At 32.3% G+C, this 72,089-nt stretch overlaps 4 protein-coding genes across 6 annotated transcripts; 2 read left to right on the forward strand and 2 right to left on the reverse strand.

The window, feature by feature from the left end:
* The first annotated feature begins 23,792 nt into the window (after positions 1-23,792).
* On the forward strand, positions 23,793-28,340 carry LOC143919670 (osteopetrosis-associated transmembrane protein 1). Its single transcript, XM_077442103.1, has 5 exons — positions 23,793-24,006; positions 24,153-24,454; positions 24,647-24,885; positions 24,958-25,129; positions 25,232-28,340. The coding sequence occupies exons 1-5, from the start codon at positions 23,924-23,926 to the stop codon at positions 25,291-25,293; spliced, it is 858 nt and encodes a 285-aa protein (XP_077298229.1). The 5' UTR covers positions 23,793-23,923; the 3' UTR covers positions 25,294-28,340.
* Eaf6 (chromatin modification-related protein EAF6/MEAF6) lies at positions 27,632-31,653 on the reverse strand. The gene is made up of 4 exons (XM_077427588.1): positions 31,312-31,653; positions 31,025-31,228; positions 30,413-30,449; positions 27,632-30,333 (listed from the first exon to the last, which is right to left on the reverse strand). Exons 1-4 carry the CDS (start codon positions 31,651-31,653, stop codon positions 29,858-29,860), a joined length of 1,059 nt encoding a protein of 352 aa, XP_077283714.1. The 3' UTR covers positions 27,632-29,857.
* A 3,753-nt stretch (positions 31,654-35,406) lies between these two features.
* On the forward strand, positions 35,407-37,008 carry Pex2 (peroxisomal biogenesis factor 2). Of its 3 annotated transcripts, XM_077432457.1 has the most exons (6): positions 35,637-35,774; positions 35,854-35,931; positions 36,001-36,062; positions 36,141-36,426; positions 36,499-36,723; positions 36,824-36,991. In XM_077432457.1, exons 1-6 carry the CDS (start codon positions 35,742-35,744, stop codon positions 36,905-36,907), a joined length of 768 nt encoding a protein of 255 aa, XP_077288583.1. In that variant the 5' UTR covers positions 35,637-35,741; the 3' UTR covers positions 36,908-36,991. The 3 variants fall into 3 exon arrangements, with proteins under 3 accessions (XP_077288506.1, XP_077288660.1, XP_077288583.1); XM_077432380.1 differs by having other exon boundaries at positions 35,407-35,774; positions 36,001-36,426; positions 36,824-37,008; XM_077432534.1 differs by having other exon boundaries at positions 35,616-35,774; positions 36,001-36,426; positions 36,499-36,691; positions 36,824-37,007.
* A 1,189-nt stretch (positions 37,009-38,197) lies between these two features.
* LOC143909553 (uncharacterized) lies at positions 38,198-44,245 on the reverse strand. The gene is made up of 4 exons (XM_077427599.1): positions 44,240-44,245; positions 41,181-42,371; positions 39,990-40,089; positions 38,198-38,336 (listed from the first exon to the last, which is right to left on the reverse strand). The coding sequence occupies exons 1-4, from the start codon at positions 44,243-44,245 to the stop codon at positions 38,215-38,217; spliced, it is 1,419 nt and encodes a 472-aa protein (XP_077283725.1). The 3' UTR covers positions 38,198-38,214.
* Between the last annotated feature and the right edge of the window lie 27,844 nt (positions 44,246-72,089).

Below are 72,089 nucleotides of genomic sequence, written 5' to 3' on the forward strand. Positions count from 1 at the left end.
CAACGATTCTTTTCGCGCCCTGAATATATTTAGCTGAAATTTTATATTTGTATTCTTTTTGTACTAACATAGAGTTGATAAGGTTTTGATCGGAATTCGTAAGCCGGAAGTAGAACTTTAGTCTTGTGTAAATTTTTCTACATTTGAGTTCAATTTGTATTGAAAATGCTCATAGCCGGTATGTGTGAACGTGTATGTACGTACACGTGTATGTTCGATTATCAAATTTTGTTTTTTATCCTTCTTATATTCCTCAAATACATAGATAAAGTCGTAGGTTGGTCACATCTAATTTTTTTACATAAAGTAAATGTAATTGGAGTTTTTTTAATATTAGGTGGATTGTTTCGATGAATAATTACTTAACGGTACAAACGAACAATTTGTAAAAAACGAATCAATGAATCAAAGCGATGCTTTTTATTTTATTTCATTACATTTTCGGATAAAAGTCGAAATTCTCGTCAGGGCGGAGACCGCTAGGCCAGAAGGGAGGCTCGGTCGATCCGCTAATTCCTGTGATTGGCTACTCTTTGCGCTGCCAATAATATTGCCGTGCCATGAATATAATTTCGGACGGTTGGGCAGCCTACGGAAATATTTCCGTACGCTGCCTAACCGTCCGAAATTATACGTGAACCAGGCAGTATGTGTCTGAGTATTTCATCAGGTAAAAGTCGAGTTAATTCAGGGCACGGCAATACTATTAGCATCGCAAAGAGTAGCCAATCACAGGAAGGAACTGGTCAACCGAGCCTCCCTTCTAACCTAGCGTTCTCCACCCTGTCGAGAATTTTGACTTTTATCCATTTTCGGATGCGTTTTATTTAATCTTAGAAATTTATGGATGTGAACCGAAAATTTAAAGAATGTAGTTGCCAATCTCTCAAAATTAGTACGCCAATATGGGAGTTTTTTTTGCGTGAAACATCGGGAGAGTTTGTAAATGCAATTGAATGTTTTTTTGAAATATGAAAACATGCAATTGAACTTCTTTTTCTTATACATTTGAAATACCGGTGCTGAAGTGATCTTCCGGGATTGGAAGCACTAGTATGTACATATAGGTATATATGTATGTATGTACATACATACACCCCGCGCAAGATGAAGTGCATAGGTCATAAATTTTACCAAAACGACCCATCTTAGTTTCTTGCAAGGTTATTTTTAAACCTTTACAATTGTTTTCAGCATACCTCAACATATTACTGTCAAAAAGTTTTAAAGTCAGTTTCTCCCAGACTTTCAAGTAGTGCGTGTCTTTTTTTAGTGTTGTGAATGTTGAGCGTAAAATGAAATTTTTGTCGATCGCCGATAAATCAAAAATTTTTGTGGGAGGAAAATTATTCTTTTGCGGTAATTTCTCGACGAACGGGGACGCACTCAACCAATAATAACTATATTTATTAAGAAGTATAAAAAATAATGGACCTAACACCTGCCGAAAGAGGAAAAAATGGCAAAAAACGGACTTCTCGAGACGAATGGATTTTAATAATAATATCACTTCATAACTGCGTCAGAAATTAGGTCCGAGTTCATTGAAGTTGGCAAAAACGGTTAGCCTTAGAACAGTTCAATATAAACTACGTCTCTCGACGTTCCGTGCGAACGGACGTACCGAAGACGTAGTCTCTGTGCGAGCGCTCATAATACAGCGATACGCCATACCGTCAAAAAAACCCACACCTTTTAACATACACAACAAACACCTCCTACAAAACGAACACCAAAAGAAGAACACATGTTGGCACCATGCAAGGATCCAACCTGAAAAAACTACTGAAGAAGACACTGATAACTACAACTGAAGCTCCTCAACCAGGCTGCTCTCAGACCGCTCAGATGGAGACCGAGTGGCAGTTTCCAAAACATACGGCAAAGAACGTGAAAGATGTTGCTCCTAAATTAAAAATCAGGAGAAAAACAAATTTGAAGGGCTCTCGAAAGTTTCCGATGTCGCCAGAAGCGGTGGAAGAATCCCGCCCATCATCATGACAGCTGCTGACACTGACGGCAGCATGATCGAGTCGATCAAGAAGTTTGTAAAAGACTTCACAATGACTTACGTTGGTCAAAATAATGTCAAGATACAATGTAAAAGTCTTGAAGACTAAAAAAAACTTCGGGATGGATTGACACCGGACCGACAATTCTATACCTTTTCCAGGAAGGAGGAAAAGGAAATAAAAAGTGTCGTGCGTGGCTTGCCGAAATTGCCGGAAGCTGATATTAAAGATGTATCTTTAGAACTAACCGCCATCGAACTAACAATTAACAATACCCGTCACATAGTAGCATCCGCTTACAATCCTCCCCAAAAACGATTATTAGTATCCGATCTTAACAAAATATTTAACATTGGTAGTTAGGTTGTGGTAGCTGGTGACTTTAATGCCAAACATCCGTTATGGAGTTGCGTAAACACTGACCAACAAGGCACAACTCTTTTTAAATACATTCAACTAACAGATACAATCTTACTTCATCCGGATACATACACACACTATCCCACAAAAAACTCACAACCATCCACACTAGATCTTGTCCTCGTCATGAACTGCCCAAAAATATCGACACCAAATGCCCTTCAAGCCCTGTCGTCTGATCATCTCCCGATAATCTTCTCAATCGACGGGAAACCCGAGGAGATCATCAAGCATAGTTGGGATTACGGGAGAGATAACTGGCGAGAGTTCAAGTCGTACATAAATGACCAAACTATTCTAACTTCTACCACACTCACAAACAAAACAGAAATCGACAACTCCATAATACACCTGACGGAATCAATAACTCAATCCAAACACCTTCACATACCTAAGACACAATACATTGAACACAAACTAGAAATAAATGACTTTGTTGCAAATCTAATTAAAAGTAAAAATAAACTCCGTAAAATTTGGCAAACATCAAAAAATCCAGCATTAAAAACATTAATAAATAAGCTCACATATCAAATTAAAATTAGAATCAAAGAAATCAAAAATGAAGCTTAGTCTAAAAAATTAGAAAAATTAAGCTCAGTTGATGGCTCACTATGGAAATTAGCTAAAGCGATTCGCAGGACAAAAAACTCGATTCCTCCATTAGATGATGCAGGAATCTTAGTGACACGTGATTGCGACAAAGCAGAACTATTATCAAAATCTTTCCAAAAACATCACACACTCACACAACATTACAATCACATACCAACGCATAATAAAGTCAACCGGTCCATTAAAATCATCACAAAAACTCCCACTAACAGTACTAAAAATATAAAATTGGTGCATCCGTGTGAAATCCAAAATATAATACGTAATTTAAAAAATAAAAACACACACACACACACACACACACACACACACGTACGTCTTTATACATATGATGTATTATGTACATGTATTATGAACATTTATAAGGATTGTAAATAGGTTTTTGAGCTCTTTTTCCTATTATGCTGTAGATTAACATTAGAATAATATAATACTCTGATTACTAACCAAATTAAATTAAATTGTAAAATAGAAAATGATCAGTAGATCAGTAGGTATTAAAATAGATATAAGATGTATTGTGAACATAATTTCGTTATAATAAAAAGCATTTAAAAATCAAAAATCAATATAAACTAAATAAATTTGGGCTATTTTCACGGCGCCATGCAAAAAATACCCCTCCTCACTAAGAAAATCAAGAATACTCGTCTTCGGTGGGCCAAAGAGAAGAAACATTGGACAGTTCAAGACTGAGAGACGGTTACTTTTTCAGATGAATCCAAATTCAACCTGATAGGACCATATTTTTGATTTTTAAATGCCTTTTATTATTACTAAATTATGTTCACAATACATCTTATATATATTTTAATAGCTTCTAATCTACTGATCATTATCTATTTTAAAATTTTAATTTAATTTTGTTAATAATCATAGTATTATATTATTCTAATGTTAATATGTACAGCGTAATAGGAAAAAGAGCTCAAAAACCTATAGAGGACCATATGGGATGACGCTAGCACGACGAAAATCAGGCGAACGCTATAAAGAAACGTGCTTAGCGCTGACTGTTTAACATTCGCCATGGTATGGTATGGGGGGGCCATCACTAGAGGTCGGACCGGAAGCGTGCCGTTCTTTGTTTATTGTTCGTTGTGCATTGTTCATTTTTATGATGAACCTTTGTTAAAGGTTCGCCGAACCTTTTTTTATTGCACTCTGGCTTTGTGAATAGACCCAAAATGCCGTGATTCCTGGAAAAAGCACGCTCTCTATCCGCTCTTTAATTATGAGGGGTATCATTGTAAATTTGGAGAACAAATGAACCTTTTTTTATATCTGGGGTAGATTTCATAAATGAAAAAATCAACAAAAACGGTTTTTTTTCTTCTTCAAGCTTTTCAACATATCAAGGGGACTTCAAATAATAGTTAGGAAATACAAATAAAAAAGTTTTTTTATTTTAGTATTTAATGAGACCCCTTTATTTTTAATAAGCATTTTTATTCCTTTAGGTAGTGACTCATATTATTTTTTTAATAATTCATCTAAATCATCACTAATTTAATTATAGCATACATCATAAATAATGTCTTTGAATTATAAACAAAGAACGGCACGCTTCCGGTCCGACCTCTACTCATAATGTTATCTCTTATCTATTGACGAAATCGCTTTTTTTGCTGCATATTGCTGAAGAGGAATTGTGGGAAGTAATACGAAAACTATTATTTCAAATTCCTTTCCTTGTTATTTAAAATATATCGTTATTTACGTGTGATGCTACCCATGCGCTTCACCTTGTGTAGGGTGTATGTATACAAAAAAATAAATAAATAAAGAGAATAAAAAAGAAAATGTATGAAAGGTAAGTATTAATAAATTTATACATAAAATGCATTTAGTATTTTCCAAAGTGCATTGATAATCCTGATAATATGTATAACAGATTTGATAGAACTATCTCTGAACAGCCACACTTTTTGAAATACCGACGATTATATTATATTAGACAATTCAATCCGATATATGAAATAATCACAACTAGTGCTTCCAATCCCAGAAGATTACTTCAGTACCGGGATCGCGGTGCTAGGAATTTCCGATCCTGGGATCCCGGTGCTAGCACCGGGAAATGAAATGTATAACAAAAAAAATGTTCAATTGCATATTTTTATATTTCAAAACCGTTCAATTGCATTTTGTAAACTCTCTCGATGTTTCATGCAATAAATACTCCTCATATTGGCGTTCTTGTTTTGAGAGTTTGGCTGCATTCTTTAAATTTTCGGTTCACATCCATTTCTAGATTTCTAAGATTAAATAAAAAACATCCTTTAATGTAATCAAATAAAGTAGAAAGCATCTCTTTGATTCATTGATTTTTTTTTTACAAATAGTTTGTACCGTCTAGTAATTATTCATCGAAACAGTCTACCTAATACAAAAACTGCAATTACATTGATTTTATGTAAAAGATGTGACCAACCCACGACTTTATCTATGTAATCACTAGAGACACGTATTTTGGGCATCTATTTTTGTCAATTTTAGCATTTTGGCGTTTTAGGGCATTAAAAATCTATTCATCTATTTTTATGAAGATTTTAATTTTAAATAATAAAAAATTTCGATGAATTTCAATCAAATTTATATACATATACATATATACAATTTAAAGATAACACAACAATTAAAAAATAATAGAAAAATTCAAAAATGTTTTGGAATTAGAATTAAAATGAAAAAAACATGAATATAAAAAAAAACAATTAAAATTTATTAAAATTCTACATGGAGCATATTTCTACAGATTATTTTTTGAGTGTCGTGCGATGATCGATAACAATTATATTGTATTTACTAAAATACCTTTCAGCATCCACACTATTGATGGGTCACCAAATAGATTTTAGAGCTGCACAATCAAACTCTTCAAACTTTTGTTGCCTTTTATATTCTCTATTAATTGTCTAAAAAAGTGCTGATATCCTTCCAAACATTGGGCCTCTGTTATTAATACATTAAATAATGGCATGTTTCTAAAAAACAAAACTGTTCCTTTAACATTAATATTAGATTTTGTACCTGCCACAGATGGATTGAATAGTTTACTCAATGTTTGGAGGAATAGATTTTTCTCATTTAGTCTTGAGTGCAAGTCTAGTTTTAAGACGCTTTTATGAGCAGCCTTTTGAATACACAGCACCAAATGTTTACAGTAGTAGACAAAAGCAGTTGCTTGGTTTGGTTAAAAACACCGTCTATGGTAAACTGCAAGCTCTGTTTTATCCCCTCAATTTCTTCACATAATAAATGGGCCAAGGAATAGGAAGACCCTTCTAAATTGTCTATTAATTTTATAAATTTTATGTAAATTTCACTTTTGTTTGTTATTTTAGCATCTATTCGCATATTTTACGAATTTAGCATCTATTCCTAATTTTAGCACCAATTAAGCATTAATAGCAAAATGCCCAAAATACGTGTATCTAGTAATCACACATATCGGCTATGAGCATTTTCGATACAAATTGAACACAAATGTTGGGAAACTTACACAAGATAAAAGTTCTACTTCCGGTTTACGAATTATGACCAAAACCTTATCAACTCTACATAAAGAATACACATATAAATTTTCAGCTTAATGTGTTCAGAGGGGTGGAAAGAATCGTGGTTTTTTGAAAAAAATTTTTACAACATTTTTGACTTTTAGAGAAAAAATCCCACCACTAGTTTATTGTATTTAATATTTTTCGCAAGCCGGCGTCAAAACGGGTCAGAGAAAACAAATGGACTATGATTATCATTGCTCATCCCACTATTGTTCATTATATAATGTTGTTTTATGATTTTTCCTAATTATTTTTAAAGAAATTTTGCCAGCACCGTAATCCCGGTATTCAGACTAGTTTAAGCACTGGGATTCACAGTACCAGAAAACACCGGGATCCTGGAATTCGAACCCTTAATCACAACATACTGAGTACAAAGCATAAAGAAAAATCGAAAAAATTCACTCACTGTTTTCGTTTTGATGTCGCAATAGTTTTACTGCTGTATAGCATATTTTATTAACATTGTTTATACACTTAGAATCCACGTTCATTTTGCATAATTTACACCGGAGTCCTTGACGTGTATGACCTAATTATAAATCATATTTAAAAAAATAGTACAAATTTCAAATTTCATAGAGATCAGTCAAAAGTGAACTTTTTTGACACAACATGAATTTTATCGGCTTTTTCAATTTTTGGGTCAAATATAAAGCACCCAACAGTATTTTACGATCAATTCGATAGATTTACATATAATACCCATGGTCAAACTTTAAAATACATTTTAATTTTTCTTTACTAAGTTTTGATGAATAAACAAATAAATTACCTCTCAGAATTTGAAAGCAAACATCGCACGGTGTTATTTTCGTGTACGTGTATTCGTGGAAATCATGACTGTGCATGTCTCTAGAAGATCGCAAGTCTTTTCCAGGTTCGTTTTTCCTGCAACCCAAAGTTTAATTTAGCACATGGTAAATAAATTGGATGTAGCATGTAGATTACAGTGCTGCTCAGTGATAAACTCTCGACTAAAAAATCACTCGTTGTGCAACTACAACAATTGACCTGTTTTCCTTTTACATATGTATGTACATACATTCTAAGCCCGCTTTAAAGGTCGAGGACTTTGACCTCTAAAACCCTCAACATGAGGCCACCCCCCCTCCAACGAATTCGGAGAACGAGACGGTTGTTCATGAATATCGCACAAGAACAACCGCATATCACAGTTCTAATAAAAAAAAACCACACTGTACCTAACCAAGTACAAAATAAACAACAACGCATGAACACATTAATGAGTCTGAAGACGCATTGCGATAGGCCTAGGTAAAGGGCTCTACAGACGTTCTGGAATGTCGGGCGGTATTTCTTGCGGTAGGCCGTGAGATATTTCTTTCGGTATATCTGAAATGGTAGGGGGCTACACACGCTCCGGTACGTCTCTCCGTTATGACGCAATGGAACGACTTTACGTAAATTCTCAGTAGTGATCGTGCGGTGCGAGCAGCGGCATTATAACAATAAAACTTATTATATTGCACAAATTCGATACTTATTATTATTTTTTACTCACCACATTTTCTAATTCGTTGTCACTGCTCATGTTCATGGTGGAGTGTGATGCTCGTTGGATGTTTTGATCCAACAAAAAATCGAAGACATGGAAATACCACAATTTAGGTTCATAAACGTCTTCTGCTCCCTTTCCAGTACTTTTAGATTCGTTCACTTTTTTCGCTTCCTTTCTGGCGTTGCTTCGTAAATCATTCAGTTTTTTAATTACGACATATTTATTAGCAGAAGGCTCTATTTCTTTTAATTTATTTATTAATTTGTTATACGCCGCATCTCTTTTATCACGATTGTGGTAGTCCTTGGCCTTAATTCGCCAAAGGCAAGGAGAATCTCGATAAATATTGATAAATTCTTCCAATACTTCCTTCGACATGATAATTGTCGAAGAAATCCAATAACGACACACACAGATCAGCGAAAGCCGGATGACTAATAAACCTTCTCGAAGTTAGCGACAAAAATGGTAATAAGAAATATAAAAAAGTCGTCTTAATTGTAATAGTAAGAGAAACGTAAAGGAGGTTTGTAAAAAAAAGAGGTATGTAATAAAAAACAAAACACGCACCGAGCAAAATACGGGCAGGGCTGGGTGAGGGGGTATCCACCGTGCGGCGAACGAACAGAATTTGGTTCGACGTGCGGCGTACTGAATGCGCTTCGACGCGGCGGTGAATTTTCCTACACTCGCTACGGTCTGCGTCAACATCGGTCACCGCAAGACATACCGCTCCGATATTCCAGAGCGTCTGTAGTGCCCTTAAGAGTGATCAAAGGAAAACGCTGATCACTATTTAATGTACGACGGACCGTCTTTAATTCGACACGATGAGCCCAAATGCTAGATGCATACGTCAAAGAGTTAACAAACACAGCATCGTACACCAACCGTTTTTCATGGAAATCTAAACCCCATGAGCGACCACAAAGGCGACGGATACGACCAAAGTACACCTTAGCTTTATCTAATGCTCTGACTAATATGACCATTGAATGAAAGCCTGACATCGAGAACAACACCCAAATAAGTAGACTCGTTGACAAATTTAATCCTATGTACAGTCTCCAAGTTTGATATTAGGGGCTCTAACAAGAGAACCCTTCATTAGTAAGCAGTTAGACTTAGAGGGCGAGAAAGAAAATTTGTTAATTATGGCCCAACCGTCTAGAAGATGAAGTGCCACAGTAGCTTTAAATTTCAGCTCAACACGGGACTTTGCGTGCGATAATAACACGATGTCATCAGTAAAGCCCGGACCCTGGGGAGGGGCGTTTATTGTTTAAATGTTGTAAACGCATTGTTAAAGGTTTGCCGAACCTTTTTTACAAAGCATTTACAACAATTGAACAATAAACGGCACACTTCCGGTCCTACCTCTAGTCATCAGCGTACGGAACCAATCTGCAACCCTCCGGAAAATTTATAGTAAAAAGGTCATTGACGAGAATGTTCCAAAGGATATGTCCCAAAACGGAGCCCTGTGGACATCCAATAGAGAGGTCCCTCCGAGTTCGTAAACCAATTTTCTATCGACAATTAACTCTGCAGTAAGCATAGTAAATTTGGATGCAGTCCTAGCAGACGCAAATTGATCAATAGCATGGGCCACCAAGCATTATCAAACGCTCCAGCAACGACCAACAAAACAACAACTAGATACTTGGATGGAGAATCCGAAGACTCCCTCAAGACACAGTGAATTGCATCAACAGTAGACTTGGCCGAACTAAATTCAAATTGACTACCGGATAAAACAGAGTTATCGTCAAGGAAACTATTGAGCCGACTCGAAATTAGACTCTCTAGGACCTTCCCAAGAATAGGTAACAAACTGATTGGGCGATAAGCCTTAGGATTTTAAGTGATGAAAAAAATTTGAACAAAATCCGACAACCGTAAGTAGAACTTTTGTCTTGTGCAAGTTTCCATACATTTGCGCTCAATTTGTAACGAAAATGCTGTCATAGCTATTAGTATATCATTATCCTGCCGGTATGTGTGAATATGTCTCTACGGTTCAATATCGAATTTTGTTTTGTGACTTTCTTATATTCCTCAAATATATAGATAAAGTCGTGGGTTGGTCACACCCGATTTTTACTTTATCTACATACATATGTACGTAGTAACAATAGATGAAGTTTTGTGATCATGCGAAAATTCGAACTCGAGATTTTGACTGATTCGCACTCAGAATCGATTACTGATCACGTTTTCATGATCTAGAAAAAATGTGTGTCTGTGTATTTTGGGGATTTTTTGAACACCCTTAGTCCTACCAAACTGAAACTTAGTATCGGTTACTGAAATTCTTATCGACACGACGTACATTTTTTTCAAATTTTTAAGTTGACTGGAAATGGTACCTCCCCTTATAGGTGTCAGTAAAGATCACACATGTTTAAGGGGTCGAAAAAAATAGTGGAAGAAAAATCGAACAAGAGAAAACTGCCACTCTCGGTTGAGGGGTGCTTACCAAATTTTATAAACAACTTGTTATTATGCTTAAACTTCTAGATATGAAATTTCAGTTTAATAAACCAAAAGGTTTCTGAGAAAAACATAAAATACCTTGATGCTCTAGAGTAAAAGTACTACTTCTGGTTCAGATAAAAATATTTAAAAAATATAAAGATATAAAAATTATTATTTTTAGTACATGTAAAAAAAATTCAGTCCGATTCAGTTAGCGGTTTGAGAGATAATTGAATTCAAAAAATTAAAAAAAAGAGGACACCTATAAGGGGAGGTACCATTTCCAGTCAACTTAAAAATTTGAAAAAAATGTACGTCGTGTCGATAAAAATTTCAGTAACCAATACTAAGTTTCGGTTCAATAGTACTAACGGTGTTAAAAAAATCCCCAAAATACACAGACACACACACACACACACATATTTTTTTCTAGATCATGAAAACGTGATCAGTAATCGATTCTGAGTTCGAATCAGTCAAAATCTCGAGTTCAAATTTTCGCATGATCACAAAACTTCATCTATTGTTACTACGTACATAGATAAAGTAAAAATCAACTCACTTGTCCATACTTGTCCATTGTCCATACCGCGACGTTGCTTTGGTAAGTTTTAAGTTCTTGTAAGCCTTCAACCATTTATTTTTCTTGCTACCGAATGGGGATGAGTCATCATCATCTATGTTGCTGGGATCGACCTTGGTCGGGAATTATAATAATAGTGATAAAATAACATTAGATTGATTGATTTGTAATACATACACACGTATTTCAAATCAACACACATGAACATATGATATATATGTACATATATTGGTTACAGTATAAAAGAAAGAGGAATAAATGTGTGAATGTTTTGCGTAATGCGAAGATGGATTGGCATGAAAGAAATATAGATGGTGCAAAAAAAGATCCCACAAAAATGTGGCGAATAATTAAAACTTTGATTTCCGGGGGAAAAAAATCTTTCTTTGAATGAATTAGAAGTCGAGGGGGTAGTATATAATGATAAAGAGGATATGGTTGAAAGATTGAATAAGTTTTACATCAATAGTGTGAATAATATAGTTAATTCAATACAAACAAGGCATAATAGTGTGAATGATGATATTAATTTGGGTTTAAATAAGTTTGATAGGTTTAAATTAGTGGAAATGGGGGGATTAAATGGTGTATTGAAGGGCATGAAATCAGTTTCTAGTATGGATGGATTGACTCTAGATATTTTAATCAACACTTGGGACATGGTTGGACCTCAGTTACTGAAATTAATAAATGAATCGTTAGAAGTGGGATCCGTCCCGGATGCATGGAAGGTGTCTACTATTGTACCGGTACCAAAGGTTACTGGCACACATAAAGCCAGTGAAATGAGGCCCATCAATATGTTACCAATTGTTGAGAAGATGCTGGAGGAAATCGTTATGATTCAATTGAAAGAGTTCATTAGTATAAATGATTGTTTGGTTGTGGAACAGTCTGGATTTAGAGTGAAACATTCAACAGAAACCGCTATCCAATTGGTGGTTTCTGATTGGATGGAGGCGATGGATGAATCTAGCATGGTTGTTGGAACAGTTTTTCTAGATTTTAAGCGAGCGTTCGAGACAGTAGATAGGAATATTTTATTACAAAAATTATATAAGTTAGGAATAAATGGTATAGTATTAAAGTGGCTTCAATCATACTTAAATAATAGAAGGCAAATAGTAAAAATTGATAAGGTGTTATCCTCTGAATTTGTAACACCTCATGGAGTGCCGCAAGGGTCCAAATTGGGACCCTTATTATTTATATTATATATTATATAAATGATATTGTTAAGGTAATTAAGATGTGTAAAATACATTTGTTTGCAGATGATACATTGATATATATAATTGGAAAGAATGTTGATGTAATGTCTGAGATTTTAAATAAAGAATTAAATTATGTGAATGACTGGTTGTGAGAAAATAAATTAAAGTTGAATGTGAATAAAACAAAAATGATGTGGTTGAATGGTAAAAATAAAAATATATTGAATGAAATTAGAATTGATGATAAGTTAATTGAAAAAGTTGAAAATATAAAATACTTAGGTGTATACATAGATTCAGGACTAAATTTTAAAATGCACGCTGACTATATAATAAAAAAAATGGCTAGAAAAGTTGGTGTATTATGTAGATTAAGAAATATTTTAAGTAAAAAAAGTAAAATTTTAGTGTTTAATTCAATTATCTTGCCACATGTGGTTTATTGTGCCACTGTGCTTAATTTGTTTAGTGGCCAAGATTTAGAAAAAATGGAAAAAATACAGAATAAAGCTATGAGAGCTATTTTGAATGTGAGTAGATTTAAGAGTATTGGAAGTATGTTAGATGAATTAGGATGGATGAGTATTAGAATTAGTCTAAATATTAGTACATTGTCTTTTGTTTATAAGTTAGATCATAAGTTATTACCTAAGTATTTTGATGATTATATAATAAGGAATAGAGATAAACATAGTTTTTATACTAGAAATAAGGACAAACTAGTTGTAAGTAGAGTAAGAAAGAATAAGATGGCTGGGGGTGTTTTTCACAGGGGTGTGCTCATGTATAATGCCCTCCCTGAGTGCGTCAGGTCTGCTAAAAACATGGATGCATTCCTGCGAGGTGCGAAGAGACACCTCTGTGAGGGACAGTACATATAAGTTAATTGTAAATTTTAGAGTTAAGTATAATAATTAAGATGTATTTTTAAATTAGCTTGATAGCTAAAATATATATAAATAAATAAATAAATAAATATATGGCGTATATTCAGGGTGTGCTAGGTGTGCGCTGCACACCCGCAAAATCTAGAACATGAAGCGATATTTTTGACATGCATTTGTAGGCGCTAGTATATCGTATATGCAGTGGCGGATTAAGCGCTTCGGAGGCCACAGGCGCAACGTAATTTGGAGGCCCCCCCCCCCTCCACTAATCATAAAGTGACTTTTTTTTTTTAAATGTGAAATTTAGGTATGTATGTACATAAAAAAGTGTGCTATTTTGTATTTTGTTTATTAAATAATATGAATCTATTTACAAACAAAAAGTTATATATTATACAATTATATAAACAAACATCTATTTACAAACTTATGCAAACAATCAAGAAAAAAAGGAAAACATTTTAAATTGGTACTCTTCGAGCTTTTGATGCCGCAAATTTAAAATGTTATCATAATCTAATAAATGCACCACATCACTTTCAATAAACATCATCGATAAATTATTTAAATTGTTTTGATGTAACGAATTTCTTAAACTATTTTAACTCGTTTCAAAACTGAAAACGAACGTTCGCCATTTGCATTGCTTATAGGAAGCGTTACAAATATTCTTAAAATTGTTTCAACATTTGGAAACGTTGAAACAATTATTTTTAATTTGTTTTTAAACCTCCAATTAATAATTTATAATTATGGACAGTATTCCTAATATTTTTGCTTTTGATATGTGTCAATATCAATTTTATATTTTGAAAATATTTTTTCAACACATTTGACTTATTTCAAAATTAAAAAATAATTGAAAATCTTTAAATAAACTATCATAAATTGGGCTCCTTCTTGATACTTCTGAAATTAATGCATCGTAGATAATTTTATGGATATTTATTATAAAGTTTTCTTTTTGACTAAAATTAACTTCATCGCATATCTCTCCAAATCGTAATTTTTATTTTTTACGTCTAGTGTCCTTGTATTTATGATTTTCAGTAAGAATGTTAGCATCTTTTTCAATTTCACTGAATTCATTTCTCGTATTTTGAATAAATTCTGAAAGGGATTTTATCAATCTTGTTCTCAACAACAAATTGTGCTGCATATTTTGTAATGATTTATTTGTAGCATTGATGCGCTGTAACAATTTATCTCACAATGTAGTTAATAATGCAGTCTCATATTAATCGAAATAAACTGCCAATTTTTTTTGTCTCCAGTTTTCTCATAGGTTTTTAAAATACGGATGTACTAATTTTGGTAAGAACAACAACTTTAACATACAAATTTGGAAGAAAATCAAACTAATATAACGCACCTGAATAGGATTATTTGCTTTTACACAATTAAAATTTGATTCAGAGATATTTCTATAATATGTTCGGTTTCTCTCTGTATTCCCTACTTGTATTACTTTATCTATGTATGTATAATACGTAGTAACAATAGATGAAGTTTTGTGATCATGCGAAAATTCGAACTCGAGATTTTGACTGATTCATTCGAACTCAGAATCGATTACTGATAACGTTTTAATGATGTAGAAAAAATGTGTGTGCCTGTGTGTTTGTGTGTCTGTGTGTCTGTGTATTTTGGAGATTTTTTGAACACCGTTCGTCATATCGAACTGAAACTTAGTATCCGTTACTGAAATTTTTATCGACACGACTTAAATTTTTTTCCAATTTTTAGGTTGACCGGAAATGGTACCTCCTCTTATAGGTGTCCTCTTTTTACTTTTTTTACTTACCTCCTTTACGTTTCACATGGCTTTCGTGTTAGTGGTCATTTTTATCTCTTATCCAATCGTTTTCATATCTTGCCATATTGTTCATTTTGGTCATCAATATACGTTTATGTATCGTCTGCCATTACGTTGGAGATAAAATATCGTATACAACGCGTTTTAAAAACGGGGCACATAGACCTTCTTGACGTTTAACAAGCGTTCGTCCCGTGTCTTCCAACTTTTTCGCCTTGATATGGCCATATCACGTTTTAATTGTTTAAACGCCTATAATTCACTCTATATTTTATAAAATTTGCTCTATAGGTTCTCGTTATCTCTAATATTTAAATATTTATGGTTTTAACTCTCATATGTATATGTAAATTTCAAATTTGGCGTCTAGCTTCATGTAATGTAATACACGATATATATTGATTTATGGCCAAATATGTCAAATCTGACATTTCACGGCTAAAAGTATATCTCTTCACGGAGTTTTATCTGCGAGATAAGTATTCAATAAGAAGTTATGTTGTATCTAATTGTTAATATGATTTACAATAAGCTTACATACATTTAGTTTTTTACAATAAGCTTACATACATACATCACATACAATTATTTTTAGTTATCAGCTGATTTAATTTATCTGATGATTGAAAAGTTCATTTCTCTAAATACATAAACTCATTTATGGACAATCATACATTGATAAACTATTTTTAAAGCAAATCATTAAAGCAATCATAGTATTAATAAACTATTCTAAACTGTAAGGTTCCCGGCATAAATGAGTATACATAATTCCATAAATTCCCGGCATAAATGAGTATACATAATTCCATCCGGCATAAATGAGTATACAAAATACATAAATGAGTAAACATAACTCTCGTTCCGTAGATGCATATATACAATTTTAAGATTCAAACATCTTTGCAACTGGACTTGATGACTATAATTTATAGAAATACTACAAATTGAGATTTTAAAGTCATTTAAATGCGATATTACTCAACAATGCAAATAATTATAAATAATAATTAAATTAATTTGTGAATAATTATAATTCAGTATTATAGTAATTTCTGTAACACTAAAAAGTAGAAAATAAAAAAACCCTTAGTAAAAAAAGGTTTTTTAATTACTTACCTCTTATTAAGTTTTTGAATTCAATTATCTCCCACACCGCTGACTGAATCGGACTAAAATTTTTTTACATGTAATATAAATAATAATACTAATAATCTTATATATTTTAAATATTTTTATCTAAACCGGAAGAAGTACTTTTACTCTATAGAATCGAGGTTTTTTATGTTTTTCTCAGAAACTGTTTAGTTTATTCAACTAAAATTTCATATCTAGAAGTTTAAGCTTAATAACAAGTGATTTTTAAGATTTGGTAAGTATCCATCAACCATAAGTGGCAGTTTACTCTTGTTCAATTTTTCTTCCATTATTTTTTACGACTCCTTAAACATGTGTGATCGTCACGAAAAAATTCAAGTATATTTTTTGTATCGATGTGATGACAATAAAAAAATCACTACATTTTATTAACCGGAAGTGGGATTTTTTCCTCTTTGAAAGGTCAAAAATGTTGTGCCCACTACTCTGTCCACACCCCTCAACGTATCAAGCTGAAAATTTATAGTTCTATTCTTTATGTTCTAACTTGGAGCTGATAAGGTTTTAGTCAGAATTCGTTAACCGGAAGTACTATTTTTTTTAAAACAATATTTCTTTTTTTTTTTGACCTTTTAAATTATTTTTATTTTTTTGATATTTCATGAGTATAATAATGATAGTGATTTTAAGTAATAAAAAAAATTTGAATAAAATCTGACAACTGGAAGTAGAACTTTTGTCTTGTGAAAGACAAAAGTTCTACTTCCGGTTCTAATCTAGAAAGTTTCCATACATTTGCGCTCAATTTGTATCGAAAATGCTGTCATTCATAGTTATTAGTGTTTCATAATCTGTCTATACGGTTCAATTGTTTTTTATTTAGTTTTATACGATTATATAATAATTTTATACCCATGCGATGATGTTTCATCGGGCTATTCACTAGTACTGGTATAACGGTGCATAACAATAATGCTCGACGAAACAACTGATATTACAAGTCTGTTTCTAAAAAAAATTCTAAATTCAAAGCTTAATTTCCTGACGAACTGTTTTCATCGCTGAAATCAAAGTATCAATTTTTTTTTTGATTTGTCGAAATTGCGAAATGAATTTGATGGCCGTGTCAGATTTTTCAGGCAAAGCACAGAAAATGTTAAATTCTTAAAAGAAACAACTGGACGATGAAGCATATTCTGAAATATATAAACTTTCTACCTTGATTTCGACTATTCCAGTAAGTATGTACGTCAACAGTTGAACGCACTTTTTCATCTTTAAAGCGCATAAAAACGTTAATTCGCAATGCTCAGGGTGAAAGCAGACTTTCGATGCTTTCAATGATCGAAGAAATTTTTATGATATGGTAGTTCAAAAATTTGTACAAAAAGGCGATAGAAGGATTGCTCTCGTATAAAAATGAAATAAACAAATTTGAAAAATACATGAAAAATCATTGTGAAATTTCATATTATATACTATATAATTTTGTACTTTCTTGTAATTAAAAATATTTTTCTATACATATAAATTTTTTTATTTTTTTATTTTTCCTGTTCCCTTGATTCAAAAGTCACGGCACGCCACTGGTATGTACATATATTGTACGTATTACAGAAAAGGAAAACTATTTTTTCATACCTTGTGGGTTTTTCGTCTGCTGCCAGAAGAAGTGAAATGTGAACTCGACTGCTTTCCAAATTTGGCCTCATTCCTAGACGGGTAGCTATTGAATCGTTGATTTGGTTCCACTGGATTTCTCAGGGCAGCTGTTTGGGTCAGGAATGTATACTGTACCTTGTAGCACATATCAATCGCGGTATCATGAATTGCGTATAGCATTTTTATTTTTATTACTAAGCTATGTTGCACCATTAAATTGGAAATACATGTGATTTTTATAACAAAAGTTTGAATGTATAATAATCATAAAGGATTACCTGTATGGTTATGTAATAAACTTTTTAATTTATTTATCAATAATTGTTGTACATAGTTATATAATTTTAATCAGTCATTTTTTTATTGTACCTATAGAATAACCAATTGTAATGATTAGGTATATAAAAACTCATCACAAAAAACCGTATCAACACAAAATTGATTTATAAAGATGTCGAATGTCAGCAACAATTTTTAAAAATCGACATTAATTAGATTCTATAAAGTATCTATGTACATATGTATGTACAATATAATTGAATCCGACTTTTTGAGATTCAGTCTGCGAGTCTCCGACTTTTCGAGGACGCGTCAACGCACCGTGGCTATCAAATAACAACTGTGTGTGCGAATGACTGATGATACAGAAACCAATGATACTCACCTGCATCGCGAGTTCTTGCATATGAACCGCGAAAGAAATGGTATAAACAGAAAATTCCGCGAAATAGTGAAAACCGAAAAAGTCGTTTACGAAATTATAAAAACCGACGAAAGATCTAATGGGAATTTAAATGTAGCCGAATAGTTCACACGTGTAACGTGAAGGCAAAAGCTTTTATTGTTTTACTAGTGTTGTGCCCGTTGATTTCAACGGGTGGTTTCGAAAAGGAATTGAAACACGGATAAAAATAAATTTAAAGAAATTGAAACGATTGGTTCCGGAAAGAAATTGATGCACAAATTAGAAATTATGAATGACAAATTGCGAAGTGATTACGAATTACGAATTACGTTTTGTGCATCGCCGACGCCTTTGCTCCCAACGCCCCTGATGCCTCGGCACCCCGGCGAGGCATCAGGGGCGTTTCTTTTTAAAGGAAATAAAACTGATCACAAAGGCATACACGGATGCTAAAAATACCAAGAAATAATTTTTCTGCCCTTTTTCCTGTTAATCGGTTCCTTTTTGCTGAATTTTTTTTTTTTGATTTTTAAATGCTTTTTATTATTACGAAATTATGTTTACAATACATCTTATATCTATTTTAATAGCTACTGATCTACTGATCATTTTTATTTTACAATTTAATTTAATTATGTTAGTAATCATAGTATTATATTATTCTAATGTTAATCTACAGCATAATAGGAAAAAGAGCTCAAAAACCTATTTACAATCCTTATAAATGCTCATAATACATCTAATACATAATATTAATTAAGACTCACTAAAGTCGATGACCTAAAGCAGATTGTGTTTAGGTAATCTGTGTTTATACCTGAAGGGTATAGACATTTTGTTGTAATCACCGAGACTCTTCACAAGTGTGTTAGTATGGTTATTAGTGATTCTGTCATAGAATCTACTGGTTAGTTTGTTAGTAATGTCTGTAACAAACGGAATATTATATATGACATGCAGTTTTTTCAAGTTAGTATATATATATATATATATATATATATATATATATATATATATATATATATATATATATATATATATATATATATATATATATATATATATATATATATATATAGGGTGTATTATAAATTATTTTTAGGTATTTATTTTGTATTACTTGCAGCTTGGAAAGATTAGTATTCTAGGCGTTATTCCATACAGGTGAGGCATAGGTTAATAATGGTAATATGAGCGCACGATATAATTTTATTTCATATTAAATTGATAAAGAACTATGGCCATTAAATATTTGGATATATTGAGGATATACCCCGCATCGCCTTGCATTTCGCTCCCTCAATGTGAGTTGCCCGTCTCATTCTTTAATCGAACGTTACTGCTAAATATTTTATTACTGACTGCTTTTTGCTGAATGAACAGTACTGTAAGTACTGAAACTTCTTTCAAAGTCGGCTGTTGTTGGTGGCATACTTAAAATGTTGATCGCTACTTTGCCTAGTTTTGTTCCGAAGCATGAACCTTTCCACCATGTCAGTGCATCTACTGTTCGGGCCGATTTAATCGCATAGGGTGTTTTTAGTATCAGTGACAAAAACTAAATTTAATGGGGCGTCAATACGGAAAAACTTTGACAAATTATAGTTTTTTCAATGAATTAATTAGCGTTCGAATCGATGGTGTAGTGGGGGAGAGACATGGCTATAGCCGGGGGCACTAAGGGCGAAGGCCTTGGGGCGTCGGACGCGCTGGAGGCGTCGAGAGCGCTGGGGGTGAAGGCCCCGGGGCGTCGGAGGTGCCGGGGGCGCTGGAGGCACTGGGGGCGAAGGCCCAAGTCGTCGGTGGCACTGGGGGCGAAGGCCCCGGGGCGTCGGCGATGCACAAAACGTAATTCGTAATTTCTAATTCATGTATCAATTTCTTTCCGAAACCAGTCGTTTCAATTTCTTTAACTTTATTTTTATGCATGTTTCAATTCCTTTTCGAAACCACCCGTTGAAATCAACGGGTACAACACTAGTTTTATATATAAAGACGTTAATCTGTGTGTGTGTGTGTGTGTCCTAACGCTAGCCGAACATAATGAATCGAAAAAAAGCCTAAATTTTGTATAAATTTATTCGCGGTCTCAAACCGGTGACTTCTTACACAAATATCCTCTTTTAGGTATATTCGAGTTGGTAGTTAACCGATTACGCCATGGTCCGATTTGAAAATGTCCTTTTTTTTTAAACATTAATTGAAAATTTTCATTCTCGCCATATAAAAATACGTATTTATAATAACTTTATTTAGCGAGGTTTTGAACAATTTTTTTTGTTTTTATATAAAACAATTAAATACATATTTTTAATTGAAATTATTAAAATTAATTTGTATTTTAAGGATATTTGAAAAATAAAATTAGAACCTACCCCCTCGCACCCAGAGCAGTGTACGCTGACCATTACTAAAGAGCGGACCCAGAGCGCGCCGTTCATTGTTCAATTGTTGTAAATGCATTGTTAAAGGTTCGCCGAACCTTTTTTTTAGACTCTAGCTTTGTAAATAGAGCCAAGCCACTCCGATTCCTAGAAAAAGCACGGTCTCTATCCGCGCTCTAACCATTACACTACGGTCCAGATAGAAAAAATGCGATAAATAACTTTAATATTCAATCGTATATAATCGGTGTGTAGTCAATAGTGCTTCTAATCCCGGAAGGTTACTTCAGCACCGGGATTGCGGTGCTAGGAATTTCCGATCCCGGGATCCCGGTGCTAGCACCAGGATTTCAAATGTATGTATATGTATAAGAAAAAAAAGTTCAATTGCATGTTTTCATATTTCAAAAACGTTCCATTGCATTTTGCAAGCTCTCCCGATGTTTCACGCAAAAAATACTCCCATATTGGCGTACTAATTTCGAGAGTTTGGCTACATTCTTTAAATTTTCGGTTCGCATCCATAATTTCTAAGATTAAATAAAACACATCCGAAAATGTAATCAAATAAAGTAAAAAACATCGCTTTGATTCATTGATGCGTTTTTTACAAATAGTTTGTACCGTCTAGTAATTATTCATCGAAACAATCCACCTAATATAAAAAAAACTCCAATTACATTTACTTTATGTAAAAAATTCGGCTGTGACCAACCTACATATGACTTTATCTATAATCGAACATATGTATGTTAGCCAGCAGCCATAGCCAGCCATAGCCAGCCATAGCCAGAAATAGCCAGCAGCATAGCTTGGTCGATAAGCTTCTGCTTAGTGTCCAGAGGCACCGGGTTCGATCCCTGGGCATGGGCCTCGAATGAAAATGATTTTTTTCATTCGAGGTCATGAGTATGCTGTTGGTCAGACCTGGATTTGTGACTCCAGGATGTTCGTTTCCTATCAGAGTTTGCCAATTTTCTCTGATTTCATTGTTGAAGCGGTTCCCGGAAAAAAAATTGGCTAAAAATCCTTCCTATCTACTATGTCACCACTATTTGAAGTATGATTGATGTACAATAAAATTTATGTACAATTCATCGATGTCTCGTTCATTTGCGAGTTTTTCAGTGTCTCGTAATTCAACGACTTGTTATAAAAATGCTGCATTTGTAATTGTAATTGTAATTTGTAATTGGCGAGATAGCGAGAATAATAAAATAAAAAATGTACATACACGTTCACACATGCCGGCTATGAATATTTTCAACACAAATTGAATACAAATGTAGGAAAACTTACACAAGACAAAAGTTCTACTTCCGGCTTACGAATTCCGACCAAAACCTTATCAACTCTATGTTAGTACAAAAATAATACAAATATACATTTTCTGTTAAATATGTTCAGGGCGTGGAAAGAATCGTTGTCACAACATTTTTGACAAGCAAGCTTCCGGCTTATTATATTTAGTGATTTTTTTTTATTTTCATCACATTGATACAACAATTATACTTAAATTTTTACGTGAAGAGCACACACATTAAAATAGTGGAAGAAAAAATTGAACAAGAGTACATAAACTGCCACTTCTGTTTGACGGATGCTTACCAACTTTTATGAATAGCTTGGTAAAATTTCAGTTCAATAAATTAAAGGATTTCTTAGAAAAACATAAAAAACCTTGATTCTCTAAATTAAAAGTATTCCTTTCGGTTTAGGAAAAAATATTGGGGTATATGTAATATTAAGAGGGCTGGACACCAGCGCCTTGTCCATACAAACGTATTACACTTCTCCCTTCCTCGATTATGGCACTAGAGAAATTATTTTTTAATATGCTATGCCATGGATATCCACTATTGGGATGCATCTATCGTTTTACTTTTTTAGTTATTTTTATAGGAGCTAGGAGCCGCCAAACATCTATAAATCGCCTCTTTTTTACACCCACGAAAAGAGTCCAGCGTGCTTATTTAACGGTCGTTTTTAAAAAAAATACGCGCATAGTTGCACAGAAATCATCTTTCTCATACCGATGATGACATTTTATATATATATATATATATATATATATATATATATATATATATATATATATATATATATATATATATATATATATATATATATATATATATATATATAATATATATATATATATATATATATATATATATATATATATATATATATATATATATATATATATATATATATATATATATATATATATAAATTCTAACTAAAGTATCAAACAAAATAAATACGTGATATAAAAGACGGTAAACGGATTATTGTGCGATGCCACAAAAATTGCGAATACGGAATATCTGGTACTCGAGTTCTTGTTATGCCGGTGCCAGACATGAGTTCAAACTAGTGATCACTTCTTTGAAGACTTTGCTCACACATTTGGTCACTAATTGTTGTATCTGCCAGATATGTGTTCAAAGATTTGATCACTACTTTAAGCTCACAGTTTTCAAATAGACTTCACAAAACATGGACGAAGATTTGGTCGACACAGTTTGCTTATATTATTTATGTGCGTGTAATTATTGATTACGCGTGCAAATAAATAAACAAAAACAGCCAAAACGGAGACGTGAATGGATGTGCGAAATGTGGTAATTGGACTATTCGTCACATTGGGGTGGTCACAAAGACAATTTTTGCCATGAAAATCGCGAATACACAATATTTGGCACTCAAGTTCTCGTTAGTATGAGGGACTTTTCGGCTGCCAGATGTTCCGTTATAGAGATTTTAGTGACTTTGTGACGAGTAATTTGTGACCAGTAATCACCGAACCGTACATAAGTAGTAGGTACAGACGTACAGTAGGTACCAACTGCGTTACAAATGACTTGCTTTGTGAATGGCCGTTCTTGTGATCTCTTTAGGTTAATAAACAGCAGGTTTTGTGTCACTCTAGATTTTAACTTTTGTGTTGTGACGTTTCTTTGTGTTATTCATAGTATAAAATGACGTTTAGAATTTTTTTTTACATTTTCATTTTTATGTGTGTCTGTATCCATTCGAACTGCATACAATTACCTGAAATTTTGTTAGTATTATATATTAAGATAAATCTTTTAGTATAATTAATAATTCTTTCTTTAATACGATTGAGCCCAATATTTTTTTGGATCACGCAAAGTATAAAAGGTGTACGTGAAAACTATCAGTAGCTTAATTATACAATTTTTTCAGCTCTTACTATAACGAGAATGATTATGAAATCCGTGATAGTGAATGTGACACTGCGCTTAAAGAGTTCGCCGACAGTTCTTCTGATTTCACATATTGTACTGTAAATTATTCTCATCCAATTCACTTATGTGAACTTTGCGTCAACTCGTATATGAAGGTTGAAAAAGCTCATACAAATATTCTTACCGTTGAGGTGAATGGAACCAAATGCAAAGACAAACTTATTAATATGGATCGTTTAGAAGTGATTGAATCCATTTTCTCCAACGTTCAAGACTTGTGGAAAAGGGCATTCTGCCAAAGTGAGATTTTTTATTTAGTACATATGTATTTATTGGGTTATTACGAAACTCTACACTAACTAATACAAAACACGTATTCAACGAATTTATGCACATCATATTAAAATGTTAAATATTTGACATGACCCTTAGTTTATTGTTCAATGTTTGGAATTTTATCTATTGTATTAATTGTTTATATTTTAATTTTAGAATGTTTTGATTGGACCGATGGAAAGCCTACATTGTCCAATCAGACCAAAACTTTTATCACATATTTTGATAGTGCCAAAAAATGTATAAATGATCATATAAAAGATCCTACCATAAGAAACAACACAGATAAAATTTGCGAAGATTGTATGACGGAATATGTGACACTGAATTCATTCTACGAGTCATTAAAGGGGTCAAGCGAAACTGTAGGAATTTGCATGGATATTGTGGACTCGGTAAGCAAAATACAATCAATGAAAACCAAATATGATAACTTATATGTCCACTAAAAATGAATTGGGTTGTAGATGAATGCTACTCGTGCGATTTGGAGTGATGTTCTCAACTGTTGTAGGCTTCGACGAACTCCTGAATTGATATTTTTGTGCTGTACTGGAGTAATAACAGCTTTACCAGCGATATTTTACTTGCTGGCCAAAATCTACTGTGAAAATTCTTCAAAACCAAGATTGGTTGAACGTATGTACTGAATTTGTCTTATATTTAGAAAATTATGAATCCTCTACTTATACTATATGTATGCATGTATGTATGTATATTCAAAATTTTTGTTTATTTTAGAAAACCGTTTTGCAGAAACATTACGTTGTCAACCTAGTACATCACTATCAAATGGATATTGATATTTATCGTTTTATTCATTCTGTGTATGTGAAATTAAATTATATTAAAATTGTGATATCAAACTATTTTCCTATATTTTGACGTAAATATTTTAAACTGCGTTGAGATGCCATATTGTCTTATTAATAAGTAAATAAATAACATGCTGGAAATCTTATGATGTTAAATTTGTAATTTAAAGTTCGCTTTAATGAATTCAGAATTCATTGTTTTTGAATTTGTATGCATTTAATTTTAGGTATTAAATTAAGTTGACTATATTTTGAAAATGTCAAAGTAGGACACTTTGATAAAATTGAATATAAAAAAAATCGTCTTGTACTATTCTTTATTGATCATATTGTCGATTTATTACAATTTTAATGATGTTACTTTATCAAAAAAAAAAAACAGTTCAAAGTTCAAAAACCTTTAGAAAACTACTGAAATTTTACTTAGTTACTTGATGTAACTAACTCAACTCAACAATATTAATCGTTTCTTTGTATTTTTTTGAATAGATCTTCATTTTTCTTCAACAAATTCAAGAACGATATGCAATCCATATTTATATTACATTTAACTATAATCATTCATGCCAATGTTTCAACCGCTAGTTTGGATTTTTCATTTTTCCAGATATCATTGATTACCTAATTTGATTAAAGGAGGGCAAGGTTTCCAAAAGGAGGAAAATCCTCTTCAAAGGAGGACGTCTGGTCACCTTAGTTAAATGTATATATGTACATGTTAATTCATACATACTATCTTTGTGGTTTCTGTAGTTCATTATGATTCTTGTAATATTGGTAGGTTTATGAACAGTGAATAGTTTAATACAATGTTCATACAAGATTTTTGAAACCGAATTTCAGGGAAGATGTCACAATATTTTTCGAAATCGACCAAACTGGTCAAAAAAATTGTGTCATCTAGCACATATGTAGAGGTAATGTCCAGTGCCTCGTAGTTGCCACAACACCACAAAACTAGGTATATCTCTCACAGCCGTAGCCCCGTGGGGGGTCTGTGGGTGCGCCTGACCCCCTTAATTGAAAAAATATATTATAAAAATTATGTCGAAATATATCACACGATATCGATTAGTGATGAGAATTAAAAAAAAATCAGTATCTGTTAAATTAAATTTTTTACCTCCAGTGAATATCGAAATCTTTAGGTGGGCTGTACTTTGGGCAGCTCTGATTAGGCTAGGGATCGGGGTAGAGGGTTTTGTTATTGTTAATTTTGTAGCAAAACCATTTGCTCTCTTACTTTGAACACTGATGTAACGGTCTATTTGCAATTGCCCCAATGACTATCTGATGTATAGTTATGAATGTTTCCAAATATATGTAGTATATTGCTCTGGTATTTTTCGAACTAAAATAAACCACGAATGTTAAATTCTGGCTAAATTTTAATGATTTTGTTTCTTTAACAAAAAAAAAACTCAGTCCTATATCTTCTTTCAACAGTAATGCATCGATTTTATCGTGGCTGACTTTTTGGTGCTTTCAATTTTTGAAAATTACATTTTTGTAAATATATTGTGTACGCGAATTTTCACCTTTTTTATGTTAAATTTAAAGTTAATTTATCAAATAAACAAGCAAACCGTATTAAAGCGGTAAGAAAAAACAGCAAAATACCATACAAATAACGAAAAATCGATTATTCTATTCAACTTGATATTGTAGCCGTATGAATTCCCTGGATAAATATTTCTTTTAAATGTGCTAAAGAATACGTACTCAATATTTACATACAAGTGCTCTAATTTTCAGTGAATTCTAGGAGCGATAAAAAGCTTGTAAAACGTTTTTTTTAAATGTTGGGGATAGGGTAGGTACGCATCTGATTCAGCGCCCCTCTAAAAAATAACCTTGCTACGGGCCGTAATATCTACATAATTATATCTTAACAGTGGACTCTTCTAAAAGAAATTATTGGAAATAGAGCAAAGGAGCTTATCACCTACTGACTGATCTACTATATTTTTTTTACATAATATCAATATAAAAACCATAGGCATAAAACATCAAGAAGATATGAGAAGTCAAAATAAAATAATTAAATATTGTTTAAAAATAAATACTACTTTTGGTTCACAGGTTCTAACTCAGATAGTACAAAGAATACAAAAATAATTTTTCAGCTAGATATGTTCAGTAGGGTAGAAAAATCGTGTGGTAATAACATTTTTGACTTTTCCGAGGAAAAATCCCACTTCCTGTTTGTCAAATTTATTAATATTTTTTATTTATATGATGTAAGGATTGTAGTAAATTTGTCTCATGAAGAGCAAACATATTTGAAGGGTCGAAAAAAATTGTAGAAGAAAAAGCCAACAAGAGTAAACTAGAACTTCTGGTTAACAGATATTCACTAAATTTATTATATACCTATACATATGTTACTTGATATTAAGCTAAAACGTACATATACATATGAGCCGTTATATTTGAAATTGGCATAAGTTCACTTACTTCATTTCGAGAAATATTTCGCAAAACATTAAATATGATGTTTTACTCTAGACTCTAGAGCAGAGGTTCCCAAAGTGGTCCGTACGGACCCCCGGGGGTCCTTGAGGACTGCCAGGGGGTTCCTGACAGGAAGAAAAAAAATGGGGGTTCACGAGATGTAATTGGGGGTCCACGGACCGGAATCAATGGAATTAAATTTAATCAAAATAATGTGGGTTTAAATAGGTCAAAGTAAACTATCTCTTAAATTTATGTGAGTTTAGAATTTTACCAGAAGTACTGGCTGCAGAAAGATATCCCTGTTGCTTATCCTGTATTGTGGGCTATCGCAAGAAAGTTTTTGATAGCAATTCCTTCTTCGTATCTCGTGGAAAGAGGTTTTAGTGCAGTTACCAATTTTCTTACGAAAAAAAGAAATCGGTTGCAAATCACTGAGCGTGGAGATTTACGACTGTACCTTACGAATTTGATCTCAAATATTGACCAATTGATATCGGAGCATCAGGTTCATCCCTCTCATTAACAGAATTTATTATTTTATGTAAGAATTTTATTGTTTTGATTTGTTCATTTTCATTAAAAAAAAAATCAATAAAGATAAGAATAAAAAATATATGTATTTTTTTTTACAATTCTCCACTATACAAAAAAACTTATCAGTGTGTTCATATTTGTATTTAAAAAAATTATAAAATTTCACTATTAGGCATCCTGGGGGAGGGGGTCCACGAAGGATAAAATACTGAGCTAGGGGTCCACGGGGAAAATAAGTTTGGGGACCAATGCTCTAGAGTAAACGTATTATGTACTTCTTGTCGAGGTAAAAATATTTAAAAAATACTAGTATGTGAAATTTATCATACCTACACAGAGAAATGTAATATTAATAGAAGTGGCTTTAGGTGTTATATTGTTGTCAAGTGACATTTTGTCCACGGACAGATCTATTATAAATAATTTTAGCATCAGTCGTATTTGACGCTTGGTGCTCGACGTATGTCCGATAAAAACTTCTCCGTTTGTTTATATTACTCGCAATATGGGCAAGCATCGGTAAAAATTGCACAATACATTCAAAAACAAACAATAAACAACATGGGATACATTTTTATAAGTAAATTGATCCGATTGTATTCCGTGCGATGTAGCGTATTTATAGACGTACCGTGTAAAATTAAAAAAAAACAATTATTTATTCGTAAGGGTCCCTCTTTTCTTATTACATCTCTCTGTGCCTACATATGTACTACATGTAGAAAGTTTTTAGCCGTTCAGGAGATGATTGAATCAAAAAACTTATAAATAACGGGTGACCTAGAAGGAACACTGGTCAACCTAAAATTTTGAAAAAAAAATTACATTTCAGTAACTGATACCAAACTCAGGTCTAATTTTCAGGCCAGTTTCGAATTTTATCAAAAATAAACACATAAACATCTAACCCAAACACTTTTCTATACTGTGAAAACGTGATCATTGAACGATTCCGAGTTTAAATCACTCAAAATTTCAAGGTCGAATTTTCCCGCAATCACAAAATTTTATCTATTACTACGTACATGATATAGTATAATAATAAAATACAAGCTATGTTACTTCCACAGTTTTATAAGACATGCGATCTTGCCACAAAAAAAAATTTTTCACTTTGAATATGTACATAAGTTTGAATATTGTAAAATCTAGTAATTATCATTTCCTAGAAAATTATGAAAAAAATATGGATATTAAATTTTATTTTATTTAGCAATAGGCAATGGAATTGATTCCTACAAAATGTTTTTTCAAACAAGAACAATTAAACACTCAACACCAAAATACTAGATTCGTGGTTCGAAACGGTTACAAAACCTTGGCATAGGGAATAATAAATCGAAATATTTAACATTGCATTATGTAAGCATTTTATAAACTAAATTACATACATGTATGTATATCCATAAAGTTAAATAGCAATACTGTTTTTTTTTGTAACAAGCTGCTATTTTAAAAATATCTCGCTTCTGGGAAACAAGGATAAAGTTTCTTATTAATACCAGAGTAATTTTCAAAATGATAGATCACTGTATTTGTCTTATAAAATCTAGTGTTTAAATTATCTATGTCTAGCTTTTTTGTTGTTGTTTTTCTTGGCACTTCCACTGGACATTGGAGTTTTGTGTTTGTTTGCTGATAGTGTGCCACTCTCGCCGGTCTTTTGATTCAAACCCAAACTTAAAACTGGCTCTTTTTCTTTGGGCGTTCCCGGTCTGCTATCGAGACCACCCAATAATTTGTCAGTTGCCAATTGCTTTTGTGTGCTGATGGGCGTACTGGGCGTTTTTTGACCAGAATTGAATTTGGTCGACACTGTATTGTGTGATATTGAAGTTTTTTCCGTATTGGCGGTTCCGTTGTGAGTGTGATGTTTGCCAAGATTCTTCTGAGGGGTCGAATTGAGATTTTCAGACGAATTATGACTATGGTTATTTTGCGACAGTGAGCTATGACTCAAATGATTTACGTTCGGTCCCATTTGTGTATCTGAAGAATCGTCATTAGTCTGCGAATCTGTTTCACTGTTCCTTTCGGCTGCAAGTATATAAAAGTAATAACCATTATACATAAGATAATTAGACAACCTACAACCGGTAATGAAAATGAGGCTCACTTTTAGCTTCAGCCGGATCGACTAAACCACTCACAGCCTAAAAAGAAAATTTATAAATTTAATAAAACAATTTAATGTATGAAAGTATAGCAAAATAAAAAAAATCATATTAATCAAATAAAATTTAATACAACAGAAATAAGCGAGTGATCATAATTATAATATAACTATGTAGAGTTGTGCCTGATGAAATATCATTGCATGGGTTATGGCCTTAACTATTTAATAAAAATGGCAAAATTATTTAATTAATATGGCAGTTATTAAATAAAAAAAATTTATCAGTCCTTTTTTCGACCTGCAGACGGTCATGTTTTTGTCGGTACCCCGACAGCTCAGCGCACGTCAACTTAGCGCCGACCTTTCGGCGCACCGACAACTCAGTGTACAGACTATTCGGTGCACTGGCAATTCAGCGCAAAATCAATTTTTTCAATAAGTTTTAAATGCGTTTTCGAAAATAATTACTCTATTGAAATTTTCGGCCAAATAATTTCATAAAATGCGAATAAATTTAATTGATACTCTTTGCGCCTTAATAATTTTCGCGTTGGGGTTTCTTAACTAAGGCCGCAAAAATGTATACATATACATATGATTGCAAATGCTTACTGCCATAGAAGTGATTGAAGATTTAGAAAATAGTCGCTCCGCTTCTTTGAATTTTCTGTTCCTTTTATCCGCTTTGGGATTGGTGCTCTTATTAGTGGTCAGGTAACGGTCCCATCCACGAATGATATTTCCATACAATTGCGTGTCTTCTAAGTACGATCCTTCAAATGCGTATATCTGTCTCTCTAAGCTGGCTAGAGTCTCCTGTGGGACATATTGGGATATTGTAGAAAATGAATTGTGCGAATGTGCGAAAGATTGTATGATAGATAAACGATACCGAATACCGAAATTTCAGCCTTTCGCTTGACGAGGTCGAGCAGTTCCTGTCGGGTGTCGGCGATGCTGTTGCTGTTGCTGTTGCTGTTGCTGTTGGTGTTGGTGTTGGTGTTGGTGTTGCTGTTGTTGGCGCTTCGGTTGTTCGGTTGGCCCAAAGTGGCGGCTGCGGCGGCGGCGGCCGGCGCGGGGGCGAGCGCCCCCGCCGCGCCTGCGCCCCCTGAGCCCGCGCCCCCCGACCCCGACCCAGACCCCGCGCCCGCCCCTGTGCCCGCGCCCGTCGTCTTGCTCGGCCGCGAGCTGCGCGCGCCTTTGCCGTCACCGGGCACCACTACAGCTGGAGAGTGCACCATGCTTACACGCACCGCGATCACCCCTGATGCAACTGACAACTGACAACCGATAACTGTCATTTGCGCGACCGTAACACCGTCTATTATGGCCATACGTCAACGCCACTGCATCTTCGGTTCGGTCACATTAGATTCGATGATTGCTCATAGAGACAACAGTGAATACTTAATGATGACACTCAAAGATTACGGATACTTAGGGTGGGACCCTTCATCTAGATCGGATACCCTAGTTTACAATTCTGAGAATATTCTCGAAAATATTGTTACGTACGCCGTGGATTGAGCGAATTGTACTTAGACCAACGGATATCTGTTATCGGTTAACTAAATGCATGCACTTACTTCCAAAGATTATATCTGGACTCTAAGTGCATTTAGGCTAAACAATGACCGTTATTAGTTATTTCTCAGAATCGGTACGGGAAGACCCAATGTCTTGGAAATACATATCCGAATACGTGACTATACAACAGGTAAACAGATTAGGCGTCCTGAGAGATCTACCCTTTATAAGGCGGTACGTAGGCGATATAATTCATTCTGGACTTAGCAGTGACACTGCGTGTATCTCCTGAATCATCAATAAATGCTGTGAAACGACTGTTGGCCTTTTACTTGGATCCTCCACCCACCCGTACGCAACAATATCTTATGCCTCTTCTTCACGTTGACCGAGTCGCGGCGAAAGATCGCCATTATAGACGTGTAGGGGCACACCCCTTTTCTATACGTACAGATCTGTTACCGAGGGCTCGGTGATTACTTGTCAAATGTGAATCGCTAACAAGACAACCGCTCGCATGAAAATTGCTCGCGCGGATCTCCCGTCGCATGAAAATTGCGGAGATATGAGTTATTTCCAAATAGACATATAATCGAAAATTGGTTCGGTGATTACTAGTCAAATGTGAACCGGTCACAGGACAATCGGGTCGCTCTAGATCGGTCACTCGTGATCACCCGTCACGCTAAAACTAGTCACGCTAAAACTGGTCACGAGAAAATTGGTCACACCCTAAAACTGGTCACGAGAAAACTAGTCAGACTCGAAAATTGGTAACAAAAAAACACCCAAAAATTATCTAGAGCGACCGGTTGTCCTGTGACTGGTTCACATATGACTAGTAGTCCGTTTACCTCGAAAATTATATGTCTAGTCGATAATAATAAAAATCTCGTAAAAAAAAAATATTTGCAACCAATTTTGCGAGCAGTTTTATTGCGACCAATTTTCATGCGACGGGAGATCCGCGCGAGCGATTTTAATGCAAGCGGTTATCCTGTTAACGATTCACATTTGACAACCAACCCGTTTACCATTACTAGAGGTAGGATAGTCACAGTGCTATCCATTGTTCCATTGTTGTAAATCCTTTGTAAAAAAGGTTCGGCAAACCTTTAACAATGCATTTACAACCTTTGAACAATACACGGCACCTTCTGGGTCCGCTGACTAACCATTACCGAGAGTTGACGCGAACAAATACGCTTGTGTCAGTGGCGTAACTAAGAAAATTGGGCCTGCATGCAAATGTTAGAAAAAGGCCCCCATTATTATTTTTGTTATTAAAAATAAATTCACTCACATAATTACAATATTCTTTTTCCTCGCCTTCAAAGTCGCAAATTATGCAATTACATATTTTAAAAACATTTTATTTTAACATCGTTTTTATAGATAATTTTATTGATTGATTATTATTATTATTTTATCATCCGGAAAACTATTGGATGTCGTGAAAAGGAGAACAGGTGGGTGAAAATTCGACACGCAATGTGTTACGTATCAAATTTGGAGCATAAAATTTTAAATGTATGTGAGAGCATAACATTTTAAAATTTAAATGTATAAATCCGTATGCACGTGCGGCATAGTAGTTACGCGACTGGCTTGTGTTGGGTGAATAGGTGTATAGCATGTTTAAAAATTAAACAAAATTCATCATATTTTTAAATTATATTTAAAAGTTTAACAAATACAAATGTATAACTAAGTCTGAATGTGAAATAAAATTATAAAAACATCACATATATACATATACTATGTATGTACATATTTGAATTGTACATACATAGTATATAGTGATTTCCAAAGTTTTGTCTCCTGGAAAATCGTCTTGATTCCTTTTTTTTAATGTTGTGTAACTTATTGTGGTTGATTTATCAATCAATGAAATCGTATTTTTCGAATGGAGAATATTTCCTATTTGGATTCCATTTAGTTCTGGAGATTTATTCTACTTTCAAACGAATTGATTGATTTTAATTTGATAATTTACATTTAAACAATTCGAAAATTCTTTGCTTATTTTATTATTTTGACGAACTATGTATGTATATAAGCATTGTTTCATCTAACTGATTTTGAAATTATGGAGGATGAACGAATGAGACGACTGGCATGTTGATGCACGTGTTTATTATATGACAGCTGAAGACAGAGTGAGTAGTAGCTCTCCGAACCCAGCCGAGTTGGTTCCCACTCGCAGGAAGGCAACCAAACTCGACCATGTCGTATAAGCGAGCCGCCACATCACTCCCCCCCCAGTATCAGCGATACCAAAATTACAAAGAAACAAATTTTACAATAGAAAAAAAATTATTGTTACACAAAGAGAAAAAATTATTACGTGGGGAGAAAAAAAATTGTTGACGTGGGTCATCCGCTGTGTACATAGGTGTACCGCCCTGAATGGTCGGTAGATTCGAGGGCGGTGACGTCGCGAGCAGGACAGTGGCTGGTCCGATGGTCGCGCCGATGCGATGCGATGCTGCGGCGGCGCCGCTCTTCCGAGGCTGATGTCGGTTGGTGGGGCGGCGGGGGCGGCAGGGGCATCGATGTGGTTGATGATACTCCGAGCTGGACTGTGAGTCGTTGTGGCTCGTGGAGGTGTTGTAGCGCTACCGCCCGTCTCGGCGTGACGACGCTCGTGGGGACGGACGGGGCCTTGATGATGATGATGATGATGGTGCTGAGGTGGTGTATGTCTTGTGGTGCTGGATGACCGTTCTATGTGTAGTGGATCGCGCATGACTCCACATCCAGCTGTCAAGATCGTCGTCTCATTCGCTCCCCCATTTTTTTAAAGCACCTTTCGTCGACGTTGTTGCTGGACTCCAGTCGATAGGTAGATAGGTAGGTAGCCGTGTCTGCTCGTTTATTGTCACCCGCGGGCCGCGACGCGTGTTGATGGCGATGGGGGCGCGGCGGGTAGCTTCTCTCGCCTGGCTCGGCGAGGCAGGGATGAGCGGCATGTTGAAATTGATCGAGGCTGCGTGGCTCGATGTCGGGGGTCACCAGTATGGAGGATGAACGAATGAGACGACTGGCATGTTGATGCACGTGTTTATTATATGACAGCTGAAGACAGAGTGAGTAGTAGCTCTCCGAACCCAGCCGAGTTGGTTCCCACTCGCAGGAAGGCAACCAAACTCGACCATGTCGTATAAGCGAGCCGCCACAAAATATTAAAAATACCGTGAAAATAGGGTAAACGGACTACTAGTCATATGTGAACCAGTCACAGGACAACCGGTCACTCTAGATCGGTCACACGTGATCACCCGTCACACTAAAACTGGTCACACCCTAAAATCGGTCACGAGAAAACTGGTTGACCGATTTTAGGGTGTGACCAGTTTTCTCGTGACCAGTTTTAGGGTGTGACAAGTTTTCTCGTGAACAGTTTTAGTGTGACGGGTGATCATTTGTGACCGATCTAGAGCGACCAGTTGTCCTGTGACCGGTTCACATTTGACTAGTAATATAACGACCATAAGACCTAGTAATATAACATCACCGAACCGAAAATTGGTGCCGGAACGCCGTTCCACCACGTTACGTGACAGAAAACCCTTATTTAAATGATAATTATTTGAATAATATTTATAGATTATTCTCGAATAAAAAATTACTAGTTATAACAAACTTTATTTGTTCTCATCATAATTTTAACTTCGCATTTAGTCGTCAACTGTTCATTGTGTACGGTCGACTAAACGAGTCTTATGGTCGTTATATTATGACATCTTGTCGATGAGTGTCAAAATGTGAGTTTTAAAAGGCCAATTTGCTAATATTCAAAATGAGTAGTAATTATGTACCGCGAGTTACCCAGGTAATTATTTATATAATTTGATTGAGTTTAATCATGAGTTTTGAACATTTTATTATTTTTATACATTTTGACTATTCAGCTCGATGCTCAGCAGCTCGATGAGGAAGTGGTGGAAATTTTCAAGGCCCAATTATTAGAAACTACAAAGTATTTATCTGTAAGTGGAAGATTGCGTATTAAGTGTTTTCAATTGAATGTTATAAATTAATTTTTATTTATTTTTTAGCCAGGATTGTTAACACCAATAACTCCAGAACTAGAACTTTTACTCAGATCCATAATATTTAAGTATTCTATTTTCAAATCATCTAAAACCTTTGGCCAACAAATGTTATCTCTCAAATATGATGATAAATTTTTATCTAGAAGTAAGATGTACTGGTTATATGGCTATACGGTAGTTTTGAAATATATGAAGGATAGGCTTTTCATTAGTTACACGACGAATAAAAGGGCACAAAATTTTTTGATAGTACTTGAAAGATTTCAAGTGATTGGTGATTTTTTCAATATGATAAGATTCTTGCAAACGGGGAAAAAACCTACTTTAATTGAATATTTGCTTAATTTAGAAATTATCAGCATGATTAAAATAAGTAATCAATATACAGATTTATCTTGGACGAGGGAATTGTTGTGGCACAGTTTTATTGTAAGTGTTAAGTTGATGTTGCTATGAAATATTGCAATTTATTTGGGTTGTAATATGGAAATTGTATTGCAGGAACTTTTTGGAGTAGCTGCACCCCTTTTGAATACACAGTTTGTTAGAAGATTAATAAAAGATAGATCATTCAACATATTTTCCCGGAAGAAAACAGTATTTTCGTCTTTTGTGAATTCAAATCCAATTATGACGAAGAAAACAAAGTGTGCTGAATGTAGGGATAATCCTATATTGCCACATTACATGGGCTGTGAGCATGTTTTTTGTCATTTTTGTTTACAAGTATGTTATTTTTTGCAATGCTTTTATTATAATGATAATCATGATGTTTAATATAATACTAATCATGTTATTGTGGAGTCAAACTATTTTATAATTTCAGTCCAATAAAATTGCTAACCCGAAATACAGATGTCCATTGTGCGAATATACTGGAACAACAGTTATGCGAGTTCCGTGTGGTTAAATATACATTTAATTTTTAAAACTTGAAGAATGTTAAATTGTTATGTTTGATATATATTTTTTTAAATAAACGTATTGGTTTGGTAAAATTTACTTTAATTTAATTCTTAGTTCTTAATTAGTTTTGGGAATTATGATTTAAATATAATATACATTTAAAGGAGAGTTGACATTAGCACAGCACAGACCGGCAAATTCACGTAATGAGCAATTACGGAAAGTATTCTATGGTACATTCTTATGTGCAGCTGCCGGTCTGTGCTGTGCTAATATGAATAGACCTTAATATACAAAACAACTTTCAATTTATTTAGAACAACCTAATTTCGTATCCTATTTTGTGATACTCTAACTTTGACTGTAAACAGATTTTGGGAGAGGTTGGAGTCCACGAATGCTCCGTTTTTACGTTTTTTTTTCCAACTTTCACTTGCCCGAGCAGTGTTGGGTAATTTGGCTAGAATGAAAAAAATGTGAAAATAATAATGCAACAGAATAAAGATTAAAAATTTATTGTAACATTATAATAAAATATAAGAGATATGACACTCTTTATCACATTTAAAAAATTTAAAAATATATTCTATTTTACATGGTAATCAAAAATATAGTTATGCAAATACTTAAAATATGCAATTTTTATTTTCAGATATTGTAAGTATAAAAGTATCAACATTTTGGAAAGTACGCATTTCGTAAATTAAATAGATATTCTAAATTATCATTAAAGTAATGATTATAATTTATAAATGTTGACTATATAATAAACCCACAAATTTATGAGTATCCTAAATGATACTGCAAGTTTGATTATGTACGTATATTAATATAGTTGTAATAAATGCCTTATATATAGACATTTATGCGTTACATTCAAAATTTGAAAGAAGAAATTAATAAGTTAAAAGTGAAAATTCGACTTCTGAGTTGGCATGTTAATTATTCGCCACAACACGCGTTTGAAATAAACCAGTGTTATGGAGCGAAATTAGACAAAATCAATACCAATAACGTAATAATAATAATATTTTGTTTTATTCCAGACATTTACTGATTAAAAGTATTTTTTATATCTATTATAACACGTAATTATTTAATTTATATATATTATTTATAAAATGGTAACATTTCAGGTTGATGGCTATATGTATCTATGAGTATTTAGGTACTTGAAGTACAGTGCGTTTAATTAATATATTACATATATTTATTTTATGCTAGATATGTATATTATACATAGACCTATGTATATATATTTATATGTACATACATATATTAATGTATTATATCCATCCGAAAAGCGTTTATTCAATGAACAGATACTTTTCCATCTTTGCTGTTACTAACAGTCGCATGGAAGCCACTTTGCCAATCTGCTACATAGTCTACAGTGCGGACAGATCCGTCGGGCTCCACCAATGAATATTGTCCTGAAAAAAATATATATATTTTCGATAAAGTTTGAAGTTTTGTTTGGTTGTGTGCGAGTGTGTAATTTTTAATGTAAAAGGCGTGACGAAATGGCACACATTCGTGCGTTTACATATGAAAAAGTTGATTAACCGGAAACGTTGGTGAAAAAAGTATATGTATCGAGTTCTAATTGAAGCAGTGAAAGATTAATAACTCAATATAAATACACATATGAATATTACATAAATCCAGAGCGAAAAAAATAAGAAAAATGATATGTTGCCAAATTTCGCCACAGGCGAAGTTACAGTTAATCGTTGCTATGCTATGAAACCAATAGTTCACACATTGAATTAGTTTGGTTCCTGTTGATAAATTTTTTGTTATATAATATACATATGTATGTATATTGCATGTACATATGTATGTATGTAAATGGCTTATGAATTTGCGATTGTTTGATAGTGTTATTTATTTATGTAGCTCGAATTCTTTTGGTCGAACTATGTAATATATCCGTTTATTCTTTGATATTACATACATTAAGTTATTCCTAAAAGTTATAAAAAATTAGTTACACATTTAATAGATGCCTATCTGTTCTCAAATAGTTTTTTCATTGTATTTCCATGTTATTTTAGCTGCATGGTAATTTTGAATAACTATATTTCCATGTTATTTTAGCTGCATGAATAATTTTGAATAAATATAGTTATTTGTGGGACAGAAACTAAACTTGAGACAATTCTAGTTGAAGGTCATAAAATTGGAATAATTTTTTAACGGATATTGTATGTCGAAGAAACTCTAAATAATTGTATGCACTACATGAAATTTCATTTTTGTTTCTATGCTGTACAGTTCTACAGTTTTCAATTTAGAAATAATATCTTATGCGGTGTCGGCCCAAGGACTAGACGGTATGGGCGGTCGCCCGGGGCGCTAGCTCCGAAAGCGGGTGCTATTTACTTATCCTCGTTTAGTTTTATGCAAAATTTAAGAATTAATTGAAAAAAATGTTGAAAACACGAATGATTTTTAAAGTAAAGCACTGTTACTTTTTTGCTTATATCAACCCTGACCCTGTTCATAGTGGAATCACCCTAGGGTTTCGATAACCCGATATAATTTTGGCTAAAAATTGAATTTAAACTAATATTTTTAGATGATTTTTGACGTAATATGGACTAGCAAAATAAAATTTGACAAACAATGTTCAAAATGTCCCCTTTAAATGGCCTAGAATAATAATTGATGTTTTATTTTAAATTTATATTGAATTTTATTGTGGCATGTGTTAATAAAAATGAGGGGGGAGGGTTGTGAAAATTTTCTTGGGGTGCTGAAAACCCTCAGGCAGGCACTGATCTTATGGTACTTTAAGCTACATCGTAGACCGATTTTGAAATGGGTTTTAACCTTAAGTCAAGGGGCCTTTATATTATTTCAATAACTATCAATATATCCGGAGATTATAAATTATTTAGCAGCAAAATGTTTTGAAATTTTGTGCAATGTTTAAGCTCCACGATTTATTATCAGTTTTACAAAATAACCAAATGCTGCCTGCGTCTTGTCAACAAGTGCGTAGAATTTTGTTGTTCATCACATTTAATTCAACATTATTTAAAAAAAAATCTTATACATATACTTAATAATGTTTAAATTACCTTTGACAACATCTCCGTCACGCTGTTCTTTTTGGTGTTTGACATCACCAGTGTGAGGGTCGTTCACTGAGTACTCAAACGCGTATCTGGGGTGCTCATCCTGCAAAAAAAATCGCTAATAATTAGAATGGGGAAATATATCGCCAGATAGTCATCTTCATTGACCAGAAGTAGCGTGACATTAAGAACTAGGGAAAGTGTTGGCCGCCTAACCCTGGTGCTTCTTCTTGCTGTCGGCCCCTCAGGTGTTGGGTGACCTGGTCGGCTGTCACGCAAGTCACGGTGCTACATTGAAGTTGCCGTTCGAATTCTTCACGAGGAGATTGGCAATGAATGGTGTTTTCACAATAATTGCCTGGTGCAATGCACTCGCTATCCGAGAAACATTGACCTTACTAACCGAGCTTTACAAGCAAGGTTGGATCTATGATGCAATACAGTAAACTTTATCGATTGTAATATGAATAAAAGTTTCAGTTTGGTATGTTTTTGTGTAAAAATTAATGGAGATTGATCGCCCACTACAAAAACAACGTCCAAAATAACCATTTTGAGACGATTACTAAGAGGTCCACTATTAATTTGGATATAATTCTATAACAGAAACAGTAAGTCATCTTGCTGACATTAAAGTTAAGAAAATAACTGGCAGGATGTTTTTTGGAAATTTGGCTAGTATTTTCATTATTAACAAATTATGGATTCTTATGTACTAACAATGTATATAACTGTTTTCATTGATTTTTATTAAATTTGATATTCATACTGCATAGACAATATTTTATAGTAAAATTAAATTAATACCATGAATTATATTATGAGTTGTTGTTTCAAAAAATAAAAATGATCGATATACTTACTTGTGTTAATAGTATAGTAAAATTTAGTTCAAAATTTGGGATTATCAAGTGATTAAAAAATACCAATATTGTCTTCTTTTTTTTGTACGACTACTTTTGAAATCAGATATCTTTTAGAATTGACAATAAAATATAAATTTAAACTGTATAGGAAAATAGTTGACTTATTACCACTATTATTGGAAACCAAAATGACTGCCAAGAAAATATATATGTAGAGATGAAGTGGTGAATTTAAAATATAGTAATGAGATATTTATGTCAAATGAAAAGAATTCAGAAATTTTCTTTTAAGAAAAATCTGAAAAGGAATATTCAATATTTTACTTACATAGTAATCAAGCTGCTTGGTATGTACATTCTTGACGATTGTCAGAGGAGCCTTGGCTACTGGAGTTGATACGTATTGACTAACGTATGCTGGAGCTGGTGCTGACTTGATGTAAGCTGGGGCTGCAGAAGCGTATTGTTTGATTATTGGAGCTGGTGCTGACACGTACTGCTTGACGAGAGCTGGAGCTGGGGCGGAGTACACAGGAGTGGCAACTTTGAGAGGGGCAGAGTACTGTTGGTAGGCAGGAGCCGAGTATTGTTGGTAGGCAGGAGCAGAGTATTGTTGATAAGCTGGAGCAGAATATTGGTACGTAGGAGCAGCATATTTAGTTACGATTGGTGCCGAATAAGCTTGAGCCACTGGAGCAGCCGATATGTAGTTTTGATAAGCCGGAGCAGCTACCGTATTGTAAGCAGGAGAAGATATATACGATGGAGCAGTGGATACAGTTTTGTAGGCTGGAGATGATACGTAAGACGAAGATTTGTAAGCTGGACCAGATATATAAGCCGGAGCTGCAGCATAACTATGAGATACGACTGGTGCGGCATACTTGGGTACAATTGGAGCTACATATTTTTGAATGATAGGCGCCGAGTACTGTTGTACTACAGGAGCTGCGTATTTCGTAATAAGTGGGGCTGAGCTAATTTTTCCTATGACTGGAGTCTGGGCGTATGTCAAACTTGGACTAGATACGTATTTTACTGGAGATTGAGAATAAGAAGAGTATCCTGAGTTGTAGTTGGATAAACCAGCAGATGTTGAATAACCATGGACTGAAGGCACTGATGAGTATGTCAGACTTGGTTTCAGGTATGTTGTAGGTTGGGCCACCGATATTAGAGGCTGAGCTACTGTTAATTTTGACAGTACAGGTGCTACTGATTGATATTTGACACCTGTCGAAATGGAAGATGAGTAACCTCCTTTAGCGTATCCAGAAATGGCTGGAGCATATGATACACTGGGGGCTGCGGCATATGAAACACTGGGGGCTGCAGCGTATGATACGCTAGGGGCGGCTGCGTACTTGATTCCAGAGGTTGTCAATTGGATTGCCGGTGCTGGATATTCATAACCTCCACCATTAGCCCTGTTGCTGCAGTCATGAGGTAAGATTACGTCTGGGTCATAATGTGCAGTTCCACTCTTCACTAACAGTACCAAAAATAAACCCAGCTTCAACTGAAAACACAGCAGAAGAGAATATTAAAAAACAAACTATAATTAAATGACGATGTTGTTTTACTCATATGAAGATGGCTCGTTAATTATTGAATCTTCACCATTTGACAATCGATATTTCAATCTATTTACTGTCGGTGATTGTGGCGAATGTACGTTTTAAGACAATCTGGAATATCATCGTTGATAATCTATAAAAGAGCGCACTTTCACTGAAGTATGATAGATTTTAATACGCATAGGTACTTTCACTAATGATAGTACAAATAGTTAACGACCTCGTGAGAAGAATCTTGTCAAAATTATTAAATATAGTGCATGAAGTATCATTTTCATAGTTTCTTAAACTGAATTGAGATTCAATTTAATATTTTGAATATTAAAAATCAAATTGACTTCAATGAATAAGTTATGGGTTTTTCGAAATCTAATTTTTTGATATACTTGCAAATGAATCGCAATTTATGGAACAAAGTTTAAGTGAAAGTACACATACATAATATACAAGATACGTATTTCACTATGGCAATAAATAATTAAATTTCGAATTAAGAAAGCATTGACTTCATTTAAACATTATTTGATTGTTGAATTGAGATCTTTTGTTTATTTTTAAGGTCAATCTCGAAGATTTTGACACAAAAAATTACGATAGTCAATTTGGAGTGTAGTTTCACATTTTTTATGGTCACGTTTTAAAAAATGTATTTATGTATTATTAAACGATTAGTAAATTGAAATATATTTTATCATATTAAAAAATCTTAAAATATTAAAAAATCTTTGAAGTTCATAAAAAATAACAAACAAAATGCAACTTTTTGTTTCAAAAACTATCGAATGAATTGTTTCACAAATAAATTTAGACTATAGAATTGGCAAAAATAAGAAATTAAATATAAAAAAATCTCATATCTATCTTTTGATGCCAAGACAATGGACCAGTTCACAGTTTATTGGAATTATGTAAAAACAAAGAATATATAAAAAAAAGTTTGATTTCCGAATATAAAAATAATGCAAAAATTTGGTCCATTTATTGTTTATCGTTAATAGCCATATATAATTGCACAAACAGCAGATAAAAATTGTCTTAATTCACTATTGCACTGAATGCCTTAAATTTAGCAAAATTAACCGGCAAAAAGATAAAATTTTTGTTATTGTATGATATCCACTGTTCACATGTTGAAAACACAAAATTTTCGCACAATTTTTTCTCTTGGGATTGTTACGCGGGGTGGTGGGGTGGTTTGACTCACCATCGCTTCCGAATTTGTGGGGCGCGTCGGTTGAATGGGAATGAGGGATGATGAATAGTGGATACCCAGCGCGGACCGGCTTATGACAGCGACTGGTTGAGTTTGATATCAGTAGTCCGGCTTATATACTGGTCCACTTATGAATGTCTTGTTCGGGGAGGGTCTGCTACTATTACGTTATTGGTCATCGACTATATTACATATTTAACGAGACAGCCACTACCCCACCACCCCTTTTAATTAAACCATTAACTGCACTAGAATATGGTCGATAAATTAATTTAATATCTTTCACGAGACATTCGATAACGCGAACGTGCATTTATAACGTTCTTCAATATCATGTATATGTTTATGTGCATATGTATGTGTGTATTTATGTACATACATATGTAAAATGTATGTCCAATTTGCGCACGTTTCTATTCTGACAGAATTAAATCACAGATATTTAGAATAATTTATTAATTTAATTGAGTTTGGACCATTGTGCTATTTATTACGAGGAGTCCCGGGCTCTGAAAAAATAATTTCATAAACAAAAAAAAAATCTTGTAGATATATTTTTAATATGCAAAAAATCTATCAGAACTATTATAAAAATACCTTCATGTTGAATGCTAGTTTTTGAAATAATTGAATAGGAAAGTATGATATGATATAACAGGTACGATTTCACATGGACACAAAGAATGCGCAGTTCGAAAAATAATAAACATTTGGCATTAAATAAATATATGTATATTTAGCTACCATGCGCGGAGTGATGCAAAGCATCACGGCCCATACTCGACAAGGAGCCCAAATGTTTAAACACTCAATAAGGAAAAAATATTATTATCCAGGTGGAAAAAAAATTGACCATTAATTGTAAAAATGAAGAACAAATACGATATGAAACTTCGTTTTGGAAAATGGTTTTGGAGCGACTGTTTCGCATAACATTAATGTTAGCCAAAAATTCAATGGGATTTCGAGGTAACAGAGCAAAACTTTTGGATGCTCACAATGGAAATTCTTTATCCCAAGTTCAATTGATTGCGAATTTCGATGATTTTATGAAGCAAGTACAAATAGATATGCAATCTGGATCAGTAAATTATCTTAGTCCAACAATACAGAATGAGTTGATAGAATTGTTGGGAGATAAATTAATCCTTAATATTAATTCATCGCCTTTTTATGCCATAATGTTGGATACGACACATTAATAATATTCGGGATGAAAATCAACAACCCACAAACTTCAATGTTAGTGAAACATTTTTGGGATTTTTTGAATTAAGCGGTCATTCCGTAGAAGATATAAGCAAGCAAGTAGTGGAATTGTTAAAATGCATGAATATATCTATTGAAAAATGTTACGGCCAAGGATATGATGGAGCAAGTGTTATGATTAGAGGTAGGACCGGAAGCGTGCTTTTTCCAGGAATCAGGGCGTTTTGGGTCTATTTACAAAGCTAGAGTGCAAAAAAATGGTTCATCATAAAATGAACAAATCACGGCGAACAATTAACAATGAACGGCACGCTTCCGGTCCTACCTCTAGTTATGCGTGGATAAAAAGTTTTCAACCAAATGCGTCATAATTTAAATTAATTATCAACGACAGCATTATCAATTGCCATGAAGTATCGTCATTCTTTGTTGTTATTTAGAATATCTATATATTTTTTGCCAATAGCTTAAAAATATGGGATCTTCTTCTACGGAATCAGAAGTTTCATTAAAAAAACTGAATCCTACTCGTTGATCATTTAGAGTAATCGGTATTAGGAGTGAAGCTTCGTTTTACTGATATAATAAAGGCATTAGTGGAAATAAATTCAAAATCAACATAAAAAGAAGAAAGAGAAGAAGCAATCCGAATAAAAAGTAAAATGATGATCGTTCAACTTAAAAGTCGCTTTCAAGGAATGCAGTTAGTGAAAAACTATTTCTTGAACCTCGCAATATTATGAATTCATCAGAAGAAAATATTTTAGAAAATTGTTTAAAATTAAGGAAAAAATATCCAGAAGTTTTCTCAGATTAATTTTATGACCAGTTCATTCAAGTAATTTCATTATTAAATAACGATTTCACTGAAAACATGACCATAAGACACTTTTCACAATTATTTATCACAAAATACGTTTATGTCGTATTTATATTATTTTTTACTTTACCAATAACAGTTGCGATTGTTGAAAGATTTTTCAGTAAATTAAAATTGATTAAAAACTACGGAAGAAACTCTATCGGACAATCAAGGCTAAATAATCTTGCATTGTTGGCCATTGAACATAAACAAGCGGCAAAATTAGAAGTTCAAAATTTAATTAGTGATTTCGCGAATATGAAAGCAAGAAAGAAAGAAAATCAAAATTGGTGAGCTTATTTCTAAATTATTTTATTATTTTCTCTATTATATGAATATTTATAATGTCAAATATGTACATAAACTTATTTAATTTCGTATTTAAAAAAAGTATCAAGGGCTCCTTATTTAATTTTTGCAACATAGCCCAACATAGGCCCAACTAGCTACTGGGACATACGATGTAAAGAAATATATTTTTTTTATTTATTTCAAAAATATATAAAAAAGTAAACATTGTATCTATTAACTGGAAAAAATTTTTATAATAAAAATTAATTAATTGGAAATAGCTTCCTAAGAATACTAAAATATTTATATGATAATCCGAAAGCCTAGATTTGGCAAAAATATTTCCATTCATGTAAAACATTCTTTCAGTATCGATCGAAGTTGGTTTTATTGTTAAAAGGGATAAAAACAATTTTTTCATATTATCTGTTTATTACAAACCTCCTTTACGTTTCACTTTTATTTATTACAATTCAGGAAAAAAACTGCCTCTTATCCTATCCTTTTCATACTTTGTCATATTGCTCATTTTGGTCGTCAATATAAGTAAATGGATCCTCCGCCATTACGATAGAGATAAAATATCGTTTAAGATGCGTTTGAAGTTTGCAAATTTTAAATCTGGGTGACGTCTATGTTGTCTTTAGTTGTATACATAGATGGGGGTAGTAAAATAAAATTATTGGTATTTTTATTCAAAATAATAATTTATATATCTCAATATTATATATAAAACTAAAAAAGAGGTTTGTTTTTAAAAAACTTTTTTTATTGGTATTAAATAGTGCGTTGTAAATTTCTCCTAATAGCCTACCCTAATATTATATTATATGATACAGACTCTATCATGAATAACAAAATTTATATACAAGAAGTAAGAAGTTGAGTACATAAGAATATATTAAAATAAATTAATGACAATTTTTTCGAAAGGTCAAAATCTGTACAAATCTCTCGATGGAATTTTGACAGTATTTTTTCTTTCTATAAATCTCCTTTATAATTTTTATACTTATTCTACACATGTGCACATACATATAATACAATATATATGTACATACATATAATACAACTCAAATTTAAGAAGATAGTTAGACTCTGAAACTTTCATTTCGAATAATATCTCGTCATACATAAAATATTGATTTTATATATGTATACTGATTTTTCTCCTGTCAGCGTGTATATTTTTATTTCATTATTAAAGTTGAAGTTATTTTAATTTACATTTTGTATTTTCTTCAATAGCTCCTTATTTAATTCTTCATTCATCGTCAAACACGGAATTGTCTCGTCTTCATCAGAATCTAAATGAGTTTCTTTTTCCATTGTGGAATCGTCAATACAAGAAGGATGCACTCCCTTCATAATACTTTCATCCTAAGATATACATTCTCCTGCATTAAACCATTCAAAGAATGTTTTGATTGAAATATTTTTCCTGGGATTCGAGATAATAATTTCTGGGACATGGAACATCAAAAATTCTGTTAATTCCCGGGAATTTTGTCCCGGACTAACCCGGACAGAAACCTTAGTATGTACATAATGTACATATGTATACATACATATATGTATTTTATTACGGATTATTCTACGGGTTAACGCAAAATAAGTGGGAGCAGTGGTTGTATTGCAGAAAATATTCAAGATGTTGACGACTAACGAGGGAATTGATTTTGTATATTTACATATTTTTCTTGAATAAATCGATCATACTCTATTTTGGATAAAGTATTCAGTCCAAGGGTATATGTACATATGTATAAAATGTTTATCTGGTGGCGCAAAGCACTTTCAATTACACTGCACGGTCAAACGTACAAACTTATTATGCTAGAAATCGAGGAAAAAATGCACATTAGTGAAATTCACAGTAAATATACTTAAATTGGGACTAAATTTAGTTATGACTGTATACGGCTTAAATAAATTGTACGTGAAAAGGTTGTAAAAAAAAATTAGAATAAAGAGTAAAAATAAAGATTATTAATTGATTTTTAATGATATTTAAAAGAATTATCTGCTTGTATTTACATAGTAATTCAAGGCTAAGAATAAACTTTATTTTTGTGTTTAAAATTTTTTAACTTAATAAATAAATTAAAATATGTAGTTGTAATAATGGTCTGAATATATGTAAATAAAAGAAATTTTCCATTTATACGTGAATCTTGTTACGTATACATTATAATGTGAATGCATTTCTTTTATTTTTAACGATGTTGTTTATATGATAATATGCTGTATAAATGAATTTAAAATTTTAATTCTGGAAATTAAAAGCATTTAAATTCTTAAAAAATGTGAATTTAATATCAAATTGTATATATTTCTGAGAGTTTTTAAGTTAAATTAATTACATTCGTATTTCATATATGCATGTATGTACGTCGGTTTTATTATATATATTAATTAATCAAAATAGCTAACATTCCACATACACAATCAGATATAATGGAATTTTTTCTGGTTAAAAGGTTTATTTGGCAGTTATCATTACAATTATAATACACATATTTATATTCAGCACAAAATTATAGGAACTTGCTTAAAAACATATTTTTTTTAAATAAAAACTATACAAACATGAAACAATTTATTGCGATAGTTGAGGTCGCATGTTTTTACATAACAAATCGATATCGGGTTCAATGTCAGAAATGCTAACTCGCAAATCATCTTTCAAAGTCTCCGTGGAAGGGCATGACCTTAGCTTATTTTTTAATATAAGTAATGACGAAAATGCTGTTTCGCATAGGTATGTACATACATATGTAGTCGCGAAAGGAATAAGAGTTTCCAGGGCTTCTTTTCCAATAGCAGGAAATTCTTGCTGTCAACTTAACCAAAATTCTGAAATACTTTTTTCATTAAATTCCACTTCAAGCAAATTATCTGATCTGATATCGATCAACTCTTCTTGGGCTGTCCACGTAACATGATCATATTTTAAGGACTTGGCAAATGGTGTTCTTATCCAATTGTTCCCTTCATCCTCATTCAAGTTTGGGAAATATTTCCTTAAATATACAAATTCCCTAAATATGTAATGTGGAAAAATATTCATAAATGAATATTTGTATCTTCTATTGAATATTTTCACGGCCCCCGCGAGAAATCCTACGGCCCCCCAGAGGGTCGCGACCCCCAATTAGGGAAGCACTGATGTACACGACAATCGTTGCTACGAAAATCGCGAATACGTAATATCTGGCACTCGAGTTCTCGTTAGATTGATTATTCGCGTGGTTTATTCTCGATGGATGGAATTTTCGGGTGTCAGATGTTCCGTGATCCAGATTTTAGTGACTAATACTGGATCACGGTATGGAATAATCACCGAATGCAAAGATACAAAGGAAAAACTTATAATCTGAAACAATATATCAGAAACGATCATTAAACTCTATTTAGATTTGAATTTCTTTAGAGTTATTTTTATTAACTATTGTACATATATAAATACCCAGTTCAATATCTGTAAATAAATAATTAAAAACAACTTATCAGAAAAATATCACACATACATACATACATACAAACATATGTTCATATATGTACATATGTACCTACTTACACATTTTGCAAGCGCACGCGGTTAGGTGATTTTTCATAGATTGTTCTCGTCGATAATTAAATAATGCTACATATTTATTACAATATAGATCAATATATGCGATATCTCGATAAATCACCCATTAGGAGATTAAGAAATGATATGACAATATTAAATAAAGTCTTGCTCAAATAAAAAAACGATGTACATATCTACCTACATAAGAATATTTATATCAGGTTTATTTCTTTATTTGACATGTAATAGTCTATTAAATGACTAGTTGCACAATAAAAACCATACGACTAATTATTGTCAAATTATTTATTTATTTATTTATTAATAGTTTTGGAGCATTGCGGCATTACAGGAAGAACCTAATGCGCCACATTATATTATCGTTATATATACATTATATTATCGTTATATGTTTTATATACTCACTGCACACTAATGTCCAGGGACGTTCCGAAGGGATAGGCAGGTAAGGTAAAAGCTAAGGGCGGCAAATTTGAAAGAGCGACAAATTATGGCAGAGTAAAATTTATTTTTAATAAAGTTAGCAATAAATATTTTTATCCAAATAATCTTGTTCTTCATCTGTTCGACGAAAAAACGTCAAAGAGTACATTTTCAATGGCGGTAACATCAATGATTGGTGTAGTCGAATTTTCCTTCGCTCGCTTTTCTTTGACGCCAATGCCGCAAAAAGCAAGCGATAGCACAATTTATAACTTATAAATTATAAGTAGAGGTAGGATAGTCACAGTGCTATCCATTGTTCGGCAAACCTTTAACAATGCATTTACAACCTTTGAGCAATACACGGCCCCCTCAGGCTCCGGTGACTAATTATAAGTGTTCAGCGTCCAACCCCCATATGACTTATGTACTTTATGGATGGTTATTTTAAGCCCACTTGGACGTTGTAATTCCCAATGATGGACTCACATTCGGCTTAGATGTAGAACAAAAAAAAATAACGGTTCGAAGTCCTGATCACGACACAATAATCTGTAAAAAGCTTATGAATTCTGACCAAAACCTTATAAACTGTAATTTAGTACATACAAAATAAAAATATAAATTTTCAGCTTGATAGGTTTAGTGGTGTGGAAAAAATCATATGCTCAAGAAGAAAACCATCCCACTTTCAGCTTATCAAATTTGATATATTTTTTTTATTTATTTTCATCACATTTTTACAATTACTATACTTGATTTTTCTCATGAAAAGCACCCATTTTAAAAGGGTTGAAAAAAATAGTGGAAGAAAAATTGAACAAGAATAAACTGCCACTTCCGGTTGACGGGTGTTCTCTAGAGTAAAAAGTACCTACTACTTTCGGTTCAGGAAAAAATATTTAAAAAAAATTACTGTATGAAATTTATAATTTATATTACCTGTAAAAAAATTCTGATTCGTTAAGTGGTTTGGGAGATAATTGAATACATAAAACTTAAAAATAAGAGGACACCTACATATAAGGGGAGGTACCATTTCCGGTCAACTTAAAAATTTGAAAAAAATTTACGTCGTATCGATAAAAATTTCAGTTACCAATACTAAGTTTCAGTTCGATAGGAATAACGGAGTTCAAAAAATCCCCAAAATACACAAACACGCACACACATTTTTTCTAGATCATTAAAAAGAGGTGATCAGTGATCGATTCTGAGTTCGAATCAGTCAAAATCTTGAGTTCGAATTAACGCATGATCACAAAACTTCATCTATTGTTACTACGTACATAGATAAAGTAAAAATAGTACAAGAAAATGTACATACATATGTACATATGTACATATGTACATCACTGGAAACACGAACGTGCGGTTAGACGCCAAACCCAATCGATAAAAGAAGTCGAATAGAAATTCGTTAATCTCCAACCGTAATAATATTCCGAATAATAACATAACAATTTTAATTATACATGCAGTACTTGTTCTCCAGTATAACGAGAGCAATTTTTTTTATTCACAATAATACACCTCGAATGAGATGCATTTGGCGAGATTTTTATCGTCTAAAAAAAGCTCAGTAATGTGATAGCGATATTCGATCTAATTTTTGAAACAGACAGATTAAGATTTGTGTCGTCATATCTAAATTCACGACTTACGTTTGAATGTCGAAACCTAGTCCGGATAACAAGTTTTTGTATACAATTTTACGATGCCGCGACAAAACGCAGGTGAGGGGAAAAGGCGTCTCGTTATATATTTTTTGCACACAAACACTAATGAGTACGTGAACCTGTAATTAGTCGTGGAATTCGTTCGAAAAAAAAAATAAAACGGGGTCGATCTCGTAAACGCCAGTAATAGTTTTCACTTTTGGACGGCACCCGCCGTTACAAATGACTCACAATAAACATAACGAGTACATCGTAACAAGTGTTAATATTTAAATTTGCTTTTTTTCTAATCTATGCAATTTCTAAATTGTATCATATTTATTTTATTGTTCATGCAAAAATTTCTGCACTCCTTTTAGTTTCTCTATTCGTAAAATAATTAACGGCACAATTAGTGGTATATTTCTTAGATATCATTTAAAGCCAAAAATAGATTGTGTAAAATAAGAAGAAATTATTTATGGTACTTATGATATTTATGATATAATATAATGTATTTTCATTTTACTCGGACTTATGTATGTATAATATATGCTATTGTGAGTGATGAAATAGAATAGTATAATATGTACACTATAAAACTGTTTAGTATCTAATGTTGAAACGCTGTAATCTATTTTATATATTTTTTTGTATTAAATATATTTCGCATTCTGATTAGCCCTTTGAGTGCTGACGTCTTTTTTGTTGAAAGCCCGCCGCGCTGAAAATTTCCCCAACATTCCCAACTAGAATTATTTAGAAATCCAATTTCGAGTTTTGTAAAGGTGTGTTTAGACTCTCTAATATATGTATTAATGAATGTATTTTTCCAAAACTAGTTCTTCTTCATTGTTGTTAAAATTTAATGCTCAGAATCTAAATTCCTAGCCACAATTTAAAATACTCAGCAGTTAGGGATTTCCATCGGGTAATTCTGCTATGGTTATAAATTCAGAAATTCCGGTGTAAGCGAGTATTTATAAACGTTGACAAATGCATGACACGGATTACACGATCCATGTTCAATGCATTTTTTTCAATGCTACCTTTAAAGGCTTAGCAGGTAGTATTTTTGTTTAATTTTTACATGCAAAATTTATAACGCCTGTCGTCGTTTTACACGCTCATGGTCAGCAAAACGCCGATAGGTGTTGGTCAGCATTCAAAGGATTAGAGCAAATGCTTACAGTACAGACTTAGTTACAAAATAACTACATACCTCACCATAAGTATACAAAGAAAGAGAGCATAAAAACATGGTTGACAATAGTAACTGGCAATAGGGAACCATTTTTTGTGCATAAAAGCATCCTGTCCGACGATCTCTGGTTGTGATCATCTTCATTATTATTATATGTAAGTATCGTCACCTACCTGGTTTTATGATGGGTGAAGGATAAATTGGCTATTATTTAAAATCTACACATATCGTCCTATTTATCCTACATATATCTCTATAAGCGTCTAATAGTAATTCATCAAAAAATAACAGAAATCAATATTAAAATTGGGTTTTTAAACGATTTTATTTTATTTTTATATACGGCCGCAAGGACCATTGAACAATAATAATATAGAACATACATAATAATAATACATAGAACAATTTAAACACATTAAGATATAATGTTTCAAAATTCTATTGAAATATAATGAGTTTTTCTTAAAGGTGTGCTTTCAGCTTTTCACTCATTTGTATCAAGTTCATCCTATGCACTTTTCATTTACTTGTTTTTGCAAATCCTTTTAATTTATATATGTATAGTAATATTTCAACGCACAATCGTTGAAATTTCAAACGCATTACATGAATAAAATGAACATTTCTTGACCGTATATACATATAGCCAGCAGCATAGCTCGAACGTTAAGCTTCTGCTTACCGTCAAGAAGGTGCCGGGTTCTATCCCTGAATGAAAATGAATTTTTCAGAGTATGCTGTTGGTCAGACCTGGATTTGTGACTCCAGGTTGATCGTTTCCTATCAGAGTTTGCCAATTTTCTCTGATTTCATTGTTGAAACGGTTCCCGAAAAAAAAAATTGGCTAAAAATCCTTCCTACCTACTATGTCACCACTATTTGAAATTAGATTGATGTACAATATAAATTTATGTACAATTCATAGATGTCTCGTTAATTTGCGAGTTTTTTCAGTGTCTCGCAATTCAACGACTTATAATAAAAATGCTGCATTTGTATTTGTAATTGGCCAGGAAGGCGCATTGGGATTTACCTGTAAGGCCTTCCTGGTATATATGTAAAAAAAATAATAAAAAAAAAAAAAATAATAAAAAAAAAATAATAATATAATAAATATATCATAAATAAATAAATTTGACCGTGGATCATAGCCTATATATGCACATATCTACAAAATATCTTTTTCTTTGGTCAGAATAGAATATTGCATTTAAAAACTACGCTTATAATATTCAATATTAATACTTCGGAATGTCGATTTAGATTCGGATATCTCTCAATGCAAAACAACAACACACCATGTCCAATTCTCGAAAATACGCAACACGTCACACATTTCCAATGAAATATTTCGGTGATCGAAAAAAGCCTTCGTTTTCTCAAAATCTAGATCACACACCGATACACCTTCGATGTGCACAGCAACAAATTGTAAAATTCGATACAGCGCCAGTGTAACTCGGGGCTAAACGCATACCAGATAGATCCCTGTCAAGATACATGTACATACATACATACATACGTTTTGTACAACATCAATATCAGTTGATCTCATACGTCCATATTATATATTGTAATGCATGGATATGATACGTCAAGATCTAAATGTCTTGGTGTTTGTGTCGCAACACACATTTGTCGAATACAATTGTCGTGAAACTGTAAAAAACTTCGAGAAACTAGTTTTTTCGAGCTTTTCTACGATATCGCCTAATAGTAATACATGCATAAACCACAGAGTGCGAATTGTGGATAAGCTCAAGTTGAAAAATGATTAATTATTGATATCTAAATATGTCCGGAGCAGGTCTGCCAATAAATTAAATAACAGACTGCTTAAGTAAATAAATTAAATAACAGATCGTTTCAGAAGAAAAGAAAATTAAAAATAACAATAGTAAACGAAGTCAAACTAAATAAAAGCTTTTAAAAACGAGAAACTTGTCCATACATCAAAATGTGCCGACACCCATTTTTCATAAAGGGTGATAAATAAAAATTGGATTGGCCAAACATATTTATTATTATTTTACGAATTTATTTTACAACAATTAATGTTAGCGCAAAGATAAATATGTAAATTATTGTGAAATTACACAATTTTCACTATAAATTTGTTCAAGTTATCAGTAACTAACGACACGTGGAAATCTAAGAATTTAATTCACTTATAAAATATCCGTATAATAACAAATAGAATTTGTTGACGTATGATGTAAATGTAATATAATCTATGTAATGTTATTAAGAAAATTATTCAACATAATTTCACTTGAAAAATACATATTTCATTAATATTATATACATATGTTACAGTTAAATTATAACAATAGTGAAATTATAATTACACTGACGTTTCAGTGAATTCATATACAATTACATTTTCACTGAGTATAGTTATATTTTCACTATTGAAATTACATATTCACTAGGACCTTTTAGTGAAATTATAATTTTTAAAAATTGAATGATAGTGAAATACCAACTTAAAATTATTTTATAGAATTTTTTACGATTCAACAATGAATTAATTGATATTATTATGAAAATAAAGTTTCTGATTACCAAGACCCGAATGACGCTTTTACATTCAGCCCAGACTGAATAAAACACACATATTATCCTCGAAATAATAATGTATTTCATAAAGTAAACGATTTTCTTGAAAAATCGCATTTTATCATGTCAACTGGTTAGCTAGTGTTCGAATGCACGGTGGGTTGGTAGTACGACGTACACTATCGCACGGTGCATTAGTGTTCGAATTACAAATTCACTTACATTGAGAAGTGAATTTGTAATTCTATTGTTACGTCCATAATCATTACTCGAGTCAGTCAAATTATAATTTCACTGACTCACGACTGTGTGTTGGATTTTTACGAATGAGGTACACATACAAACGTGTATTATATTAATATTATATCATATTATATTCAACGCGTATGTAAATTCAAAGTGACCTAAATTAAATTGGCTGAGTGTGACGCTGTTTGTTTATTAAAACTTTGCATTGAAAAACCAAACACAAACAAACAAATCGCCGGAATGCGCCATAAAATTAGACGTATCGTTCTGATCAAACACAGTTTTAAAACGGTAGCGAGGTTATTTCGAGGCAAACGGTCAGATGATTTCTTTTTTTTCTCGATTCTAGTCGATATTAATATGTAGCTATTTAAATTCACTGGAAAATGAGCGATATATAATATATTATGATATATAATATATTATACATACATACATATTTATAATTGAAAAAACGAAATATGTATATGTATTTACGATTTGAAAAATGTGCATCGATACGTTCTTGAGGAATTAATAAAAATTGCAGGTGACGCCAGGATGTTACATCATGTGGCTCATGTGCTCTGCTGGATATGTTGGACCACTGTTAATTCGGATAACGAGTTTAGTTAGTGATAACGGGGTTACATTCACACACACACACACTCGTATAACGAGCAATACGCCAAATGTGAGACAACGTGTCGAAATCTGGACCGACACTCGTAAAATGCTAGCCTGCAATTGCAGAAGCAATTGCTACCAGAATAAAGTCAAAGTGATATACGTTTTTATACATTTATACATATTTCATTTATGTTGAAAAACACAATAAAATTGTAAACTCAGTTTACAATTTTTACAGTTTACTAAATTGAAAAGAATAATATATGTAAAAAATCATACAAAACATGTAGATTTCAAAATTGAGTAATCTATATAAAAAACATTATTGTTGCGAATAAATTATGGAATTAAAAATATCTAAGATAAACTAGCGATGCTGCTAGAGTAGTTGTGAAATATTATATAATAGCAATAATTGAAAAAGTAAAACATTGACATTCTTGACGGTTTCTTATGTGTACATACATATATAATGTGCCAATCTTATAGCCTGTATTGATATCACGATTAAGTTTATATATTTTTTGAGTATTTATCTGATGTTGCTTCATAGTTATTTAAAGCTTCCAAAGTTCAGATTCTGCGATAAGAACAATATTTGATCTCTTGAATGTGATACCGTGTGTTTGGTACAGATATTCCATTCTTATAATTTAATAAAAATAATAGTTAACTTTTTTGTTAGTTTATATTAAAAAATATTACATATGTATGTATATGGAAACGTACGTATATATACATATCAAGAATAAAAAAGTTTGTAAAAAGTAACAAAATTGATTGAAAGTCAAATTATTATATATATAAAGACGAAAATCTGTGTGTGTGTGTGTGTGTGTGTGTGTGTGTGTGTGGGTGCGCGTGTGTGTGTGCGTGTGCGTTAGCGTGTGCGTGTGCGTGTGCGTGTGCGTTTGCATGTGCGTGTGTGTGTGTGTGTGTGTCTCCTAACGCTAGCCGAACATAATTAATCGATAAAAAGCCTAAACTTTGTATAAATTCATTCATCAAGACTTTGCCGCGGTGTCGAACCCGTGACCCGTGACCGTAGGTATTCCTGAGTTCAACGGTCTCAACGACGCGACGACGCGAAAATTGATTCTTGAATTAGCTTTTTTTTTAAATTAATTGAATTATTCTTTCTCACCATATAAAAATACGCAATTATAATATAATAATTTTATTTTGCGAAGTTTTGAACCATTTCTTTTCATATAAAACAATTAAATATATATTTTTTAATTAAAATTAATAATATATTAACGATATTCGAAAAAGAAAATTAATTTTATTTTTCGCGGGCACGATGAGGTATAGAAACTTGGCCCACAATTCTCGGCGTGAACGTGCTACCAACTCGGCTATCGTCTTCCCCGGAAGATGTGTGCTAAATATGTATCATATATGTATGTAATTTGTTATGTCTAATAATAATATTCAACGTTAAGAGGTCAATTACCGTTTTTTTATAATCGGAAAGGATTACATTTTGTAATCTAAACTTTGTATGCATTTTGTATCTATTTCATTCTATTCTATTTCATTTCCGATTATCAATTTCTTTTTCAGTTCCGATTCTCAATTCCTGTTTCAGTTCTGAATTCCGATCCCTGTTTCAGTTCCAATTCCGATTAATTATTACTATTCGTATTGTAACTTTATTATAAATCAGATCAATTTCTTTCCGAAATCATCCGTTGAATTTTCAACGGGCATAATACTGGTATATTATGAACACACTAATATGTACACAATTCATGCTCTACATCCAAGGATAAATACACCAATTATGTTATCAAATATCCATTGTGTTATTTAAGAAGAACTAACAAATTATTGTTTCTAAATAGCATACGACTATTCAATTTCGATACATAGAAGTACGAAGAATCGCACAATAGATCACGTAATACAAATTATGGGCAGAACTTTTCCTATGGGCAGGTTCAATTCACACAATATGTTCAATTGTATGTATACTATATATAGTATAATTTTTATTATATGTATTTGTGGGCTTTTTTAGTTTTTGTTATATCATTAAATCTCTTTTATTTACGCTTGAGACACAAAATAATTTGTCTTGTAAAATGCTCGCTCTCGTCAACCGGACAGATCAATCAGAGTGATCGTTAACTATAATACATATTGCCGCCCATTACGCAAAAGTATTTGGCTTGTTCGTATTGTGCACAACGTGTATTAAAAAAATATTCACGCATTTTATTTATTGCATAGAAATGCTTAGAAGAATTGTCTTCGAGGTTGTTCAGCTTTGATGTATCGAATTTTAACTCAATTTGTCCGTTCGTTTGTTTCGTTGACGTTGCGAAAGACCGTTCGGGTGAGATATAGCGATTCGATTATCGATCGACACATTGTGTGGTTTCTATAAATTGTGATCGAAAATCGAGCACCTAAAAGTGAACGGTTTTTTTCTGTTTGATCGACCCTGTATGTAGGTTGTTTTTGTTGGTGATAATTATCGAAAAAAATACGCGACCAAGTAAAAGTTTAGATATACATCTATGAAATCTATGTTTCGTAAGTGTAATATACATACATGCAAGTGGCGGCTCGTGCATGGGAGGTGAGGCGATACAGCTCCTATGCACGAGTCGCCACTGGTAATATGTATATTAAATAAAATAAAATGTTAATATGCGTAAAAATTTTTTTTATGTAGTACATTTTTGAGTAATTTTTAACTTTTTGTTTTAAAAAAACTTTTGAAATATTACTTTGTTGGTAGTTTTTACTTTTGAAGAATGAACACGAGGTAGGAAAGCTTTTATAAATTCCCCCTGAACTTTTATATTGTTTGGGAATCATAGGTCTTATTAAAGCATCCAAACCTGCCCTAGTACCAGGATAGGTTTTGATACTTTATGTTGTTTAGCTTTCAGTTGAATAAAAAAAAACAATAAAATCCATATTTTTTTGAAATTTATTTTGTTATAATTATTTTAATAAAATAAAATATAAATCTGTTGGAAAGAAAACTATTCTATAATTTATATATTGTATTAGTAATCAACTTCACCCGATGGATTTCAGAAAGTCCTTTTTGTAAATGTTGCACAAATAAAATTGTATTTTTTAATACCACTTTTTGGATATTTATCATAATGTCGAACAGTGCAGATGCTTTCTTAGAAATCAAATTAAGTACATATCTACAAGCGTACATATATTAAAAATAAAATCTTGAAGTAAAATTTTCTGAATCACTAAACGTTATGTAGAGTTCGTTAGACGAAAGAGCGACCAATGTAACAATGATGGAAACTACCGGTTGACTGCAAAGTATGCTTTACGCATATATGTACATATATGTACATTAATTTTTCAAAGTATTTCAAATTCCTTTTTAATTTCTAGATTTACTGCATTTTATAAATACAAAATATTAAAAATACAAAATTTTTAAAATTACGAAATGTAAAAAAGAATAGAAGAAAAATACAAAATCCAAAAGAAATTATCATATTAATAAATTATTTCACATCTGATCCATTGAATTCACGGTCTGATGATTCGAAGTTCGAGGAATTTGATCCATCGTTGACAGCGCAACGAATCGTCGTCAATCATTTTGTCTATTATGTGGTCATTTTCAATATATCGCACTTAAATTTGTTTTACGCGGTCAAACATTTTTTCATTCGTTTTTAATTACAGCAATTTTTTCTAGAACAAACTTTTAAACGCTATCCATGATCATGTCAACTTTTCTCGAAGGCACATATCCTTTTATTACTGCCCATATTTTCTCAATTGGATTGAGTTCCGGGTGATATGGGGGTAATCTTAGTGCCACGTGGCCACATGTGGCCACGCTGTTCGAATAGAGAGTCTATGACAAACTTTTTGTGCTCCAATACTAATTTTTACAATTCTGCTTTTAAGCTTTACAACTCGAAGTAATTTTTTTCTGTCAACCACTGACTGCTTCATAATTTTAGCATATGAAGTTGGTGCTGAGTCAAAAATCATATAGGTTGGATGGAATAGGCCCGTATATTTATATCAAAAGTTCAACTTTGTGCTATAATAATACATTACTATTAAAAAAAAATAGCTCGTAAAAAATATCATTTTTATGTCGCAGACTTTGTAAACATCGTGTACGAAAGAACGAACGTACGTCGTCCCACATCATGTATTAACACTTAAGGTCTGACCGTACTATGAGACCGCGACCTGCCGCGGCGCGGCACGACATGCCAAAGTTGATACAAAAGGCAACCGTGCCGTGTCGCGTCTCGATCGCATAGTGTGGTCAGGGCTTTACACTCTGAATTTTATTTCATTTTCGTTGAACGAACTCTACATACATATGTATGTACATGAAACCGGAGTGAAAACGTAAATTTTGGAAATACAGAAAACCATAAATTTTTTCATGTTCCCGTGATTATTTTAAAAATAGAGTTGAATTTAAAACAAAATTATTCTTAATAACAGCTAATTAAAAAAATGTTATTTTTTTTTCAAACCATGAAAGAAGAAATGAAACTCCACGTTAAATTACTGCTACGGAAGTGAGACAAAATACTCTAGCATGCATTTGAACATAAACAATAAATAATTTAAACATTTTTTTTGTTTTATTTGACATTAGAAGTTAAAATTAAAGTCGCTTGTGAATGGCGACCTTTGTTTGGCGCGCTCCCTCAATTTGGTTATTACACGCTAATTGCATAATGCATGGGTGATATCTTAAAAGAAAGGGCATTAAGCAGTCTTGGTTTCAAAAAGGTTTGACCTGTTAAGGAAAATTACTTATATTTTTAAATACTTTCAATATTTGTTATACTTTATTAATATTTTATCCTGTTGAAACATATGGTTGTATTTGTTTTTATTTGATTGAATAAACATTAGAGAAACAAAAAATAATTAAACCAACATATATGTACATATGTATGTACTACTTTTAACTTGGGCAGTATTTATTAGCAATTAACTGTGAGATTTTGGTGTTTTTACTAAAAGTCTTTAAAAATGAAATGAAATTTATTTGTATCTATTTAACTTTCTCCAATTACTAAAATAATAAATATGAGTAAATGAAGTATCACAAAAAGCCTAATTAATGTTAATTTATAATTGGCTAGTGGCGTTCCTTTTTTATTTACAAAATATATTGAATGAATGAATGACCTGTTCGATAAAGGTCTGTTCAAGAGTAGATTGATAGCATAATAGGAAATGGTCCTCGAAATCAATACATATGTAAATACATACATACGCGAAATTTCAGAGATGACGATATTATATGTATTATTGCAGTTGTGAAGGTTTCGAGATTGAATCACGTATTTTTATGATGGAAAATCTACATACGATATTATATTATTTATGACACCATTTATATATGAAACGTTTAGTAGAACCCGTTACATTTTATTTAATTAAAATAAAATCAATATTAAGATACTCAATATTAACTTAACAAGAAAGAAAATGAACGTAAAAATTATATTGTATATAAAAGGACGTCCATTATATCTACATACATACATGGGCTTAATTGTATTATAGAAGAATCGCATCACAAATTTACAATTGTAAAAGTATATTCACCCTTAATTTTATAAACGAATATTGTTGAGTTATCAATGCCTCAATTGTGCAAGGCGATCGTTACGCAAGCGTTCTGTGAATATATAAAATTATTATTATTATTTTACTGCAAAATTTTTCGGTTATCAGACTCAATAGATAACAGTTCAATCGGAAACAAAACTAAAAATGCATTAATAATAGGTAGAGAGTTGCGAAGAACATGTTCGACGATGTAGCAAAACGCTAATTGCACACGACAACCATCAACCACAGCCACCATAAGCTAAATTATTATCTAATAAGGTGAAAGCGTCGATATCCGGATAATAGAATTGTCGGTTTTTGCAGGATGCAATCCGGTGTTCTTTACCGTTGCTAATTCATTGGACAACATACATATGTATGTACATTTTCGGCGTGAATGCACGTTGACGTGCATTCACGTTGATGTAATTTAATACGTAATTTAATCATGATCGTTTAAATTACGTAACATGAGACAAATTTTCAATGAAATTGGATGATAATACTAATGTACATACATACATATATAAGCATATATGTACATATATACTTATATGTTTCTATGAAATTGTGATCTAAAACGTGTGCGTATGTACATTAGGCAGGAGCGAATAACGCGAATTCTGGTTTTTCGTCGATGGACCTAGAGAAAACTTTCGTCGTATCAAGGGAACGTTGAATAAAAAAAATCATTGATTTTGAACACTGTAAAGTAGGTTTTTTGTTCAAATATCTCAATTTTTGAAAAAAAATTTAATTTTTCTTCAATTTTTTTTACTACTTTATTTAAGGCAATCATGATAAGTTTTCACTAATTAACGAGAATTCAAAGTTAGCGTTTTGCTAGAGTCCATAAAAATCTTCATTTTTTCATGTTTTTTGTCGAGATAAATCGATTAGTAGGAAGCACAGGACATCATTGTTTACAAAAATAATTTTTTTATGTAAAAAATTGATACGACGAAAGTTTTCCACTAGGTCCATCGATGAAAATCCAAAATTTGTCATTTTCGTTCCGGCATAATATAAATAAATATGTTCGTATAAATGCATATATATACATATGTATACATATAGGTATATTGTATGTACATACATACATACATACATATGTATGTATATATATTTATTTATAGTTTTGGACCATTGTGGCATTACAGGAAGAACCTAAGGCGCCACAATGGTCTACATTTGAAAAAGAGAAGAAAAACAAAAAATAAAATTAAGTAAAATATATAAAATAAAAAGCAAAAGCAAAAAAAATGATAAAAAAACAAAAGAAAAATAATACATAAAAAATGAATACAGGTGAAAAAATCAATTAAAACAATAAATAAAATCCTCAAATCCATATGCATGCATATAGGTATATATGTATATGATAAATATATGCATGCATATATGTAGGTATATATGTATATGATAAATATATGCATGCATATAGGTATGTACGTATGAACATATGTATGTATATGATTGTGTTTAGGTAACACAATCGGTAAGCACACACATCCTATTTCGTGTTCGTGGTTGTTTTTTTTCTTAAATGATAGTAATTTGACGTGGTCAACGTGTTTTTTCGATACGAGAGTATGTACGATTTCGACTAGGTAAAATTGTTATACAATGTTTTGTAAATATTGATTTTGTCGTTGTTTCGCAATCGCAATTTCAACTTACATACATATAAATTTATTAATAAAATTTATTGTACATAAATCAAATTCAGATAGTCGTCACATAGTGGGTAGGATGGTTTTTGCCAATTTGATGGAGGAATCGTTCCAACAATGAAATCAGATAAATTGGCAAACTTTGATTGAAACTATCGCCGTGGAGTCACAAATATCCAAGTCTGACCAGCAGTATTAAAGTTTATATTCAGTATAAATTCTTTTTAATAGAGGTTAGCTCATGGGATCGAACCCGACGACCTCTCATTGCTTAGCATAAACGAAACCACCGAGCCATGCTGCTGGTTATATATATATACAAATATTTCCCTGTTTTTATACAAAGTGACTTGGTATGACTTCACCTAGTCCCCTTGTATTTTGCTCCCGCACATGCTCAGTAAGGCTGTGCGACAAAAACGGTGAGATCGGGGATATGTACATATATATGTATGTATGTACATATGTATATCTACATGTACATGTATACTTTTTGTTAATTACACAATTTACATATGATACATGTATTTTATATGGTGCGATTAAATCTGCAAAAGTCACATAAAAAACAGTGTTAATCATATCACTTTACGCTAGTCAATCAAATTCGAAACGTTTAATAATAAATCCATTACTTCACACATCGCGTGCACTCAGACACAAATTTATAACGAAGTGAACAAACACGTTTATTTATATATAAGCATACAATGTTTTGGATAAATGTACAATTGAAATCAACGGTAGCTAATTTCCTCCATCGATTACAGTATGTATGTACATATTCTATGTCATATGTACGTTTTCCTATGGGCCGTAATCTTATACACCTGTCACATTTAATTTTAGAATTGCGTACTGCGTCGGCGAACCGAGAAAGGAAGGAGCATAGTGCACAAATTTCCAACGGCGAAAGTGTTCTTGTTCTCGTTCGTGCCAAATCCTTTGTCATTTCCGCGTGGTAAGAGACATTGACACGCTTGTCGTTAATTGTCCGAGCGTACAAAGCCGTGTTGAAGAACCCGTTCAATTAACGATGCCGTTAAACGGTGACATATCAAGATGTTTGCGACGTGTTCGTGTTACCATAAAACGAGATAATCTCGACGATGATCTTCGTAAACCCATCGATAAAATTAAGTACGCACTCGGCGTATATGTATATTATATTATTGTGACGTGTAAAGGTCGTGGCGGATTGTTTCCAATTCGTTATTGTTGTTATGTTACATCATAATTGATTAATATGGATATAAACTATAGTGGTTAAATGCATCAGCAGTTTTTTTTTTAATTAATAAGGTTTTTAATTTTTTAGTTTTTATGAAATGGGAGCTTTATTAAATACAATCAAATTTTGTACTGATCAAATTGATAAATAATTGGAATACATAGCTGATCAAAGATTTTATTACTTGTTTATATATATATATATATATATATATATATATATATATATATATATATATATATATATATATATATATAATATATATATATATATATATATATATATATATATATATATATATATATATATATATATATATATATATATATATATATATATAATGTGATCACATTGATAAATAATTGGAATACATAGCTGATCAAAGATTTTATTACTTGTTTATATATATATATATATATATATATATATATATATATATATATATATATATATATATATATATATATATATATATATATATATATATATATATATATATGTATATATATATATATATATATACATATATATATACATATATATATATTTGATAAATAATTGGAATACATAGCTGATCAAAGATTTTATTACTTGTTTATATATATATATATATATATATATATATATATATATATATATATATATATATATATATATATATATATATATACATATATATATATATATTTTTTTTTTTCTTGTAATAACCTTGCCTTTCTGTAATAACCTTCGTGAAGAGCTTGTAGACCGCTGAAAGTAAACTAATGGGTCGGTAGTTCTTGATATCGCTTTTGTCGCCTTTTTTGTGTATTAAAATGATAGTTGCGTTATTCCATCCTTCTGGTATAGTTTGGTTCTGGATGCATTTGCTGAAAAGCCTAGCTAAGATATTAATTAGGGGGGGGGGGCCGCCACATTTTAGTAAGTCAATGGGAATATTATCTTCCCCTGGGGTTTTACCGTTCTTTGCAGTTTTTAGCGCGGCCTCTACTTCGCTAGGCAATACTGCAGGAACCCTTTGGCCGTGTGTCGATTCCGGAGCGGGAAATTGACCGTTGTTGTTCTCGTAAAGTTTTGCATAGAACGTATAAACTCTGTCTATGATCTCTTCTCTATTCCTAATATATATATATATATATATATATATATATATATATATATATATATATATATATATATATATATATATATATATATATATATATATATATATATATATACCGGAATAGGACTCAAACCCGTAACCCCTCAATTGTTAGCATGTAATATTATCGCTTTAAAATACTGAAGGGTTTCCATTTCCTTAAAAACTTCACACAGTATATATTTATTTATTTGCAAAGGTAATCTCAAGAAAATTTAATTTTTTTATTGATATTATATTGTATTTTTTTTCAACAGTGTCTTTACAGTTGCCCTAAACGACACTATCACCAAACATTTAAACAAAAAAATAATTTACGTGAAAAGAAAAATACATAAACAAAGAAAAAACATGATAAAAAAACAAGAAAGAGCATAGTTAACATTTTAAAATTGTAAACAAATTAAGAAAAATAAATAAATAAATTTTAAAATTAAAAATAAGTAATAAAATTGAAAAGGTTCGTTGAAAAAGGGTCGTTCGTCGTCTTTACGAGAGTTAAAGTTTAAATCACTAAGCAAAACAATAGATTTATGTCTCAGAAAATTAGCCCTGTAGCACAATTGATATAATTTTGTTTATACAAATGTACATATATTTGAATTTATTGGATTCCATCCTATTAAAAACTTGATTCTAAATTTTTGAAATTAATATTGTTAAATACCTGTATAAATAATAACAGAGTGAAGCTAATAAAAAGCTTGTAAATGTAGAAATATTCAATCCCGAAAAAATTACAGAATGAAGTTGTTTTTCGATAGCAATTTAATTTTTAACACAAAAGCGTCTGTTTTTTTTATAAGTTCTCTTGAGATTAACAAATCACGTCAAAATAACATTATTCAAAATTTACAGAGAGTTTAACATGAATGTATACCTATTTTTGATATAAAATGTCGAATATTTGAATTCTTATATTACGCATTGTATTATACTAGTTGTTTTACCCGGCTTCGCTCAGTATTTGTAATATAAACAGCTTAAACATGGCGAATCTAATAGTAAATATTCATTTGACTCAACTATTGATCTTGGTATACTGTTAAAATTTTCGACTCATATTTCAGATATGTGTTGTAGGGCTTGCTTGGATTTGTCTTGCGCAATTCTCACTACTTCCAAGATCCAAGTATAATGGTGTTACTTCATTGTTCGCTTGTCCGGAGCATATTGGAGTTTGGGTCTGTAATTTGGAGTCGCACTGAAATTAAATTCTCTCTCTGATAGAAAGAGTTCAAAAAAATTTCTTAGATGCCTTTATATGAAGAAATATAAATATTACCCCTATTTATTTCCCACTGCCTTTTTACAAGGTATGCTAGGCTTTGACTCACTATCTTCAAAAATAATTATTGCCATTTCCAAATATTTATTTGGAGTATTAAAGGGAATAATCGACAATCCTTCGATTTTATTGGAATTAAATTTTCGGCGCCTGAATGCGGTAGAGCTTTGCGTCATCATTTACTTTTCCAACCTATTCCTGCGAAATCGTCTGCTTTCAATAACTCGTCTCTTGTAAAGGCAATCCGGTTCCTTAATGTGATTGATGAACATTTGGACCTGTTCAATTGTCATGTTGATGAGCTGGTTAGTTTCTTGAGATTCAACACGAGACTATTTGAATGATATGAATGATTGGAATTTTTATTGTTTTTACTTTGTAATTTTCTTTCTTTTTTTGTAAGACTGGTGTGACGCTTTGGGGCAACCTGTCAGGTCACACTGGTCATTCTATTGTTATTATTATTATAAAATAATACATTTGTTTTATTATTAAATTTGTTTGAATCGAAAGAAAATATACTAAACCATATCGAATCGTCGTCATAGAAACTTTGATTTGCTTTCGATGCTCCCAACAAACTCTATATTAAACCTTACATACATACAAAGTCTCTTTCGAAATTATGTATTAGATTATAAATAGTGTATGTATATTTTCAAAAATTATTACCTCGTTTCCATTTAGTTTACCATCGACAAATAAGGCGATCGCCCAAGCGTGGGAAGAGGGCGCCACAAAAGACCTAAAACGTGTCGAAATAGTGATTTATAAAATTTGTCAATGTGTAAAAAAATGTTAATATTTATGCACATATAACTATGTTTAGTTAGTATGTCGACTTTTCAAATCGACACGCACTTCCAGGCAAGCATTGATTGATGCTTTTGTAATTGATGAAATTTCGATCGTATCTAACGACTACCTAACGGCTTGTCTTGACCGAATTGAAACGTCTTTGAAAAGATACACACATAACACACTCGCACAAAGTATACGCAGAAAAAAATGTAGATCGTTAACTATACACATAATATACCGCGCCCTTTTTATAATCATAGACGGTTTTGCGGCCCAGTTCTCGTTTAATTTAACACGAATAAATTACGACGCGTCAAAATGCGACCGTATCGGTAAACGTCGTACGTGGTAAATTACATGTTTTCCCAATATGTACCTACATATGTATGTATGTACGTACATACGAGTATGCAAGCTTTTAAGCCCAACGTAAATATTTTAGATAATTTCATGCACTTTGGAGCTAGATTTTCCAAATGAAGAACGGTGTAGACCCAAAAAAAATATTTAACTTCTTACTCAAAAAAAAGTCTGATTACATATTAAAAAAACACCTTTGTTTTGTTTGAGTTAATTTTATTTTGAATATATGTACATACATATATGTATATACCTTTAATAATACTTTGCCTTCAGAAACATTATTAATATGTACAATGCAGATATTTTTCTTGCGAGAAGCTCACTCACTGATACATATGCACATATGTACATGCGAATCGTTTAAATGAATTAAATCGATTCGTATTATTAAAATATGATAACGAATTGCCGACATGGCGACTTATTAATTAAACACCATGTTAAATTAAGTCAATCGTGCACTAATCGATCTAATGTTATCCATTATATTTAATAACGTTTACGTTGCGCAATCAAATTGTCGATGGAAATTTACGATATGCGCGTAAAAAAATATAAATCGGCTGAAAGCTTTGTCGAAGGTATAAATTTTAACCCTATCAATGCGTGATCCAATAAATTGCATAACGCAATTAATTTCCAAACCAGAGCGAACTCGCTCTAAGCACAGATTCAACTTAATTTATGCCCTATCGTATAGCACTCAATAATTTTATGTTTTAAAATACATACATATGTAAGATATTACCTTAACCCACTTAAAACGTCCTAATCAAAATTCATGTATGAACTCGCGAAAATTACCATTTCGATACAGCTATCTGCGCCTGCATCTGTACGAAGGTATCTTGACGAAAATGAATTACTATTAATTTGTCACCTCGGATCTGGTTTGAAATTATTATCATATATTATTGGTCATGTAAGTCGGATAATTGGCCGGCTTTCCGTTTTGATATCCGTCAAAGTGCAACTGTAAAGTGCTGAATTGATCGGGACGAGGTTGATGGCGGCGATTGCACATGCACTTTGATGGTAACAGGTCCTGCTGCACATATGCATAACTGTCTCTCCGGTCGCATGCATTATATCCTGGTTTTTCCAAGGGCCTTGAGGCTGTTGTGTAACATTTGACTGGTCACTCGATAGGCTTACTGCATGTCAAACGCGATTGATTAAATGTGATAGGTGCATCGGACACGCCCTTCACTCTACATGGGAGCAGTATTGGAAAATGCTATAACTAGGTTTCCAATTATACGCTAATGTGTGGGTACTAGCTGTACCTATCCGACACATGAACTTTAAATAATGTAATGACTTTCAAGAAACGTGGATTAGTTTCTTATTAAAAGTTTAAGATATTTCTTGGATTGCCGATTTCATTATTTAAATCAGTCTGATTGGTCCATATTTAAATAATCAATTCTGATTGACAAGCGAACAGTCAAAAATATCACTACCGCCTTTAAATCATACTTTGGAACGTAGACATGTATAAATGTATTTTTTTACGACGTATCCCTTTTATAAATCTTCATTAGTTATTACGAAAAACGTAAAAATGGGGGCACTTGCATACTCCACTTCGATGAGGGAGGGTTAAGAAAAGGGAAAATTTTACATTATATGCATAATAATACATTTAAATATATATACATTTAACATTTAAATATATATTAATACATTTAAATATATATAGTACATATGTACATATATGCAGGGCCATAGAGAGAAAATCCGGGCCCCGGTCCAAATTTGAAAATCCGCCCCCCCCCCCCCTTGACCCATTTTAGAAAAAAATAATTGTGGCTATTTCAATTAATATCGTTGCTAATTAATAATAATTTATTTCATATTAATTTATGTACATAAATACAAACAAATGAAATTAATTGAATACAACAATAAAATACATATAACAACACATAAAATGAAAAATTAAATAATTAAAACATATGTATACACACGTTATTTTAACGTTTTATTTAAAAAAAATAATGCTGTCATACATGAAATAAAAATTAAAGATATAACATTATATTATATATGTATAACATAAAAAAACCGTAAAATATCAACTTATATTATTTATGGAAAAGCAGGTACACAGTTAGTAATAATGTATTGAATTTGGGATGATTTTTTCTGTGAGAGCTTTATAAAATGTCTCTTAATTTGTACATACTTCAGATTGGTACATGTTTATTATGGGTTAAAATAATCAAAATAGAAATTAGTTGAATAATAAAAATATTATTAATTTTAAAACAACCTTTGATTTGAAATATTTTAAATCCAGTCTACCGTCGCAATTATACATCAAAATTTTAATATGTTTGAATAACGTATTTTCCTAAAGTCGAAAGACAAATGGATACTTTTAACTATTAAAATCAATCATTAGTATATTTCTGTTAAATTATTCTAGGAATAGCACGTGCATCACATTTGCAATTATAAGTTAAAAGTTTCATAGCAAATTTGCAAATGGGTAAATGTGAAAAATTTTATCTTTATTATCGATGTAAAAATTCACTAATATCATACTTTTAATTGTCCGCTTGTTACCTGCTTAAATCAGCCAAGTGTTATTTTACTATTGTGTTTGGATATTGTAACGAGGGAATTGACCATTCTGAACACCAGAACTTATCTTTCCCTAAATTTTATTTTGCCATAAGTAGGTAAAATCCGTCACTCGAAAACAGTTATACCATTTTGCTTAGTTTCCAAAAAACCTTGGAGTATAAAGACTAAATAATGCTTTTATACTTTTGCTAAAAATGTACACATTATTTCCGGGGGCCCCGGGCCCCCTTTGAAAGCTGGGCCCGGGTTATTTGCATACCCTTTCCCTCCCTCTCGTTGGCCCTGCATATATGTATTAAATGTATGTATGTACATACATACCTACATATAATACTTCTGAAAATTTACATCCGGTTAAATAAAAATATAATTAGCGCTATATTTCCAATGTAACTATCAAATGGGTCAAGAAAGACAAATTAGGTTATTAGTGATTAAATTTATAACGATAATGAATATATCAAGGCATTCCAGTTAAGATGTAGGTACTTCCAATGTGATGTATTCCTTGTTTCGATCGAATTCAATAATACGATTCTTTTAATTCTAATAAATTATAATACATTGTTTTATGCAAATGTTTATATTTGAATACGTTGTGTTGAGATTATAATCGCATCGAAATGCCTTGGGCGAATTGAGCGCTTATATGTACATATGTATGTACATTCACATGTATCATTTGCAAAAAGAAACATCGTTTGATACACTATAAAGCTTTCACTATAACCTTTTTTTTATTCAACGATCATTCGTACTGAACAAATATGTATAGGTACATTATTTTAAATTACCACGGAATAATATAATAATTATTCACATTGATTATTATGCAAACTAAGTCTAGCAAACATACATATGTGAATACGTATACTTATGTAGAGTCACTTTGCATATAAAAAATTTGGATGTGACAATCCATGATTTGAGGAACATAAGAGGTATAAGAAACAAAATTCCATAATGACGTACACATAAAAGTTCACATACATATACCGGCTATGTATGTGAAAATGTGCTATTTTCCATACAAATTTGGGCGCTAATTTAGTAGGGAAACTCATACAAGACAAAAGTTATTCCAGTTGTCGGATTTTGTTC

The sequence above is a fragment of the Arctopsyche grandis genome, chromosome 1, assembly GCF_051622035.1.
Source record: "Arctopsyche grandis isolate Sample6627 chromosome 1, ASM5162203v2, whole genome shotgun sequence".
In the NCBI taxonomy this organism is placed as follows: domain Eukaryota; kingdom Metazoa; phylum Arthropoda; class Insecta; order Trichoptera; family Hydropsychidae; genus Arctopsyche; species Arctopsyche grandis.

Bases quoted from the DNA above. Each gene is read 5' to 3' on its own strand.
- LOC143919670 (XM_077442103.1), top strand. From the start codon at position 23,924: ATGACGTTTAGAATTTTTTTTTACATTTTCATTTTTATGTGTGTCTGT. The intron at 24,455-24,646 runs GTGAGATTTTTT...TTTTAATTTTAG, and splicing joins GAAAAGGGCATTCTGCCAAA to AATGTTTTGATTGGACCGAT. The intron at 24,886-24,957 runs GTAAGCAAAATA...ATTGGGTTGTAG, and splicing joins GCATGGATATTGTGGACTCG to ATGAATGCTACTCGTGCGAT.
- Eaf6 (XM_077427588.1), bottom strand. From the start codon at position 31,653: ATGGTGCACTCTCCAGCTGTAGTGGTGCCCGGTGACGGCAAAGGCGCG. The intron at 30,450-31,024 runs GTAAGCATTTGC...TTTTCTTTTTAG, and splicing joins CTTCAATCACTTCTATGGCA to GCTGTGAGTGGTTTAGTCGA. The intron at 30,334-30,412 runs GTGAGCCTCATT...ATATACTTGCAG, and splicing joins CGATCCGGCTGAAGCTAAAA to CCGAAAGGAACAGTGAAACA.
- Pex2 (XM_077432380.1), top strand. From the start codon at position 35,742: ATGAGTAGTAATTATGTACCGCGAGTTACCCAG. The intron at 35,775-35,853 runs GTAATTATTTAT...TTGACTATTCAG, and splicing joins ATGTACCGCGAGTTACCCAG to CTCGATGCTCAGCAGCTCGA. The intron at 35,932-36,000 runs GTAAGTGGAAGA...TTTATTTTTTAG, and splicing joins AAACTACAAAGTATTTATCT to CCAGGATTGTTAACACCAAT.
- LOC143909553 (XM_077427599.1), bottom strand. The intron at 40,090-41,180 runs GTAAGTAAAATA...TTTTTTTTGCAG, and splicing joins CCAAGCAGCTTGATTACTAT to GATGAGCACCCCAGATACGC. The intron at 38,337-39,989 runs GTAATTTAAACA...TATTTTTTTCAG, and splicing joins TGACGGAGATGTTGTCAAAG to GACAATATTCATTGGTGGAG.